This window comes from Magallana gigas, chromosome 9 (genome assembly GCF_963853765.1).
Source record: "Magallana gigas chromosome 9, xbMagGiga1.1, whole genome shotgun sequence".
In the NCBI taxonomy this organism is placed as follows: Eukaryota; Metazoa; Mollusca; class Bivalvia; order Ostreida; family Ostreidae; genus Magallana; species Magallana gigas.
This window is the reverse complement of record NC_088861.1, coordinates 13,663,445-13,735,533: the sequence shown is the minus strand read 5'-3', so window position 1 is coordinate 13,735,533 and position 72,089 is coordinate 13,663,445. Positions and strand designations below refer to the sequence as shown.

Sequence of the window (72,089 nt, the reverse complement as noted above, 5' to 3'; positions counted from 1 at the left end):
CAATTTAGCGCGAAGTTCATTTCCAAAATATCGTCGCCATCATACGGTCACTGGTGATATTCTGTCGCCCATAGGAATTTAATTACATATGTTCAAACTGATTTCTCTTCACAGAAAATCGCTATAATCCTATATTCGTTATGAAAGCAATCTGTCGTATTGCGCGTCTGTTGTTTAAATGACTTGACTGATTGCTTATTATGACGTTATCTTGTTTTCGACTCTCGATGAGTTATTTACTTCAGCGTTTACAAATCAACAAATCAGAAACAACTAATTGAAATAGAGGGAATATCCTCTATTTATAATTCCTAGCCGGTCAATATTAACCAAAAAAATGTTGACCGGTCAACATTTTTCAGACGAGCTTATATTACGACTATTGAATATTCGTCAATATAGAGTTATATAGTGAGAATACACTACTGAATATAACAATGCATTTTATATTCAAAACTGTTACCAACTGGTATTATTTGAACCACTTTATTATTTCCAATATAAACGTTGTTTTGACTTTCCTTCCCCTTTAATGTTGATCTATATGTTATTTTGATTAAGTGGTTTGATGCCTCTTCTATGTATAGTTTAAGGTCAGACGACACGTTCCTCAATTTTAGATAACTTTTTCCAAGAATTTGTAAATGGTTTACTACTACTTTGACAAGCTTTCTTGCAAAAAATTAGGGTACCTTACCAGGCATTTCTACAAAATACTTGAGTATGCAATTTCCTATATAATCTTCTTGAAAATACACTTGAATTGCTGATATAAAAATAAATACATGTACAGCACAGTGAATTTCACTGTATAAGAATTATATCTCCGCCGGGGCGAGGTTTTGAACTCACGACCTCTAGAACCTATACACTTCTGGTAGTGTGCGGCCACGGTTCTAACCATCGACCATCTAGACACGTAACCAAATCCAAGTAAATTTTGAACATTTTTAAAGTAATTGTAAAATTAATATTTTTTATTGGAACTCTTTATTACAAGGAGATAGAAAAAAGATTCTCGAGGAACGTGTCATCTGACCTTAAATGTAGTAAGCGCTTTTACCGAAATTAGGAAACGTTCAAGGGTAATAACTAATAAAAAGAGGCATTAGATACTTTTACTATGAGTCGATTTAAGGCAATAAATTAAAGATATTTGTAATAGTTCCAATTCTATGGCTCCGTAATAGTACCGATAACATGCATTTCATACAAGGCAATGACTTTGTAAGTTTTGCGGGTTATCAGGTAAAGTGTCATTTTTGTGCCATAACTTTTATCGGCCATTTACATAAAGTATAAAAATTTTCAATTTATCTAATAATTATAAACCTACGGAAGCCCATTTAGGACCTATCAAAAATATTTTTGAATTTGATATAACGAATTCTTGAATTTGTTAAAACGAATTTAAATCGTTATATAACATTTTTGAATAAGTTTTTTCGTTATGTCACAATTGTATTAATATGCCCTGAAAATTGCTGAATAACACAGGGAATAGTTATATTGCCCTCCCGGAGAAAGTTATATTTCAAAGGAAATGGTTATATTGCCTTCCCGAAACTGTTATATCATCCTCATGTGCAATCATTCTGCATATTACGTCGGGTTCGAAATTTAGCTAAGCACACGTAAACACTTCCTCAAAAATAAATTAAAAATGTCATGACAGTGTCTCCTATTCAGAGAAACTTACTGTAATTGTTTAATTTGAATAGTTATGTTCTGTTTGGAAGCATCGATCGACATTTTACAAGAAAATTGATTTGTAAGACATGAAGATGCATTAATAATTAAAAATACACATGTTAATGAGGTAAATATATTCTTAAACATATTTTTATTTTTAAAAATGTTATATAACATATATTACATGTCTTCTCGGGCGACAATACCAAACATATGTGTCCCTCGGTGACAGGAAAGCCCTGGGGTGTTATGTCGTCCTCTGCCTTCGGCATCGGGCTACATAACACTCCAGGGCTTTCCTGTCACCTCGGGGCAAATATTCTGGTATGTCGCCATCGAAGCCATGTAATATTTACATATATATATATGTAATAACGAATTGTTGCATCCGTTATAACGAATTAAATTTTTTAAAACAAATTCTAGGAATTCGTTATTTCAAATTTTGAAATCTGTTTCAACAAATTAAATTTGAAATGATTCTTGAATTCGTTATTTCAAAGTTTTAATTCGTAATTTTGTTTTTTTTTAAATGGTTATAACATATTTTAATCCAATTTGTGGTAACACATTTCATGTTTTGGGGAACAAATTAAACAGGGCGGACTTCATTTGTCCCATATCGGCGTACGACGAAATGCGCCGATTACTTGATCGGCATTAAACGGCGAAATGGTAATTGAAGTAAACTGGCGTAAAAACAAAAGTGGAGGAACATATTATCACAGCTGTTGGTGTAACCATGGTAACAGATGACTGTAACATTTCCAAAAGACACATTACTTTATCGGCTTTGTTAGAATTCCTACATAGATAGAAACAAAATATTTAAGAACTGCTATATATGTACAAATGTAGCAACGAATTTTCACCAAAATAGGATGCAGGATATACAGATTTGTTTCGACGGGTTTCTGCGTAAAATTCCCCAAAACTGTTTAGTCAATGCTATTAATCAATGAGCATGCTGATTTAAGAAAGGGTACCTGCAGCCCAGCCAATGTCAAACTTATGGCATATAATTTATTTACCAGAATTTAATGGAAAACCCGCATCGAAATCGATGCAAAAATAATGGAGTTATGCTTCTTCAAAATGCCAATTTTCTTACAAAGCTATACAAAATAAATTCGAATTTACAGCAACAATGATTGATATAGGTCTGATGTTTTGACGCATCTACTTATTGTAAGTATCGTAGATTTAGAAAGTTGTATCCGTAATTATTTTGTTACAGTTAGATTTCTTTTTAAACGATTTTCAAATGTGCTATTCTAATCGCCTTTTACCGATGAATACGATATCTTTAAACGCTTGCATGGGCAGATTTATGTTCATTATTCATATTTATTTTGGTCGGTGCGTGTTTAAATCCAATAAAGCTTGAAGGGTTTTATGATAGATTTGATATGCACGCTCCGACCGAAATTATCACCTCATAATATTCAAAGAATGATGCCTTTTTGCTTATATTTATATTATTTCAAGTTTCTACACTTCAAAACAACATTTTAAAACCACTGGGGTTTTTTTATGCATATCACATGTTATGTATTATTACAGCATATACCGTTTTTCGGTTATGCTGTAGGATGCGCCCATTTTGTGTCGCTCATTTTTTATGAAATTATTGGGCTATAGGTTTCAAAATTGATTTGTAATGTTATCACAGTAAATGACACTTTACAAGTATAAAAGGATATTTTATATGACATAGCCAGGCATTATAACCAGTATGTGCGCATGCGTGAACCAACTTTCCATCGGGATTGATAAACGTTTGGGAGGAAATTCAATAGCTTCTTGGAGGAACTTCGAACTGATGATAGGTGCCAAAACGAAAACGCGATTTTTATATCTTATAGTCCTTAAAAGTAATAGGAATGTTATGTACCTTGGGTTTACACTAAAAAAGTAAATTAAATATTTGCGAGGACAATAAAGACAATGTTACAGGAAAACAAAAGACACGTAGCTTCAAACGGGTGGGTGGTCGGGGGTGGCAGGGAGTGGCCTGTCCCCCTAGCATTTTCGGAGCATGTAAAAAATTGAAAGTGACTGGGGGGAAATAAACAGTAAAATTTAAGTTTGAGGTAAACCTAGCATTTCTATAGCTACCCCAAGAGTGTACGATTTTCGAATTTTTGAAAAAACATTTTTTTTTTTTGCATGTCAAGAATTGTTTAACGAGTCTCCCACCCAACCCTTTTCCCTTTTTTACGATGCCACCTGCCTGAACAAAATATCACGATTTCCTTACATATACCAGTAAGAAAGAATTGGGATTATATATAAAACAATATTACTGTATCTCATACAATATACCATGCACCAGGTTCTATAAACACCTACGTTTAGATTCAATATAAAAAAAATCCAAGGTTAGGAGGAGAGGGATAATTTACTTTGTTTTTCTTTTCTTTTCAGTGGTTATTGGGGACGGGTAAGGGTGGTCAGGACACCGACCCCATGTAGCGCTATCCATAATCCCTCACCAAGGTTTGTCTGCCCATCAACAGGGCCTGTATACCCATCACCAGGGTCTGTATACCCATCACCAGGGTCAGAGTACGTATTACCAGAGTCGGTGTACGTATCACCAGGGTCTGTATACGCATAACCATATTCAGTATACCCATCACCAGGACACCAGGTTCTCAATACTTATCCCGAGGGTCAATGTGCCGTTGTGCTCATCACCAGGGTCTGTTTACCCATAGCCAGAAATCCACGTAACCATCACCAGGGTCAGTGTACGTTTCACCAGGGTCTATATGCCTATTACCAGGGTCTATATACTAGTATTTATTAATAGGGTCAGAGTGCACATCACCAGCGTCTGTATACCCATATCCAGAATCAGTACCCATCACCAGGGTCAGTTTACCTATAGCCAAGGTTAGAGTACCCAATTACAAGTGTCTGCACCTATATACGCGTAACCAAAGTCAGTATACCCATCACCTGGGTCTCAATACCCATAACAATATAGGTTTTGAAACCGTGGTAATGGGCACCCCGACCCTGGTGATACATTGTATGTAAACTGACCTTGATGATATGCATTAAGACCCTGGTGATTGATCTACTGACTTGGTGATGGGCACACAGACCCTGGTGTCACGTACACTGACCATGGTAATAGACACAGACATCCTGATAATCGTAATACTGACTCAGGTTATAGGTATACAGACCCTGGTGATACGAACACTGAACCTGATGATACGTACACTAACCCAGTTTATTTGTATTCAGACCCAGGTGATGGGCACAGACCCTGGTGATACGTACACTGACCCTGGTAATAGACACAGATATCCTGATGATCGTAAGTCTGACGACTCAGGTTATGGGTATACAGACCCTGGTGATACGAACACTGACCCTGGTGATACGTACAGTATGTTATTAAAACATCTAAAAATCCTTATCCTTGGGGTAGGGGGTTACATGTACCTTTAACATCAATTTTACAGTTTATTTCCTCCCTTTCATTTCAGTTCTAACCTGGTCCCAAAACATTGGGGGGGGGGGGGGGTTATCTGTAAATTTCAGAAAAAAAATTTTGCTGTAAGAAAACGTGTGCAGAAGGGGGTAGTCTCGTCCCCATGCCCCTTCTCCATTCCACAACCCCTCACCCATTCCGATGCTAAGTGCCTGTTGTTTTCTTGTAACATTGCTCTTTATTGTTCTCTCAAATACTTATATATATTCAACATTTTGGTGTAAATCTAATGTACACAACATTCCTATTACTTTTAATGAACATTTATAGTGTAAAAATCGAATTTTCCTATACTTTTTAAAATTGCGCAAATATCAGTTCGAAGTTCCTACAAACATCTTTCGAATTTCCTCCCAAACGTTTACCGGAAAGCTGGTTCACGCATGCGCACATCCTGGTTATAGGGCCTGGTTACACTATATAAAAAATAGCCTATTCTATACATCGTTCTTATGGAAAGTTGGTTCACGCATGCACACATCCTGGTTATAATGCCTGGCTACGTCATATAAAATATTATATTTATATTTTTAAGTGCCCTTTACTGTGATAACCCAGCCCAATAATTTCATAAAAAACGAGCGACACAAAATGAGCGTGTCCTACAGCATAAAACGAAAAACAGTATTGGCTGCGTTAAGTTGCGTAATAGAACTTTTTCAACAAGAGCTTTGACTTTGGGTAGTTGTGTCAACAGCAAAATGACGTAGCCCTTGCTATTTCATTGCTAACCACAGAGCCATGGCTCTTTGAAATCAACAAGATTTGTCTGGCGTTTAAGCTAAGACTATGAAATCGGTGCATATTTCGCTTGATACATGTACCGCGTCATTTTTAATTTGTTTTGACGCAGAGAATAGATAGCTATGCTTTACTGAAAGTCCAAGGTCATGTTAAAATGGTTCTAATACATAGCATGTGTTATGCATTACAAAACAGTGTTTTAGAATGTTGTTTTAAAGTGTAGAAATTGGAAATAATATAAATATAAGTATTAAAGTAATAAGGAATCATTCTTTAAATATTCTGAGTTGACAATTTCGGTCAGAGCGTGGTCAAATCTATCATAAAGCCCTTCGAGCTTTATTTGATTTGAACATGTCCCAGCCAAAATCACCTGAGACTAGTAATACTCAAAGAATGATTCCTTATTCTAAATCAATTCTATTCCAGACCGGTATTTCCACAGGGGCCAATCCCGTTTTAACATTAATTTCAATGTAACCATTAATAAAGAAAGGGGTCGAACTCTGACCCAGATAAAAATCTACCAGCTCGCTTTAAAAGCCTAATAAATCATTTATTTTTTACAACAATTGCAATATGCATGTATTGTTCAAAACGGTAATGTCTAAGATACACTCATGCTTAATTTTAAGTTGATGGGTCTTAAAATAGCGGAGATATATACGTCATTATTCTCTCGAAGTCGCCAGTTTATTTTTACTCGGACTTTTACCGGTCCAGGGCTCACGATGGGATTACAGCAGTATTGCAACAAGTCGAGAAACATTCGCACTAATCTTTTAAAATCTCACATCAAACGCACGCTACTTACATCCTTAAATTCCAAAAAAATTCCTTCAATACTCTCCAAACTGAACTTTTATTCTGCAGCCACGTTGACTTCTGACAAGGCCAGCCATTTTGACGTCTTCGAGAAAGACTGATTCTGATTGTACCATCAGGAATATTAACCAATGAAATTGAGTTTAACATTTTCTATCACAATGGTATTTTACCATGGAAACGAATATCTTAAAGTGAATAAAAATGACAATAATAAACTGTCAACCATCTCAAGAATCCATAAAACGAAATATGAATTCAAAGCAGAGCAACACGGACCTCTGAAAAGATAGAGGTAGGATCAAGTGCCAAGGAGGAGTGAGCATCCTCTGCTGACCGGTCACACCCGCCGTGTGCTCTTTATCATAATTATGAAAAAAAGGAAAAGTCCTTAGACAATAGCATGATTAATTATGTTAAACAATTAGTATGAAAAACGTCAGTCAGCATGCGACCAAGTGGAAGATTTATTTGCTGACAAGGCTGTATCGACCATAACACTTACGAAAATATTATTTACTTCAAACGAGACTGTTGATAGTCCTGTTTTATCAGCTTGTTTTTCAATAGCTTGCCTCGCCTTAGAAACTTTTCATATTAAGAGCATGCCCTTGTGTATCGAGAAAGAAAAACACCATATGCAGGTGATGAAGGTATATTGCTACATAAATAAGGAAATAACTTTTATGAAGAAATATGCATCATTGTTATGACACCATTTTTCTGTTGTCCTATAGTCATAAGCCTGAACCACCGCTCGTCTGTCTAACTATCAAAATTTACTTGTGAGCACATATTTTCTCTCCCCTCGGCCAAATCTTACTCGTAATTCAATTAATGAGCGCTTGTTGCTAAAAGCTCTACAGTGGTCTTCAAAGGATAAAATTCAAAGGTTAAGGTCATAGCATATCGTTTTGAAATCCAATGATCTATTGCAAATAACAGGAATTGAATTATAGGGGAAATGGACTTTCCGCAAAAAATCACTTTTTAATTTTTAAATCATAATTGGTTTTTTTCTTCTGTCGTACATATTTCTAAATTTTTCAAACTGCATTTTGAACCTATTATATTGCTATTGCAATTTTATTAATAATCTTCAAAGCTGGCTTAAATAACCTTTGTCTAAATAAAATGGTTTATATTTGCATGGTGTTGGCCTATTTTCCTTCAAGGCCGGCCTGCCTCTAAAAAAATCATATATATTTTTAAGGGTGTCACATTTAATGTCGAAACTGTTTGCCATAGTTTTTACCTGTATAGGCTAAATATTTTTAATCACATCAGGTGTCCATAGATTTATTTTTAGTACGTTAAAATAACTCAACTGGTTAGGCATTTAAATAACCTTTCTCCTTTAAATCCATGCATTACTTTCCAAATGAAAGCTGAATACTATGATACTAGTAAATAACAACACATTGTGTGGAATTAGCAACGACACGCTGCAGCTATTTAATATTTGGCATATTAAATGTACACACACATAATTATGGCATAAAGTTGGATCACATGATTTATCTATTTAATAAAACAATTCTGAAAATTTAAACTTTCCGCTGTACGTGTCGTCCTAAATTGGTATTTAACACCTGAGCAATTCTTTATATAGCCTTGCTAATAAACCGGTTCTTAAGAACCAGGTGAGACAACAGGTAATCGAATGAAAACTTTATATATCCGGATAATTAATTCATTATTATACCAAGCAGAAATTGATTTCTGTCTAATTCGTACCTCAAACGAAAGAAATCATATTGCTAGTGTAGTCAGTTTGGGCGTAGCAGGCACCTGAGAAGGACATGCTGTCCTGTAAGAGAGTTTGTCCAACAAAATATTTACATCTGAGTATTTTCTAACCAGGTTCTTCTCACCTCTGAGGTAAGAGAGTTTTATTTTAAAGTGTGTTTATTGTTGACAGCCAATGACAGCCAAGTTCCTTTATGTGTTTTTGTTCATTTGTTCCATAAAGTTGTTTTAAACTTACCATATTGTTTAAGTACATAACAACTGGTAATGTTTATAAAGTATACAAAGTAACTGTAAAGTAGCAATGCTCCGTAAACATTGTAAAAAGTGTGTATAGTAATTGTGTTGTGTCATTGTATTTTTTTCCGGAATTATATTTTCTCCCCATGCTGATTTTGTTTTTCTATTATATACTTCCGGTGTTTTAAGCACGAGTTTCGGACACAAGTCCCTTCAACAGTTTTCATCCAGAGTTATTTTAATAGGCAACCATGTAAGTTTAAAACATTATAAGTAGTTTATGCTGGTGATAATTTTCATAATGTGTCAGTAATAAGACTGAATTTTGGTTTATATCTGTAATTAACAATCTCGCTATGTTTAGTATCATGCCATGTTTAGTGCAGATTTTCTAGGCCTTTTATATAGAACTATAAACAGTAAAACTCAATTCCTTTATGTAAAATTTTGATATGTATGATATCATATGATGACTTGATACCTATGTATAATTTTGGTATATGAACAGTTCATTTATTGTTGGTATAATTTTCCAGCTTTCACAGAATGTCCCACAAAAGGACTGGTGTCTGTTTCCAGACGTGTTTATGTTGAATAAATTGAAGATACAGAATCTTTGGGATATTTTGTATTACTGACTAAACAAATTGCGTGAATTCAGTGTATAAGTTAACATGCTATTTGTATAATATATATAGTATGTGTAAAAGTATAAAATATATACGTAATACATGCATGTATAATATAAGTAAATACATGTAATGTATATGTGTAAAGTAATGTATGTGGAAAAACGTGCATAGAATATAACCCCAATGTATGGTATATACAGTTATGAAATGTATACTATTAATAGATCCCAGTATTGCAGTATTCAGTATTCAAGGGAGTCAGCCTTCAGAAAATGGAACCACCTTAAACATTCATCATTCAACAATTCACCAACTTTGGCCTGTTTTACACGGATACACGGACGGATGGTTTTGTGAGCCCGCCGAGGCCGCCATTACGGACCAGCCAATAAGTGACACACAAAAAACTTAAATATATTTCTCTGTAAAACTTAAATTACAATATAACCAAATGTATTGAACAGTATTAAAATGTAGTTAATTATTCAACTAGTTATTCTTTCTGACAACCTACACGGCCAATCTGTGACAAAGGGAACCCTGGTCCTTGCGTCGAATTTTGATTTCTATCTTTGTGGCTTTTATTAAAATCGTTAAGTTTAAGTCCTGGATAGCTCAGGGGATTTACACGCTGGCTATGTCACACTTAATGTGTTTGTGCCCTGGTTCGATTCTATCTGTAAACATATTTGTTTCTTTTTTTTAAATTAGAAATGGCACTTAGAAACACCTTTTTTGCACCATTGTGCATTTTGTATATTATTCTTCAATGTTCTTCCTTAGATGCACAATTGCTCTTTGAATTAAAGATATCTATGGAAAAAGTATAGACTTCACTACATGTAAAAAAAAAAAACACCAGAACTATACTTTAGTGTAAGTACGCTTAAATTCAATCCGTGTTACTCAAGACAGGTGCTACGTAAGAAAAAATCTGCCTAAGCTTTCAGAACATCAATAAGGAATCGTACAACTGTAGGAGAAGTAATGCAAAGTAGATGCAGTTCTTTCTTTGCAAAATACGTGTAAATTGGTGAAATTTCTTAAGCCAATAATACAGGGGGAAGTTTATAGATTATGGTTTGGGTGGGTCGGTTAGAGTTGTTCGTCCTCTTGCCATTCTGGCATCAGGTACTTCCCTTTATACAGAAGATGCAGATGTTAATACGGAAAAGAGTTCAAATTAATGTACCTTGAATGATGGTAAAGTTCGAACGCCGCTTAAAAATCTACATCTACAAATATCACTTCCTGTTATTTCTGTTTGAAAAACTAAAGCGACGTGTATTATTTGTCGCACAGAGTCAAAAGATATTCGATCTTTGAAATCGCGTCACGCGACACTTTCGATAGTTACTAATATGCCCTTAATTTTAAGTAAACGCATTCAAAGAAAATGCATCGTATTATCAATTGTAAACTGAAAACAAAATTACCAAAAAAAAAATTGTCCTTTTTAGTTCCTTTTTAGCCATAAAGTTTCTGTTGTTTGTAAAGGCCAAAACAGCTTTTATTTTTATTTCTTTGACCTTTCAAATTTAAAAGGATTAAGGACATGCAGAGATCGTGAATTAAACTTAAATTCAGAAATGCACGTATTGATGATGACTTATGAAGGTTTAATTTAGTTATTGTCAAGGCAAATAAGCATGTACCAACAGATATATACTCAAACACATTCAATGAAAGATAGGACACACAAGCGCAGGAAAAAGTACTTAACACATCAATGGGTTTAATTTGTGATGGTTTTTTTTGTGTGTAATATATATTATGTAAGTCTTTATAAGCCAACCCGAACCGAAGATTAAAGTGACCTTTCTGATCAACAAAGACGACTTCAAAGTTTACCATATAATCATGCCATTTAAACAAATAAATTAAAACAGGATGTCTACCTTTTTTGGACTTCATATATCCTAGTATCTTATTTCACATTAATTGTTAACACTGTCCCCCAAAAAAGTTTTTTTGTATTTAAAATTTCAAAAACATTGTAGGTCCAATCACCCCCCCCCTCTCCCCCACATGCATGGTCGCCGTTTTAAAACGTATATCCACACCATAGGCACCATGCAGACGTTTTATATTTTGCTCATAAATAAAATACCCATCCCCTACACAAAAGAAAAAAGGGCCTTTATGACGTCCGATGCATTTATGTAAATCATTTATTTAGGCACTAGGTTTCATATATTATACTGTAGATTTGTCAACACAATTTTTTCATTGTGCATGAATTGATATATTAGGTTCGCTAACTAACTGGCATTAATCCAAAAATGTAAATAATCTTAATAGAGAACATATTTATTTATTATATTTTAAGCAAACATTGTCTTTTTTTTTTTTTGGTCGAGAAAATGTGAGGCAGATAGTGCTCATATATGTGATTTAATTTTTCAGTGAATTTTTGAATTTGCTAAAATTGGTTTGCATGCAGGGGACACATAGTCCCGACTCTTGAGAATTTTCAAACATTTCAGAATAAAACAAGTACAACTTACATATAGCACTTTATAGCCAGGGACGGTCTCAAAATTTTCTGAAAAATTGCCCTTTTTCACATTTTTACGGGTCCAGCACCACGCTCCAGTCCCGCGCAACTGCCATAAACTACCATAGGATTATACCATGCAAATATTCAGCAATTGATGGGGGTCAATCACCTTCTTTTCGACTGACATTTCGTGTTCTGAACTCACTCTACTTTCAAGCACAAAACCGAAAGTGAAAATTTTGGCCACAGTTTCGCATTTTCATTCCATATCTATGGTGGTATATCTCTGCCCCTTGTGTGCAAGTTATTTTTCTATCAAATATGTCGACATTCAAGCTAATTATGTTGACATGCAAGATAATTATGTCAACATGCAACATAACTATGTTGACATGCAAGAAAATTGCAATCAGATAAGAATTATACAAAATCTCAAATATCGTGAGAAGAGCACACTCCTCCTAGGAGCCTGACCCTACCTCCAAAGTAATGATGATCTGTGTTTGCTTAAGGTTTGTATTTTGACCATCGCAAACAGAGCAAATCATCAACGTTTAACACTGTGCCGGATAATTATGCCAGTGCCAAGGTGGCATTTTTGCACCCGCTTAAGATGCAGTTTCGGAAAAATCCATGTATACCAAATAATAGACCATTGTCTAGAGATTATATAACCACTTTTGTTTTTAGTGTGTTTCACCTGACAGGTGAGATATTTACCTTTAAAAATTAATATCCCATCGGAAAATGATAATTCCCATAGGAGAATTGACTCTCCTATAGGAAATATTGACAATCCTATAGGATTTTTTAAAAGTCCTGTAGGAATTATATTTCCTATAGGAGAATGGTAATTCCTGTAGGAATTTGATTCAGACATGTAGTTTTCCTATAGGATATTAAGTTTTTCTATCGGATTTTATCAAATCCTATCGGAATTGAAATTCCTATAGGAAGTTCTTGTATTCCGATAGGAAATTTCAAATTACCTATAGGAATATTGTTTTTCCTATGGGAAAAATTATTTTCCTATAGGAATTTATTTTTGAAAGGTAAATATCTTACCTGACAGGTGAGATACACTGACAACACAGGTGGTTTTTAACTCTTTAAGCAATGGTCTATCATATGGCATATTTGAATTTTTCGATATATGCAGCTTAAGCGGGTGCAAAAATGCCACCTTGGCACTGGCATAATTATCCGGCACAGTGTTGTTTCTTTTTTTTCCTTTTATGACATCAGCAGAGGATGCTCACTCCTCATAGGCACCTGATCCTACCTCTATCTATTTGGAGGTCCGTGCTGCTCTGCTTTGAATTTGTATTTCGTTTTATGGACTTTTGAGATGGTTCACGGTTTGTTATTGTCACTTTTTCATGATTGAATTTTTCCCTATCAGGGAGCGAAGAAAAAATTATCTAATTAAATATGTAACTATTAACTACTGACTTATTAATTAAGTCGCTAAAACATTAGTTAATATAACTTGCATGTACTTATAACATAATCAACGTATTCATTAGTTGATTAAATCTAATATCTATTCTATTGTTTTACGGTTTGATAAGCTGTAATTTATATTTAAAAAAATTGACCTCGCTATGAAATTGAAAAAAAAAATAGCGACTCCAGATTAAAAATGAACCAGTGGGTTATGTTTTGAGGTCACTGTGTCTCATTTCTGCACGAACCAATTCAATAATGTCCAGTTTAATATTCATAGCATGATATAACATGTAACAACACAAGTATGCATTCATTTTTCAGTACACAGAATGTGCATATAAATATTTTCGTATACACATTAAACATATGTTACTAATCAACAGAAATTAGCTATAGCAATGATTGCAGATCGATGAGCGCTTAATTGTTGTTATTATACAAGTTAATATATTGATTTGTTAACAGACTGTTGAAGTCAAATTTTATTGTTACAATGAAATATGACGTAATTTGATAATGACCTTTGGCAATTATCTCAATTACATGGGGACATGATTAGCCATCATATATGGTTTGGAGTTGAGATCTCATCAACAAAAAGTAAAAAACAAATTGTAAATGGATTTGAAGAGAATGACAAAAATGATACTTATCATATCAACCAATGTACTTGTATCTTTATATGAGGTAAGGGTTTAGAAATTCAACCATTGTACATCTATATTTACAAATGGTCGTCCAATAAGAGAGATAATCAACAAAATAAATTTTGGAGATCAAATCAAGAGTAATCAAGCCATTCTTAAGGTAAATGAACGTGGGTTTTGGTAGATACAAAGTAAAGTGCATGCTGTAACCGCTCCGGGACGCCAGTGGGTTATCCTAAATACTTTTGACGTCTTAAACACTCAAAACACCATGATAAAACAAATTGAAGGAAATACATATTTAAAACATTTTTCCCCATTGGGAACCTCAGGCCGGTCCTAGAACCATATGACAACGTTAGCATGCACTTCACATAGCAAAAAAATCTAATCTAGTGGACTAATTTCAACAAAAGAATGGTAAAATCACTTCTTAAAAATGCATTTAACAAACCATTTGTTCTACTTGACAACATATCTGTAACTTTTTCAATTCGGTCATCTGAATAGCTTCTCTAATAAAAGTATGACAAACATATATTTATACACTTCTAAGATCCAAACTTTTATCATGGAATGTGCTCGTTGTATTGCTTTAATTATATGCATTATCACTTTAAAAAACTGTATGCCATGTACATGCACCAGATCAATGACTTTGGGAACCTCAATATACAATTATAGTAGAACAAAGTCCATCATAATATCTCCGAAAATAGTGAGAAAGACTAACTACTGTTTATATATATATATATATATATATATATATATATATATATATATATATATATATATATATATATATATATATATACTTTTTGTATAAATAATTTAATTTACATACAGACTTGGTCACGGGTGGAAGTTTATAGGACAGAGACGTTGATAAAGGTCACTTTTATTGTGAATAATTCAATGAAAATTATTAATGATGATGATGTTTACGGAGATAATGTGTTGGAAATTAATAAACTATTACTTACCCAGAGCATTTAAGTTCCGTTGAAAGAAAGCCGATTTTCATCCCGAGGGTGAAGATAATCAAAGTTACAAACATGTTTTAAATGTATTTGATATCAAAATAGTTTAATCGCATTAATCAATACGATTTAAAATAACTTCCTGAAAACGCATTTTAATTAATCAATGATTTCCAAATTTTATATCCTCAATTTATTCCATTCCTGCTCATTTTAAAATATGACGCATGGTTCAATTTTTACGAAACCTCTTAACGTATTGTAATATCTATAGATAATCAACTTCCTTGTTTAGTGATATACCAATTCAAAACATTCCAAGTATTTAAATGTGCTATTAACTATACACAATTTAACAATTTATTTCTCACATTGGACCTCTCATGATACTTTTGATGGTAATGTATTATAACGTTTTTACGGGAAATACTGTGTAACAATGTGCAACAGACGACCATTAATTGATAAAACCAGAATTCACTGTTTTACGGACTACGCTAGGTTACTAACGCTGGGACCCATAATATTTATAATTGGGACAACAATGATAGTGTCTTAAAGTATTCAAAAAATATGTATGCAGAAGATGTTCTTGTTATGATTTTTTTTAGGGTCTTCCGTTTCCAATGTTGGAAACGGAAGACCATCTTGTTTTTCTTTTAATTATTATTTTTTTTTCTGACTCCTTCTCGGCTTTATATCTCAAAAAGTTTTCTTACGATTACAATGAAATGTTCAGACCTTTTGTAAAGTCACTGTGCCTCAACGATGTTAAAGTATCAACATTTACGTCACTTCCGTTCAAATTTGGCGGCCATTTTTAATTTTTTTTAAAGTGATTTTGTCCGGAAGAAATCTTCGTAAACTGTAAAGATATCGCTTTGATATTTTACTGATGATAGATGTATCATTTCTATAATGTACTGGGGGGGGGGGGGGGGGGGGTAAAATTTTATTCATCAATTTTGCTAAAAACCGGAAGTAGTTCCAATTTTTTAAATTTTCATTTTTTTTAACAAAGTAATAAAATACTACAATTTTATAGGATTTGCAATGGTAAATTCAAATCTGAAATCTGTTTTAAAATCAGACGATGCATTGCAGAGATATTGGGGATTAAAAATCGATTTTTTCGGAAATTTTGATTCCGCGTTCTAGGTTTAAAAAAATAGCGGAATGTTCAAAGTGAAATGAACTCGTACCAAAAAAAATTCGATTTTTGTTAAGTCTTATTTTGACACGTTCGGATTTTTTTTTGTAAGGTCGTTCTTGAAAAAGTAAAGGTTTTTGTTAATTCGTATTCCAAATCATTCGGATTTTGTTAAGTCGTACCAAGAATTATTCGATTTTTAATTTTTTTGTTTAAGTTTCCATTGTTATCGGTTTAAAAACTCTGCTTCTTACAGGAACATCTAGCTTTACTCTCGACATTAACGGAAGACCCACTCGTTGCTTTGCAACGAGCTTTGCTCTAGTTATCTTTATCATTACTAGACATTGACCAATGCATGCACTGTTTGACATTGTATATGATATATATATAGGATATTAACGAAATAGATACATCGACACACCGTATTGTTTAACTTTACATAACCATGCTTTAAGCCCACAATAATGCTATTAATTTCACTACACTCTGCGTAGTTAGAATAATCAAACTGTGTCTAGGCACAGGCTTCACCACAGTTGAAATACCTCTTATAAACCCGTAATGTAGCAAAAGAAAATCAGATTCACTCGGAAACGATTTTGGAGAAAATTGATAAAGATCCATTGAAACTATCAGTGAAATTATTTATAACAAACCGTTTTGAGGACGTAAATACCTTTACACCCAAAAATTTAATTCATATTAATGAAGAATCCCGACTGGAAGAATTCAACACTTTTTCACCAACCTTTTTGCTCGCTTCTTTACATACCATGCTGATATGCCGGTACTTTCAAGATTTTTCCTATACAATGCACTGATATATAGTTATCTCCCGTATTTCCTTTGATGAACAGAACAAATGACAAATTTTCAATGAAAATTTACATGTATTTAGAATATCCTTTATCCATACAAATGTGATATTGTGGAAACATAAACTAAGGAGCCTACCATGATTTAGCGTGATTGTAACGCGCATACTCAAGATTGTAAAATCAAAAAATCCACATGATTTCCGGTTTTGGTAATGGACTTTTCATTGATAATTAATTAGCGAAGCTTGATTGAGAAAAAAATAAAAACAAATTGGTAATCTTCAAATACCAGTAATGTTTAAAATGTGTAAAACAAACGACAGTACTCTTCCGGTTCCTCGGTATAAGCCCAAAAATTCGAGTCTGTTATTTTGATATAGTAGTATAGATTATAAATACTGTGCTTATAAACCGTGGGAAAAAGCTAAAAATAAAGACACCACATTTCCTTTCCAAAAAAAACCCCAAGGCTATTTCGGAAGGAAAATAAAACTAACCGGAAAAGCAACAGTTCGACTGGAAATCAAAGGTAAATGCCAATTTCATTAAACTGAAAACACGGAGAGTTTCTATTGTATAAGCCACAATTCCTACTGCGTTAATGAGATCGTGTTTGAACAATAATCAATTGATTGAAAAAAATAATTCATTATCTATATTCATAACGAAAGTGAAACCAAACTGTTATGTTCGCTATTATTGTTATTTTTGCTTTTACACTTGGTTTATATGATTTTGTATATTTGTGGTTAATTAAAAATGTGTTCTTATTTGTAAACATGTAATACAGGTACATTATAAATTGTATTGTTAAATCTAAATATACCCGTCTAAATTCCAAAGCAAACCGAAAGAAGATTATGAACGACTGTAAATACCTTTAAAGGTATTTTTTAAACATACAGTTTCTGTTTTAATGTTACCGTAGCACCATTGTCGGTGTTTAATTCAAATGCATCAAATGAAATAAAAATGTACAATGTTAGTTTATTTAGATTGAGTTATTATTTGTTCATGGCTTAGGTTCATTTATGCCAATGATTAATAGTTTAATCAGCAATAGACAATAAACTTACATGGTTAGGTGTGTAAAACCGTCCTTAAAATAGAAAAGTTAAGCAGTTAGAGTGATCTTCCCTTTGCTGTTTGCATCGTACAGCAAAGATGAAGCCATTTTTCAATCAAATAGGGAAATATGGTAGGGAGGGTTACCGTTGATTTAAAGGTAGACATTTTCATATTGTTTTTTTTTTTGCTCCATTAAAATTTTACTCATACGATTGAACTTTTTATGTGCGTTTATGTTTATAAACCACAATTCAGCAAATGTTTTTCGTTAAAATCTGCAACATTTAATAAGCTCGCGGGGATTCAATATTGCAATTTATATGAAAATTTTATTTTGGCAGACATAGGTTGTTAGTTGAAATAAATTTGCAATATTTTCATTTAAAAACACCCAGGAAAGTATCATGTGTGTCTCATTTCAACTGGACGTCAACCAAAGTGTAAGCTCAAACTTGAGGGTGAAAGCAGATAGTTAAGACCACTTGATTTTCGTGTCTTTTATACTATTCAACAAAAATAAGTAAGCGTTAACTTGTAACAATTTGTTAAAAATTGTGAATTCAGTAGATGTGCATTAAAAAGATTGTCATATAATTTTGGTTGCAAATTTTCCATGACAATCAAACAGTTATTAAAATATGCCGTCTTAAACTTTAACAGAAATTGTGTATACTTTAAAAAAAGATAACTAAGTCGTACAAGGTAAAAACGGATATTCCGAATTCTTATAAATGATCATTTATATATTCTTGAATGTCCTTTTATATTCAGAACTTGAGTAGCGCAGTAAATTTTCATTTGCTAAAGACGATCTTCTAACAATAAAACAATGGAAATCAAAATGTCCAATAAAATTAATTTAGCATGATCTTTTAAACAAAATCAATAAATTTATTGTTTTCAACTATAAAAATAGCAATATACTAATTTTCACATCCATTAAATATTACTGTATCAGAATGAAATTGAGTGCTAAAAATTAAACCACTTTAATGAATTTTTATAGGTCTTAAAATATGAATGAGTTTTTATTATTACACAAAAACAGTTATTCAAACACATTGTCAATTCGTTTACCATATATGTAGAAGAAACTTTTCATTTCGAAACGATAGCAAAGTTTATTGGTATAATCGCATACAAGGGATTTGCTTTAATAATTCTTGACTTTGTTTCCTTAGTTTCTTAACGTAAGGAATTTATGACAATTTATCACAAGAAAGTGATATAACAAGAATTTTTTACCAAAATTATGTAAAATGAAATAAGTATTGAAAAAGCTTTAACAAATGTTGTTGTTTTTTATTTCATGTACGACTAATTAGTTCATGTAAAATCAGAAAAAGGCGGACTAAAATGCATGTATATGAAAATAAAGTTCGTATTTCGCAGGGGACAAAACCTATATTGTGTATTAAATGGAACAACATTTTAAAAAAGTTTTGGACACAATGCCGTTGCCTTTATTTACAGATCAACAGATATATAGAAGACAACCTCAAAATGTAATTTCTAGGGTATTTCCGATATTTAAAAAAATCCACCTCTGTCGAAATGTACAGGAACGTTCTATGGGATTAATCGCGTGACACGTTTTAGTCAAAGAGAGCCAGGCATTTTTGCAACAAGGATTTCGTTTGTATTATTTCTACTTCATATGTCATGGGAGCGAAAGAAATACATTTCGATTTTGTTGCAATGTAGGATATTAACAAAACAAGGTGTATTTGTACCAACTTAATATAGACTGATGCGTTTATTTTTTTAGGTACAAAATATCAAAATGCAAAGGTGGTCATTCAATTCGACTGAAAACGCCAATACCTGTCCCTGTTGTGACTGGATCATATACTGGGTTATGCTCTACACAAGTTGCATAACAGTGTACATGTGCTATAGCATGAAGGTAATGTCTGATTCTTAAAACAATGAAATGTGATTATCGCTCTGCACCATCTTTTCTGCGGTCTGAAGAGAAAATTATAAACGCTAACGTTTACATCAAATACCAAAAAAGGCTGAAAACGCATTTAAATTATTGTTATTTACCTATAAAAGTAAAATATATGTTGACAATAGCAATGCTGAATTCATGACCAATTTCGGAACAAAGATCGGTAATTCTAATTGACAAAAAAAGTCCTGGCCAAATGGTTCGTGAGAAGAAGATTTTTCAAATATTTACTCTATATATTCCTATGAAAAAATATAATCTACCCATTGTGGCCCCACTCTACCCCAGAGGGTCATTATTTTAACAGCTTTTAATTTACACTACCTGAGGATGTTTCCAGATATGTTACAGCTTTCATGCTGATTGGTATCTCATTAGAAGATTTTTAAAGACTTTCTTAAAACGAAACAATTAACATCAACATGTTCATTTGAATTGATTGGTCATGATCATTAAACAAAATAAAACAAAACACTCAATGATAGAAGTTAACCCACCTTCACGATCTCTTAAAGGTCTTGGAATATGAATAAAATTACATTATTATACAAAACCAGTTATGCATAGCAATGTCAGTTCGTTTAATGTTAAAAAACTTACATGTAAGATTTCAAAAAAATAAGGAAGCTAGCAAAGTTTCTTAGTTTAATAAAAAACAATGTTATTTGCTTGAATAATTTGTAATTCTAATGTTTATATTTGTTCTCTCATTTTCCAGGGACAGCTTTTTTATTTTTAGAAATATTTAATCATTTTTTTAATCATGTTTTTGATCATTAAGATTATAGTACGAAATAACCCTTTGCTTGATTACTCCCAGAACTTGCAAAGTTTTTACCCTTGTGTACGGAAAGCTTGTTATCGCTACTCCTTTGAAACCATAAAAGATAGAGAATCTAAACTTTTACCATTGTCTTCAGTACAAGTAGAGGGGTCTTTAATTAATTCATACCGAAAGGATCTGAGGCCCCCTTTTTATAGTAGTCATTGCTCCTGAATGTATTTAAATTTCCATTAAATCCTTTTTATTAATTATCATAGAGTACCACTTGAAATACAATCCGTCTACCTTTGCCAAGCAAAATGAAATAAAAGTCATTTGGCTATATTTCAATTACCGAGTTTTTAGATTTTAGATTTCTTTTGTTAGTGTGGTGGAAAGAAAAATACGCATGGATGTAGAAGGCCATCTTAAACATTTTGAAATATAGCCCTTTGGCTCATACCTTTGAATATTTACAAAGTTATTGCCCCTTGTGTATGAAATGCCTGTTATCGCTACTCCTATAAAACAATAAGATATAAAGTCATGGAAATTTTACCAATGCCTATAGTACAATTGGAGAATTCTTCAATCTTTTTATATCGATAAATCTGAGGCCCCATCTAGTAGTTATTGCCCCTGAATGAATTTATTACATTATTATGTAGGTACACAATGGTATCATGCAAAGGTTGTCATTCAATTCTACTGGACACGCTTATACCTTTAACTGTTGTGACTGGATCAGAAAAATGGATGTGCTTTACACCATCTGCCCCACATTATTTTCATTTTCCGACAACATTGAGGTAATGTTTGATTCCTAAAACAGCAGTTTTTAATTTTTATATTTTATTATCGTTCTGCATCGTCTATTCTGCGGACTTGATATAAAGTTATACACGATATAGTTTACACCAAATACAATAAAAATGCGGAACACGCATTTGATGTTTTGTTATTTGCTTTTAGAAGTAACATAAATATTTACATTAGCAATGCTGAATTTAATTGAGTTTCTAAGATCGAAAACTTTAATCAATATAGAAAATAGCTCCTGTCATAACAGTAATGCATTCTTCTGAATACTGGTATATCAAGTGCCGCCGACAGACTGATTTATAAAAATAAGTGGAGGCCAACTCCTTTCTAGTAAGAATATTGTGAGAAGAGGAGAAGAAAACAGTGTATTATTATTTTAAAAACAAAAATTTGACCTATGTACAAGTACGAACAAAACAAGACAAAAATGAAACGCAACTTTATTAGTAACACAACAATTAAGTTTTTTAAAGCGTGTATAGCATTTCAACGTCATGCTTTCTAGAAAAAATATATATTTTACAAAGGTAAAATTGTTTACACATTTAGGATAAAAACAACTATTTTAAATTTATAGAAAACAAAGATTCCTTACCAAAACTACTTGTCAAGATACAACTTATAATAAGAATAATTGTTAAAAAGCACTACATGTACCGTAAGGGTAATAGAACGTACATATTAGAACATCATTAGCATTTTTTATTCAATTAACAGCCACTCAGTATTTAATTAAGTGATGCTTTTAATCATAATGAAGTTCTTAAAGGTTCACGTAAATAAAAAATGGTTTTATTGTAGAGGGATGAAATGTTGTCCAAAATCCCAACGAATGAAAACATAAATGGAGATGGAAAACCCAATTTACGTTTGATCGCAGAGGTTTGAATTCCTTTTTTCAACCATTTTTTGGTGTTCTGTTCTAAAATCATTTATATAATAAGAGTTAAGGAATATTCAATATCAAATAAATGTAATGTAAATGTCGAAAATGTTGCTTAAATTCATATCAAGATTAATATTTAGCGTCCAAAATAATCTTCGAGTTTGACTCGAAATATCTTTTGTTATTTGATAAAAGAATGTTAGAAAGTAATAATGTTTGCAACTCTTTTATTGGGTAATATTTTATCATCTCATTGTTATCATGAAGTGTAGCTTACACTTATAATACATAAAAGATATATTACCGAGAAGAAGGGGTTAAACATGCAGAAAAACAATATCTGATGGTTTGCATTTGTATATGATTTTCATCCATCTCGTTGAATGATATGCTATCCCTTGTCAGGTCTCGTGACACTTTGTTAGTTAAAAAGTATATACTATCGCAAATCAATAGCTATTCTATATCCATTTAAAATCCAAAATCCGATGGTCACGGCAAAGTCCGATGGTCGTGCAAAGGTTTGATAATCAGCGCCAAAGTCCGATTGTTTGTTGCCGATATGATCGACACTTTTTATCCAATGGTTATTGATAAGTTCAATGACTCGGCACAGAAAAGTATTATCGACTTCGTCGAAATCCGATGGTCTGCTTTTATACCATCATTATCAGAAAATACGATGGTTCGATGAACGTAATGTCTTTTCAATATGAGATATACATGTAAGTGGCAAGTTTTGACCGTTTTTGCTATCAGAGTTCCGTTTTCTACGGTTGGCAAAGATTAGGTTATAAATGAAAATCGTCCAAGCTGCATTGAATTAATTAACACGCATTATTTTCCCTTTATCTTCGACTATTGCCTTATAAATTTTCTATTTCTATTGTTATGGTTAGCGCTACGCATTCCCTATGTAAGGCCGATCATACTATTTCAGTTATAATTTCATTCATGCGAACACGTTACATTAGACAAAAAGATCATTATAGAAATACGTTTCGAAAATAAAATATGACAACCACTGCACTAGTTAGAAACATCCAATAAAAACAAAATAAAATGTAATTCAGGCACACATCCTCGATCTGTGGCGTAGTTATATCATTGCACATGCGCAAACCACATACTCTAGGAATTCGTGAGATGCGAATGGAGAGAAAACGGTATGTTTTTGTTAGAAACTGGTAAAATGACAACACGTTGTTACTTTCTTAGATTTACTATAGCTGATAATAAGGATATCACACGATGGATAAGTGTAGCGAATAAATTTAAAGAACGAATAAGTACAACAAATATCAGTCATATAAAGAAGTGTATTACCTATGCATTTTAGCACTGCCAACAAATGGGAATATCCGATTTGACTGAAGCAAAATCTTTCCGCTATTCTGCATCACTCCTTTTTGACCATAATCAGTGTGAGTTTCAGGTTTTTTCATAGCCTTAATGCTCATGTGAAAAATAAACTCAAAGTACCTGTCAAAGGGAAAATTATATTCAAAATCATGAGTTTGTCAATTGCAAGAGTGTTTTGAAGTTATTTACCCAAAATTACTTTTCATTGCTGGAAGGTACCAAGATAAATCAAAATTTCAATCACCTGGTGTCAACAAAAAATATTTAGAACAATCTCGACTCTAGTGCAGAGAGTACATCTCATAGGGTAGCTGCAGCAGTGTGCCTGGAAAAAAAACTTGAAAGAAGAATACAGAGTCATGGTAATATATGTTTTCCTATATTTATCTAAAAAAAAGTCATTAAATAATTCATATTCAAAGTCCATTTTTCTTATTATTATATTTCTTATAAAAAACCGACTCATCAATTATTAAACTATCTGTAAATCTGATTATGGATCAAAAAGCAATCAAAGATAAAAGTGCAGCCAGTTGCACAATCCCGACATTGGTTACATCTAGATGTACGTCATTACAAATGCTGCAACATAGTCGATAATAAATAAATCTTGGCTTTTAATCCGAAAGAGATTTTAGTCGAGAAGTTGATCCTAACATGCCTATTACTTCCCTCCCCTCGATTTATTTACGCTTTGAGTTTGCACTGAAACATTTTTACGAACCATTGAAGATGGTAAATGTGTATTTTACGAATGCTTATGTTAAGAAACAACGGCCTTGTTAGGAAAAACAATTGCACTTTGGCATATTCGCGTAGACCATCGGACTTTGGGGTGTCACAACAATGGCTTTTGGCGATTGCACCCAAACCATTGGACCATACGTGTTAGACCTTAGTCCTAATCGGGGTTAGATAAGACTATTGGTCTCTGACGTGTTCATTGAAATTTAAAGTTCATAAAAGTTAGCGATCCATTTTTATTATTGTGTTACACCAATCAACGAATAAAATGAAGAAAAAAAGGTTGCACGTCATCTTTTTTTTTAACATAATGATGAATAATAATTGGAAATCAAATGTATTCATTCAGGTTAGAGTAGAAACAATAGTTGAATTTTATTTTTGTCTCAATTTAATTTGTATAGGATCTTTCATGATTTGCCATGGTTTATGATTTTTATCCAACGAGTTGTATGATTTCTATTGGCGGACCTTTGCGTGGGAGAAACACAGCATATTAACTGCATAGACGTCAACAACCGTGCGCATTAAAAAAATTTCTTGAAGATAACAAAAACGTTTCAATTTCAGACATACTTTTATATAATTTGATTCTGGTTGTAACGCGCTTTCTGATTGGCTAAAAATTTATTTCATATCGTATAAAGAAAGTTGCTTACGTCATAGTAAGAATAACGTCAAAAACAGATCAATACGCCTGACGTTACGTATGAATTTTGTATAAGTTTACGTTATTTTAAAAGTCAAATAGCCGTTTTTTTTATCTTTTATACAAGAAGAGTAAAACAAATTAAATTATAAGCAATGAATTCACTATTAGTTTTATACGAATTAAAATGGTTTTAAACAGTTTACGCTTTTTTATAAAGCGGTTTATAAAGCGTAAACCGTTCCACACCATTTTATATCGTATAAAACAAATAAATATTGAATTCATTCCTTAACTAAAACAGCATTTAAAATGCTTCACATTTAAAACTCCACTTTTCAACTCAATTATTTTTGTACTTTTTTTCATTCTACGTCAATCAAGCGCCTAAAACATGATATTTTATTATGACGTCATCTGGAGTAAGAATTCACAGTGTAATATCAAAAATGTATTACACAAGTGATATCCATCGCATATTGAGATAAACATGTGATGAAAAATTGTTCCATTTCAAATAATTTTATAATTATCGTCATCTTTAAAAAAGCTTGAACATCACATTTTTCTTCCGTGTTTGCATTGAAATTGAAATTTGCAAGTAAATGTAAATATATGTACTTTTGATATCTTTTGACATTGATCGTTCTAAATCTCTTTACTTTTGAATTAAAGCTTTCGAGGATTTTCATTTCATTAATTCTTAAGATTCCTTTTTTTTCATATGCATATTCTTTCATAGCTGATTGCACTGATTAAGGATATTGTTCGTATTAAATCAATGTTCATACCTGTTACGGCAAACCATTGATGTCGCCCAACGTCCTGTTTGGCAGTCCTTTTTTGCAATCATTTCTTAAAGTAATACATCGCAGAATAATTAATTAACAAAGATATCTCCTCTGAATTTTAAACTAGTAATATTAAAACATTCAAATATGAAACTAATGGAAATTTTCCTTAAATTGACAAAACGGTATGAGCATGCAATGAATGCAGATTCTAAAATGGTAATAAAATCTACTGTAGTTGTCATTTGTTTTTTATTTGACCTCCGCAAGGTTACATGCAGAGAGTAACCGTGTCAACAAATTTTAATTGCCCTCGTTTGTGAGTGTTGTAATTAATTAAAAACTAAATCCTTGTACCGTGTTGTTTTCTTTAACAATCATCTTTAGTTACCATCTTTTGTGTAAAATGTTTTCTATATATAATCGTTGGTTATTCATGTAATCGATTACCAGGCGGGTGAATATGAGTAATTTTGAAATTGTCCTTAGACTCAAACAGAAAAGGGGTCGATAACCTTTTTAAAAAAATATATGAAATAACAATTGCTTTGGATTTGATGACGATATTTAATGAATACACAATATTGTTCATGCTTTATGATATGTCTCGAGTTGTTGCTTTCACCATTTTCCCCTTTATTTCGATAATCATAATCACCTTTGTACGAAATTTGAGATTCAAAATTCAAGATTCGAAATACGAGATTCAAATTCGTGAAAACTGAAAACGTGTCAATATAGATGTTTTGAGTATTTTCCCTTTTATCGATTTCAATTGTATATCATTCATAGGTATATGAATGTTTATCAATATTCGTCTTAAGTGATGGAAGTAATAATTTGCGACAGACTATAATCTATGTTGACCTATGGTGTCATATTCAGTGATGCAAGCATTTGAAAATCAATTGAAGAAAAGTAATGTTTCTTATGAAACTCAGACAGAAATGAACCGGTTGTATATATGAGGATATAATATTAAGTGTCATGTTTTGGGGATGTGTGACAAATGCAGGACTGGGAACACTAATAACACTGGAAACATAGACGTTAGAATATAGAACTCATGATCAACGTATTTGGTTAGTCATTGCAAAACACTTTGGAAATTCTACATTTATAGTTAATGATTTAGATTGCCTTGATTGGCAATAATTATTACAGTTAATAGACATTAACATTAAAAATTGAATTTTGAGTTTTAAAACTTCGCCTGAAGAAATCAATTACAACAATTACATATAATCATTTAGAGATAATCTCATAACTGCGATTTTGAAAATCCATTAATCAATATTCCTATGTAAGAAATATATATCACATATTTTAAAAAATGTGGTAATTGCATCAAAAGTAAAAATCAATGAAACAATATTTTATTGATCAGGTGTATTTTCATATTGTTTGATTTAAGACAGTCTGTAGAGATGAGAAAATTTGCCGCGTAAAAATGACGTAAGGGACATGCTGTATAAATTTTGTTACGTCGCTGTACACCCTTCCTGAATGCTTCGTATAGATTAAGTATCCATTTATTGTTTATTATCAATTTTGAACCTCTAAAAATGTTTGATATACTGATGAATTGGTTCAATTTGATTTGTGTTTACATCGTTCACTTCAATTTTTTGATGCAGATATATGAAATGTTCAATCAAATAAATGCAAAAGTTTTGGATTCGAATGGACAAAACATCAAAGAGATGCTAAAAGAAAAGGTAAGTGAAATTCTGATTTTGCTTTAATTAAAAATGTCAACGCACTATTTGTAATTATAAGTGATAAGCTAAAAAAGTCAAGGAGTTATATCCATTTAAATATTTTGAACTGCACTGCGTCCGTTCCCCTGTCCTTTTTTTGTCTAATATCACAAAACAAATTATTTTAAACTTAAAGAGGGTCCCTACTCGACGTATGAAACCAGAATCCGGAATTTGTCGCTATCAGTTTTAATTTTACATTGCACGAAATTGAACCTGTTCAATATAGAAACACTCGGTTCGAGACATAAAGGGAATATTTAAAAAAAAAAAAGGAAAACCAACGTCCTGACTCCTAAGTTGATAAGTATATGAAATGTAAGGCGATAGCCAACAACAGGACATTACTGTGACGATACAAAGTCGATGCCAGATGTTTTTGCCCCTGCATGTGACCTAAATCTTTGGTAATTGGTAAGTCATTATAATATTTTTGTGTTTCCTCACGTACTGTCTATTTTTCAAATATTTCAGCTACTAGATGGTACATGTATATGAAAAACCCTTAAACTACTACACGTCAAGCAATGAAAACACATTCATTAAAAACCTGTACCAATGTGTTTTGTTTAGTTTATAATATTATTAGACCGATTTGCACGCACTGGAACACATGGGATATTTGTTTTTATTGGATTGTTTTTGATTATTCATATCTATTTATTGATCTTTATACATTATAACCTGTCTTTATACAAATTCATCATTGTTTGTTGTCTTTAAAAACATTCATGCTGACTTTATATCTCATTTTAGACATAAAGTTCCCAAGTTATTCGGACCATCATTTCAAATCATTCCCTGCGAGTTGGGCTAAATGATAAATACCTGAAGAAACGGGTTATTTAAAAAGCAGACGGACTGAAATTAGATACATTTGTAGATAATCGACCCTGTATTAATTGCACACACCCTTCTGATTTTTCAGATTGTGTGGGTAATAAAAAAAAAATATTTGGACGAATTTTAACTGAAGAGCAGATCTGATATGAACACTTTGGTATAATGAATATGTTACTGAATAAACTCCAAAGATCTAAAATAATAACTCAGCTAAGTCATCTGATGTTGTTCGATTTTCTGTATTGTGTGGTGAGAGTAATGTCACCATTGTTTACTTAAAACCACAGTCCCCTATTACATGGGATCTTTTTTTAAATCACTAACTAAATTACCTGGTTTAACGCAATCTAGACTATATAATTCTGCAAATAATAGTTACGAGAAAAGTTGGACTACTGTGAATGATAGCTTTTGTCAATATATTTCATTTTGAATAACATGTAAATGATGCTTAAAACAGAATATCAGTCTTCACCTACCCATGCTTCTTGATTTTCCAATTTTGTAAATCACAAAACTATAACTAATTTTAAATGTAAAGAACTGTTTACAATGTTTGTGTTAGTCGTCAAGTTTGGCCCCCATAATTCGCCATTTTTCTAAAGAGGCGTGGTTACGACTTTGGTTTAAAAAAAACCGTTTGAGTGTCATTCGTTCAGTTATATGCGAGTTACAGAGCTTACGAAAATTCGAGTTTTTGACTTAAAATGAATTGATTAAAAATTAGAAACTTTTGATTTATGCCTAAAGTGAACAAGAATAAAAACAGAGCAGCTTGAATAAATTTTTTACTGGTATATTGAACAGATGTAAACAATAAAAGGACACGAGCCTTGTTTACATGTCAAAGAATTGTGAGCAGTGTATCTTGCTTATAGCTCTACGACTGACTCTCAAATTTCATTTTATTATTAGAAATGCATTCCTAAAGCATTGTTTATAATAAAAACAGAATTTAGCCAAAATCGTGACTATGCCCCTTTAAAGTGTTTTAGGTACATTAATTTGTTGTGTTACTTTTTAGAAGAGTTGACGTAAAATATGTCTACATGTATCACCTATTTATTTGATTAATATGCACTCACTGGCAGTATCTGACGTCAGAAGTGACACTTTTTTTATGAACTGACCAAAATCAGTCAACAATTTACATTTTTCTTTTCTTATTTTGAATTGGAAATAAAGATCATTGAACAAGGACGAACTTTTTGTCACTTATAAGTACTAGAGAAGGCCATCTTTGGTCAAAATATTTTGTTTGTTCAAGCAATCGCTCAATGTTTTCTTACAGAAAAGCTGCTTGAGAACGAGTCGTTTTCGCTGAAATGGAGAAAAATAGTATTTTATGATCTCGTATGTTTAAACTGTGGGCACATAAATTAAACTGAAAATGATAAAAAAACTTAAAATCTTATCTGTATAAATAAAACAAAGAATTACAGTAAAAGGAAGATGTTAATTTTAGGCTGAAATTGTATATAGTTTGTAGATTCATATGTTTAATATGATATTTGATCTTAAAATATATTGTCTTAGAACAAAGATTCGAAACTCATCAGACTATGAGCTGATTTTTGCTGAATCAGAAATATTACAGAAATTATCTGGAGTTAACTACATATGTGGCTCTCTAAATGTCTATATGGCTTTAAATATATGTTTAAGGTTGTATAAAACAGATAAGCTAATTGTATTATCTCCTTTAATTTTTCTGAAAATTTAATAATTTGTTCTTTTGAATGTAATCCATAAATATTTCAAATATGAAAAAAACCCGACCTGCAAATTTTTGCGTACATCACCCCAAACCTACCATCTGAGCTTCTATTGAGTGTAGAGTAAAATAAAATGGTGATCGTTATGATTTGCTATGCCAATAAGTTACCATTCAAGATATTACAAATATATGTGCTGCCTTTTATACAGCAGATCTTTTTGTTACTAAAAAGACACTGAAATGAATTATTACTGGCAATTTAAGGTAACTTCTGATGTAATATATTGTAAAACTAGCGCTCGTTTAACCATTGGTTTTCGATAAATTGAGGTTTAAGTATATTTGACGGAGGTAAAAATCAATAAAAATCCCAATTAACGTCATAATATTTAACCTTTGACCTTTTGATATGACATTGAAATGTATTGGGTAAAAAGTCTAAACATTAGGGATACATGTAGTTGAGACCAAATGTGAGGTATTTTCTATGAAAGAAACACAAGTTGCACATTTTGCAATGATAGAAGGCTAAATTGCACAAAAATCACGCGAATTAAATTCAAATGTAGCTTTTGAAATAATCAAAATCATCTGTACCTTAATTGTTTATGCTATGAGTGATTGACATGTATGATATATATTATTTTATTAGATAATGGATTGAAATTAACTTTTACATAATATTTAGCCATTACTTTGTCTATTTTAGAAAATATTTCAAAATATTGTTTTCATGGGTACTACGTACCATAACCATCTTCATTTGATTTGTTTTCATCTATTCATTTTGTCATATTGATTTTTTTTATATTAATCAGTTATGAGGAAAGTAACCATAAAATAGTTTTTCACATTTTGGGGACGGGTGTTTATTTGACATCCTAACTCAGTAAAATTAATGGTGACCTGTGTTTTTGTGTTTTTTGGTTTCCTTTCATAATCCATTTTGATTACTAAAAGAAAAAAATCTTACTTAACCATTTCATTTTTCTAGATAGGTGAATAAATGTAGAAAATGATATTTTTAATTTTTTAACTTTCAATAAAAATGTTTTTTTGTTACTCCGGAAGACATATAAAATGTTTATTCTAAGCATGGAGTTTGCATAAAATCGATGCTACTTTAAAGTCAAGATAAACTATGTTAGTTGTGATGTGATTCTTGTTTGCATTGATTTATTTAAATATATCTTTTACTAAATTTAGTCTTGACTTTTTTTTTAGATGCGGGGGCACATGTGTATCTGGCACATTATCTAGATAAAATGAAAGATGACACATTTTTATTTTTTTTTCGTCATTTATGCATTTATACATGTACTTTAAATCAATTGAAAAATATAATTACGATAAACCAACTAATTTTGAGAGTTGGATTGTATATCTTACGCTTTGTAAGAAACAGGGACACACTGTGTCGAGGTGCATACTGCAAAGATTATGTCGATTTCATTATTTTCCCGGGGTTTCTTGCTTTTTTAAACGATTACTCTTGGCCTTTTATTGTTATCTATCTATTGATGAACAGTCAGGGCAATTCCGTATCATCTTAAACCGCTGGACGGAATTTGAGGATACTTTATTAATAATTAGGAAGGGCACAATATTTTCCGGAAATATGATGTAACTTCTTTAACAGTAGTTTTGTCTTAATAATACATGTATTGTTATTTCGTATGTTAATGCATTCCCTGCTATGTATAACGTGCATTATTTGCAAAGAATTTATGAGAGAGGGGTATGTAAGCTTGCTCATAATTTCTTTCATTAATACAAAAACATATTGGTTTGAGTGCGTGTATTCCTTTAAAAATTTGACAAATATGTTTTGATAAAGTTGATGGAGAATATTCTGAAAACACCAGGGAGGAGAAATATAAATGACGAAATATTTCCAAAGGATAAAGACATGGTTGTATGTATTGCCTTTTTTCTAATCATAGATTATATATTTTTTCATTTAAGGTAATGTAATGGAAGGTAATTTCATGTTCCTACACATAGTCGGTATGATTGTATTTTCTAAATTGTAAAGACTAAAATCATATATTTGTATAGATTCGTACAGAATATCTGAAAACAATATTGAGGATAAGGATACAGGAAGAAGAAACCCTCAAGGCGATTCAAGGACTTTCATATCTGGTTTGACAAAAACTTTTTTTTTAATGATAAATAGTAGATTATTGCAAAAAAGTGTTAAACGCCTCTTTAATTTTTCATACATGAATTGAAGTCACTATGTTTATCACGGAAATGTTCAGATTTATTTGTTAACATTTGTAACATTATAAAAAAAATGCCGAAAAAAGTATTTCAAATGAAGCAAAGTACATGCACATGTTCTTATCGAATACCTTTGTTTTGTCTTTTAATAATAAACCGGGTCTTCTAGAAGCTTTGGACTAGGCATCACAAGTATTATATAAAATTATTGATTTTGCATTTTCGCATATTCTAATAGGTGATTTATATTTTTCCCCAGCTCCGATGTCATTTATATGCACGTTGGTAACAAAAAAAAACTTTTCTGTAAATACTCTGTAAGTGTAAAGTGGAAGCACATAGAATCATTTTATACATATCTTTTCCAATTATATGCTATACACTGGTATAAATTTTTGTTGATATGATGCTATGGAATTTTAGATGCAATGTTTCGAAATTTGCATGCTACACTATGAAAAACTGAAATGAAAGTCTAAATGATCATAATTCATTATTTTATTTATATGGTGTGTTATGCTTTATTTTAAGTTTTGAACAAAAAGCCTTCACACACAGAATAGGTTTAAGTATTTTGAAGTAAAATATGTAACAAAAACAACAAAAATTACCACTTTTCTGCAGTGTGATCATTTATTCCTTTAAGAAAGTCAGTAAAAACCGAGTTCAAAGTATCTTGTACGCTATGCACATGTATGGTATGCTGTGACGAATGAAAACTTATGATATGCTATGAGACTTTATGCTACACTGTGTGGTATGCAATGCAATGTTTTGGTATGGGGAATAAATCCTATGCTTTGTTACAGTGTATTGTGTAAAAGATATGCATGAACTGACTGTACATAAGTACTAACATGTCTTTGCATTTTAACACTACATCCATGCTCTGATGTTTTAATACTACTAGTTCATGTGTTGGATAGTACACTTTCCTCTCATATAGTAGTATTTCCCTCTTTTTATAACCAGATTGACCCCACAGAAAGCCTTCTATATAGTTCAGACTACCCTTTTTGTCTAATTAATTTGTTTCTATGGATCTCGTTGCCATGAAAACAGAGGGTAAAGATGTAAAACAAAAATATTGTGGGTGTTTGGCAACAATATGGGAATCTAAAAAAAAACACCCAAAAATTATAAATAATTGGGTTTTTTTTCAAGAGAAAGAAAAATATTGATTGAGAAGTGGATATTTTAAAAGTGTTTCCATATTAACTAAACAGAAATTTGAAATACATGTATGATTTCTACATTTAATTTGAACTAAGAATGCAAATCTTGAATTTTCTTGTACATATTTTTATAATTGTGAAATTAGGAATTTTATAAAAATTTAGATCAAGAATCGTTGCTATGGTAACAAGCCTTATATAAAGGCAAATTTTTAGGCATTTTTAAAATGGTTTACATGTTATTCACTTCAATGAATATTGGATATCCATTGGTGAGAAAAAATCTAATGTCTTGAACTTAAAAGCAACTTGAGAAAGATCTGAAATTTTTTATAAAAAAAAAAAATACCGTTATTATGACCGTTTCAAAAGTAAGAATTTCTGTGTTATTTTCTATGCAACTTTATTATTCATAGCAACAACAGTTTTGTGCTGCATAACAAAGCTTTTTGTGTAATATAATAAGAAATAAGAAATATTTTTACAAGTTTCAACAAAAACAACTGTAAAAAAAATATAAAATTATAAATTACAGCATATCTAACTCCCCTTAAATTTCTCTGATCGGCCCATTTCCTTTTCTTTTTACCATAGCAACGGGTGTCAATTTTTATTTATAAAATGTATATTGCATGAACATTAATAGGAATTTAAAAATTTAATGGTTTTTCATTTTCATTTCTATAAAAAAAAATCATAAACCTCATTTCAAAATTGTTAACGGTTTCCATGGTAATGATTAAAAGTATTGGTTTCTCCATGATTTTTTTTAATCAAATTAAAATTGACAATTAAACAAAAGTTAATTTTAAGCCTCGGTTACCATGACAACCGTCACTCCTAACAACCAAATTTGTGACTATGCCTATCAAGACCCTTATACAAATCTTTGATTTTTACTTAGAATCGAAATGAATATCTAGATAATGGGTGCAATTGAGAGATTAAAAACATTTTTTATGGCTCCCATACATTGTAAGATTTAGAACAGAGAATAAGGAGTACTACTGATGATGTAAAAACAACGAATTCAATGTTATATTTTCATAATTAAAATTAACAAAAATCAGTATGATATGCCCTTTAGGCAGATCATAGAAGAAATACAAAGTTATGCAATGTAAACAATTCAGTAGCGATTGAAATGACATTAAGTTGGTTTGTTCGTTTAAAAAACCGTGGTTATCAATTGTAATGAGAAGACAGTCCTAAAGACCAATTCACTGTAAATATAAAATTCTGTTGTCACGCATAGTCACCGATAAATCGTTTCTATAAAATCTGAACTCAAGACGCGGGGGAAAATCCTACGATATGGGGTAATTCTACTAAAAAAAAGGTTTTTTTTATCCTCAGAAGGAAAGATTATTTTAAAGCATTTTTCGGGGGGAGAGGAGGGGTGGGGGGGGGGGGTTACAATAAAACATTGTAATCTAAGACATATGTTGTACCTCTGCATATAAGAATGTACGAGACAATGATTTAAATTTGAAATATCGAATGGCTTTCAAAAAATCTCTTTTTTAAAATCTGAACTAAAAACATGGGGTCGATATCCTACTATGGAAGAAGTTCTACTTTATAGTAGCTTCACCCCCAGGAAAAAGGACGCTAATATACAACACTGGGGTCAGAATAATAGAGATATTTTTTATTATAAAAACATTCAAATCGTCTTTGGTGTCTCTTTTTTCGTTTCTTATATGTTAACCACTTTTTTGATTTGATGTATTTTCATAAACATTACATTCAATTTTTTTTTTAGATTCCTTAATCCATTCTAGTCTTTAGCAAAGTTTGCGGTGTTTTGAATTTGCTTCACATCGCTTAAAAATCACACACAAACGCCGAACTTTTCTATAAAATTTCAAAGAGTTCGCAACATCAATACAACACAAACATTTAATTGTTTTTACCAAACTTATTGTTCATATTTGATAATTCAAATTTAATTCAAATTAAAATTGTACTTATCATTTCTTCTTAATAGATTGATGAAATAGATGCACAGTGTATACGAGAATGCGAATGGAAAATTTGTAAGTATCTTCCATATACCTGATTTATTATTATTGATGTACATGTAAAGGAAAAATTTCGCTTTGAGTTTTGTAATTGCAGCCTTCGTTCACATGCTAAAAGACGCAAATCTCTCTGGAAAGTTCCTTGAGCTACCCAGTTCAGAAACTACGGCATATCAACAGGAACAACAATCGAAAGGGAAATCTATAAATACGGAGACAGACATTCAAGAAGAAGATATTAAAAAGATTAGAAATCGAACTATGCGCACAAAAGAAAAGGCTAGCAATTTGAATGAATTGACTGAAATTACGGGGAGCAGAATCGATAACAATGGCGTTTTAGAAGAATACAAAAATGGTATTTATTTTCAATTCCTCCAGATAAAAAAGGGTGGTATGATCTGGTTTGAGTTGTACGATAGATATACATGTGCACATACATGTACAATTGTATCTGTGTTTTAAAACAGATCTGACATTTACCATTTACAGTGCTGAATTTTATTGAAAATGTGTGCTGAATTACATGTACCAACGAGAATCAGGAAAATCAAATACATGTATAACTTTTTTTTTTACGAAATACCTAGTACATGTATATTGACAATCGAATTTCAAATTATTTATTCTCCTTTTTTTTTTTTTTGGGGGGGGGGGGGGGGGGCTGTTTGCATGAGGACATGATTCCCTTTAGAATTACATAGAACTAGTTTGGATAAGGAAAAATAGATGGGCTTTTTCTTGAGTTTTTTTTGTGAATATATAAACACGAAAATGTGAATAATTCTAAACATTTCTCTTAATATAGATATGAGAAATTCACGATAATTTATAAACCTGCACAATGTCTTCGGTTATGAGAAGCCAATAAAACCTTATAGATAAGATATTTGATCTTAGAAAAAAAAATAATTACATTTTTTTTACGTTCTCGTTATCACGATATTTTTGAAAATCTCAAAAGTATCACACTATATAAATAATTTTCATTGAATACTACATGTAATGAGATTCCATTCTAGTGTCATAAAATGAAATAATGTGGCGAAATTGATATCCTTTTTAATATTGATTTTCTAACATTTCGGTTCAATATAAAAGTGATGGTGCAATGAATTATATTACTCACGAAGCCAAATACAAGGGTGTTTTGAAAATGTTTGAGACAACCAAAATAGTTTCCTTTCTATGTGACGGATTTTATGTAAAATTTAAATTAATCTGAAGAAAAGTTTAACAAACAGTTTAACAACTAATTTAACAAATCATTATAATTATCAAATAGTTAATGTTTGTTTACGACGGTAAATTAACAAGTCATATTGTAAGTAAACATACAAAAAAACAAACAAAAAACAAATTGTTTATGCCAATTTGCTTTTTAAAGTGACACACTGCTGTGCAAATGTTCGAGTTGTGATACAACAATAATAATTGCAAAGCCATAAAAATTTGCTAAGGACGTAAGATTGAACTTCGCCGACAAGCTTACGCATCGACAAAATATTGATGAGAATCTCGAAAAATTTCAGACTAAAGCGACTACTTGAACAAATAGTTAAAAACAATCCCAAGTCCCATCCAGTTCGAGATAACGAAGTTTGAATATATATATATATATATATATATATATATATATATATATATATATATATATATATATATATATATATATATATATATATCACATTAAACTAAAAATTAAAAGTAGATAGATGCATGGATTAACTTAAGTTTCCAATTAAAAAAAAAAATGACTTATAAATTGATTTTTTAAGAATTAAAATCAAGTTCATGCATTTCGATTCTTTTATGTAAATGTGTAACTACAACATAAAATGTTTAATGGTGAGTGTGATATTAAGAGGTAAGTTTGTTTTTTTTTTTGTCACATATATTATAACATGCACCGTAAAAGATTAAGTTTGCAGGTTGAATTTTTTCGTTGATTCATTTTTTCCCCTTTTTTTTAACAAAGGAAATGAAGAATATGGAAAATTGGAGAAATCTTGCCGGAAAAAGCCTTTTCCCAAAGCACCAATTAAGAGGTTTAAGATTTATTGTTGTAACGTGTGTGCAATATATATTTAAAGTAAAACTTCATATCAAAATTATGTGTAAAGATGCATTTTTTTTAAGTTATGTTTTTAATAATTGCATACAGATCTTAAATAGAATTGCAAATATTGAAAAGACTGAAAATGATTTCTTTGTGTTTAAAATTCCTTGTTGCTTTACCAATGATTTTTTTTCCTTTTTAAATTGTTTATGTAGGAGACATAAAAAGGCAATCAAAAGTATCAAACCAACCAAGCCTTATGTGATGCTGCTACACGGTTTTGTTGCAATTTGCTCTCTTGGTATGTCAGGGACAGTATATTTTTTAAAAACCTTATAGCCGAGTGTTTTGCGAAGTCGTGTTTTCACAGTCTTCAAAGTAGAAAATCCCAAAATTTAATAAACTTTTTTTTTCATTTATAATTGAACAATTTGAATAACAGAATAACTTCCTACATAAAAACATGAATTATAGTTTGATATAAATCACTGCTTTGGTGAATGAATTTTTTTCTTTTAAATTGCAGTGATTTGATGTTTCATACACGTGTATGTAACGATAGTAAATAATTAGCATCAACTCTGTCATTTAGTCAACTACGTATAACTTAAGAAGTATGTTTGGTCACCTTTTATTTACGTGTACAGTACTATCACCTTTTAAAAGTTCTCCGATTGACAATTTCTTCCTGTGAATATTTCTCAAATTCAAATTTGGAAAAAAAAAGTTATAACACACAATGACACATGAACTAAATCTTATGAGCGTGGCGTAATTTGACATCTATTGTCTAAAAATATAAAGATGAAACAAAATATGTTTCTCAATATTTTAGGTAAATGCCTTTCAACGATGCAGAAAGTTGCACTTTGTTTCTGCATGTGTGTTGTAAGTACAAAATACTGAATTGCTTTTTAATTATCTTAAATATATATATATATATATATATATATATATATATATATATATATATATATATATATATATATATATATATATAGTAGCGTGCACAAAACTAGTGAATTAATTTTTGGTTAAAAGTTATTCGATTTCTGCAAAACTTTTCTAGGGTCATCTTTCAAGATAATAAAGAAAATGATATTTTTTTATAGAAAGTATCTATAGTCTGTTAAACAAATTGAATTGTTTTTATGCAAACTCAAATTGCATAAAAGAATTTCTTTTGGTCAGATCTGCCATGTTATGGGTTTGAATAGGGCATGTTTAGCATCAATCTCAACAAAGAAAATAGTACAAGAATGTCCTAAATCGGTAGAGGACTTTACAAAGAGAGCGTATGAAATGAATTGTCATCAAATACCCCAAAACTGCACATCACCGGATAATTTCCAGTACCATTGTCTGCCAACTGAAGACAGAAACATATTTGTCGACGTTTGTGCTGAAGTCAAATATATAAGTTGTAAGTATCTATGATCTTCATGTTTGAAAAAAAAAATACTCAAAATAAATAGATCATTCGCCTGGTATTTATGTAACATTTTAGTTTCATTAACAATATGCCGAACAGATTTAAATAAAAAAATAATAAATGGGTGTCACTTTTGTGATTGAATAGTGTTTTTATAATAAAAGAGTGAAAATGCCTTAAGCTACAAAGGAATCCAACGATTAACAACACATGTACACTATACATGTAACTGTATTACTGTTTTTACATGTATGACAAAAACAAAAGGTAAAACTCTTGCAATGGTCCATTAATTTTCCAACCTGAGATATGTGAATAGCATTGTAATGTGACACAATAAATGTTTATCATCATTAGTCATGCAAAATATGGAAGATACTGATAGATATTTAGATGATGATTTGTTTGCAAACTATAGCAATGCAAATTTTCCGCGCTTCCTTATCAAAAAGATGCAATATTTAATTGAGATTTGTTTTGATTTTATGTAAGATTATAATGAGTGCTTTGTTCGCTTAAAAATTGATCGAATCTCTCTGCTTACTTTTTACATGCACTTCCGAACATTTTAATACTTGGTTCTCTAGGCTCGTTCCATTTTCAACCTGATCACATACATCTAGGCCCCGTCATATAGGTAAATGTGGATAAACCAGTCAATTTCGGTACACCCGGTTGCACCCCAGAAACTCGTGGTAATCGTACGCGTGTAGTATTCTTTTTGGGTGTTGGATTTTTGTGCATTTAATTCTTGTTTTAATTGCTTTTACATAATAATAACGATATGTAAAACATATCAAATAACCAAAAGGGTTTTACTTTTATGACCCTTAAGTATTTCTATAATACTTATTAAAGAGTCAAATGCCTATACCTTCAGAGGAATGCACTGATTACATGTAACGACACATAGGCACTCTAACTGTATTATAGTTGTTTTCACAAAAAAGAACAAAACTAAAACTCTTTCAATGTGTTATTAGTTTAACAACGTGAATTAAGTGTATAAATCATTGTAATGTGGCGCAAAATATATTGATCATCATTTATAAATACTATGTCCTGTTATACACAGTGTGGTATATATTAATAAATGTTTAGATGATGATTGGTTTGCAAACAATTTTAATGAACTGCGATTTCTTCATCAAATGATAGGCAGTGTTGATTGATTGTGTAAGCAAATTTAATCGCTCCGCTTCCTTCGCCCATTTCCTAATCGTTAACGTTTTACTTAATACTTGGTTTCCTAGATCATATTGCATTTACTGGATGAATTATTTGATATATAGCTAGACGTAGAACTGATCAACGCATACATTATAACTAGGGATGTCAATTTTACTCGGTTGGCTTTGTGGATTAATCGGAGCTTTTAGTCGAGCGATAGTCGAGCACTCGTTTATTTAATTGAAACTTTTTCTACTGTCACATACACCGTATCTTAACCATAAAAGCGTATAAAAACTTATAATAATACACACTATAGATGTTTTTGATTTCAAAAAAATTAAAAAGCATTTTTTCTAGATATCCGTTAGCTTATCTCTTAGATTTTCCCTTTTCTTGTGACGCTTACACATAATTTAGCTCCATATCATATTAGGCAAATCAAATGTGACCTTTTTCATTTTAAGAGTCAAAATCAGCAAGCATCGAGCATTTTGTGAAAAATATGGAAAGTGACATAAAAACAATAATGATAAAAACACATATAAAGATAATCAGAATGAAGATTGTATTAAACATATTTGGGTAATTTTTTTTATTCGTGCTGTTACTATGGAAACCACGTGCTTTTAAACTGACTGATTTGTACTTCATTTTAACATGAAAATTTGTGTATATACAAATACAATATTATGTTAAATCATCTTAAACCTCTATCAATAATTTTTTATACTACAAAACACTTTGCTGTAATTTAAACATCATTAAGAATTTACATTTACTTCATCCTTTTATATTTATACCCGTTTTATCTTGTTGATTTTGCATGCAAACACCAGTCAATTCAGTGCACTTTTATAAAATTCTACAACCATGTCAAGGTTAACTAACACTACATATTTATATTATGACATTTGTTCTAGAAGAATCAATTAAAAAATCTTTAGGCAAGTCACCCGTTTATAAATAAATACTGATTTTATACACCTGGAAACGTGCAACTTTTACTCTAATTACCTCCCTTTGATATGACTCTCTTGCGAAAGAAGGTAAAAACGGTATTTTGTTTACATTGTTTACATCCAATATTTCTACGGAGCTGAAGTGAGACGACTATGGATTTTAGTTTCTGGATTATAGAAGTGTTTATTTAGTTCATTATCATGGTAAGTGACAACTTTTACTGGTTTCTTATTTTCTACTAGCAAACATTTCTTTAACGGGAGAAATAGTGGATGCTGTAGATCTTCGTGAAAATTCTGATTAACATGTCAATGCACACAACATTATAAATAAAAGTTTAAACATGACAAAGAAAATGTGTACGTGATTGCTTATTGTACATAGTGTTTGTGCATCAAGGACAATAACAAACTTTTAATGAAAAATGTATTAACATACATGTATAGACTATATGGTAGCTACATGTATACAAATCCCTGTTTAAATGTATCTTGTGTGAATAATTGATCAGTCTTCTTATTATTCTATATGTTGATAATTAATGTTGTATTCACATAAAATCAACTATTTGTACCATATTGCTAGAAAAAGTCAAGATTTTACACATATATTAAATGACTTATAACAGTAAAATATTTTACTGTATGAGTTTTCAAGACAGTTTAATTAAATAGGGGATGGAAAGGTGTATTAGTTATAACGGGTTCTTTGTTTTATTACAGATAACTTAGTGAGTTGTAAACAGAAAATGTGTCACATGCAAGCCATATGAATCAACTTAAATGAGGATGGACACTAAAATCTACCATGTCTACACAAAAATTAAAATATCCATACCAGACAGATCAGAGAAATGCTTGAAATATTTAAATTTTGCAAAAGAAGAGGGTGAAAGTGCACTTGAAAAAAAAACCCAGACCAACAAATACTATAGTTGACATGGGATGATTTTCTTTAGCAGAATTTCTTTCATCCTTGAAGATAAACAGCTATGTTAGCCACTTTGCTCCACAGAAAAGAAGAGCTGGCTTTCAACTAAAACTGAAAATCTTATCAAATAGAATTCAAAATTATATATAATTATATATAGGGATATTTGAAAATAAGATGTGTTCATATGTCAGTGCTGATGGATAATGATTTATTACCACTTGATCATTTGAGTTGTTGAATTATTTTCAGTGAAAATTATTACAATTAATGATGGTAAAAATTAAAGTTGATATTCATAAGATTGTTTTATTTGTGTTTACTTTACATTGTTAAATAAAGAATAAAATCCATGTTAGATAGAGCACTCAGCAAGTTCTGCAGTAAAAGCAGTAATACAGGTTTATGTCAAGCTATTTGAACTACCCTGATCACATTGACAAAACCAAGACTAAATAGGAAATAAATTCATGCATAAGAATATAAACCAACAATTCACATATTGATATTAAGGCTACTGTACTATCTATATCAGCTGACTGTCAAAATATTTCTCTGAATTTTTGCAGACCAATTCAATTTTATGTAAAATAATTGATTATTAGATTTTGAAGAAAAAATATTTCCCCAACTTAATGACAAAAAGATTAATTACTGATCGAGTAGGGAGATGGACAGAACACTTTTTAAAAGTGGCTTAGTAGATCAATTCTCAAAGTAAGCATATACATATATTGTTGAGACAATTTTTCTTATGTGAAATTCCTGCATGCATGGGTGCTGGGAGGGGGCAGATATGACCAATTTAACTGAAGTAATTATTGTCATTTATTTGTTATAGTTACATCCAAATACGATTTGGGCTGATATCAGTGAAAGAAAGAAACTATTGGTGACTGTGTTCAACTATAAAATAACATGATAATCAGATGAACATCTGAATTGGATATTTCGCCTTCTGAGGAATAAGTTACCTCCTTGATTTCTTTTTCTGACCTTCACTTTTTAAATAACATCTCTGCACATCCTTTTTCATGCAGCAATGTTTTTTTCTTAAATATACATATTGAAAAATGAATTATGATGGACTTCCACCCAACCACCCCCACAATAATCTTATTGGTGTTTGATTTTATCAGAACAACTTGAAATCTCTTCGACATGTTAGAGTAGACTGGAGATTCAGTATTACATATAGAGATGAAGAGCATATCTTTCTTCTAAGCTGAGGTCATTTTAAATAATTACGCGCCCTTCAGAGAGCTTTATAGGTGATAGACTTTTAGTGTAAACAGCTTCAAATACAAAGAAAAAACCTCGAATATTTTAAGCCATTTTTGTAAGAATTTTACATTTTTAAGCCCTCTTTCTTTACATTTATATATGATATATTATTTATGAAATGGAAAACAACAATATCCAGAAAACTGCATTGAAATCATAAGAAATCTAAACATTTAGAAAGCTTTTATTCCAAATCACACTTATTATTAAAAGTTGGCTAATTTTAAGTACAAAAAGGTCAGGAAAGATGCAACTAAAACAAAATATATATATTATATATATATTATATATATATATATATATATATATATATATATATATATATATATATATATATATATATATATATATATATATATATTTATTTATTTTATATATTCATTCTGACCATCATTATAGTACTTATATAATGAAAAACAATATTGGTATATGATGTTATTGTTCACATTTTTGTCAAGGATATCTAAGTCAAATTTCATTATGTTGAGAATTGCACTTTAAGTACAAAAAGGTCAAATCAAATGAACTCAGATGGTAAAACCTGACCTTCTTCCCTTGTTTTTCTTGGTACATAATATTTTAAATGATCGTTTTGTATGCAGATTTTCACTAAATTTATGATTCAACCACATTGAGGAGTAAAATACCTCATTTATAAATGAAATAAGTATTTTACCTTATATTTGCCCTTAAGTCCGTGTGTACATGTTTTCTAATTTTAGATGAAAATGATTGATCTTTAAAATGTCATTTTAAAAAAAAACTTTATAAAATAGAAAATTTGACTTATTGTGCATCTTTAACCAGGGAATATTTTAAAAAATAAGGTACAATATGATCTATTCAATTTAATAATACTTTGTTTTTATGTTACCTTTACCCCTTTGTAAAAGCTTAAAATGCAAATTTGATATACTTTTAAACCTTGTACAACTTTTCCCCCTCAAAGTTGCCTATGGATTTTATTTTGCATATATATAGTACAGATGATCACTAACAGAAATACATAATTCATTTTTCCAGCAGTTGTTGTAGATTTTGCATATAAAGTGATAAAGATGTGCAATTTTTGAAAATTGATAAGTGTCTAAATGCATGTTCTCTTCCTGTTGTCATGGCAACAATTACAATGAAATATTTTAAAATTTTATTTTTTCCTAAAAATGGGAAAACTCAATCTTATAATAAATACAGAAAGCAAAATACTATATAATATCATGTAAAGGAATAATTTAGGTAGATGTTTAGCTAAAATCATTGTTTTATTTTCAAAGATTTGTGCACCGGTAACTAAGGAAATACATTTCCTTGGATACCAGTCCCGTAGTATGACAAAAATCATTGTTTATCAGGGATTTTGTGTGAAGTAGATTAAAATCAATAATATACAAGCAGCTTTTCAAAAAATAATTTTTCCACTTTCCATGGATTGCTTGATGCTTGTTGATTTTTACTCTTAAGTCATTGTCCCTTGTCGTGCCAAATCAACCATTAAAGTTTATGGTTATATAAAACAAACATCTTGAGTTGATATGATTTTTGATTAATACAAACATCTAATCCAATAAAGAACTGTTAAGGAGAACAACAAATTGATCTCTTTATGTACATGCATTTCTATTCAAAACAATAATTTGACCTACAAGTTCAACAGAGATCAATTTGTAGCCGCTTAGAAATATACTAGGGACACCCGATCGATTCAATAGAGCGTAATGTGATTAAAAAAATATTTTATTTGAAGCCCCAAAACTGCTGCGTTCTAAAGAACAAAAATGTTTTGAATTTCTTCCAGCACTTTATAACGAGTAACCGACAAATAAAATTTTAGTCAATGATCGGCGTGACCGAGCGCTAGTCAAGTACTCGAGTAGTCGTTGACATCCCTAACCATTACCTAATAATGTAGGTATTCCTTGTTTCATATCGCACTGATATGCATATACAAAAGGTTTTTAAATTCGATCTACATACAAGCTTAAGTGTTAGAAGTAGATCATATTTAACGTTAATAATTAATGGTAAATATGAATGAGTTTATGAATACATATATTTATATAATGTTCTTTTCTGTTTTACCTTATTTTAATAAAAAGAGTTGTTTTGTCAAAAGCAGTGTCAAATTTATTTATCATAATAATCAAATATTTGCTATATCATTGTACTGTTTGTTACGTCATCCTAATCGAAGCGGCTTTTTAGGTCATCACAAAAAAAGATAAACGGGTTGGTACGTGATCAACACTTCCAAAAAGCCCTTCGGGCTTTATGAGCTTTGATCACGTGACCAACCCGTATCTATATCCCGATATAGATTCAAAAAGAGTATACTTTATTACTTGAATAGTAACGAATACAACCCACAATGCATGGAAGTCTCATTTATATCAAGATGTAAACTCCAATACTTCATCGCATATTGTAGCGTTTTTCAGAAGCAGGGTGTGGAGAATTTTTAAAAAAAATCAAGAAACCAGTCTTCTAATTTGGTTACATCGAAAACAAAGATGTTTAAGGACCGACCTTATAATAAAATATTTTCATGACTGATTATCAGTCGTAGTGTCAAACTGATGTGAAAAATAAAAATAAAAGTATAAAATATTCATTTGCTGCTTTTTAAATTAAAAACATATGTATCATACTTGTCAATAAAGCAAACAATGAATGCCTACAATACATTTTAAATTTTATCAACGACGTTAAATCATTCAAAACTTTTCTTTCAAAACTAATTGTCAAAGATGCATATCGAGGAATCACGTTCACTTTTTTTCACGTGACACTGTTCTCATTAATATTCATGTCTTCAAATTATCTTCCTTGCAAATGAAAACTACATTTCATTTATATGTATGATTTTTTTGATTACATCAAAACTTTCATTTTTTGAATGAGAACATATGTTAGGGCAATGCATAGATTACATGTATCTGTGTATGTTTTTTTGTAACCACAATCAGTGATTCACACTTCAAATTCACTTAAAATGTCACCCAATTCAACCAACTATTAGATTATCTAAAAATATATAATATAAAAAAATAACTAAATGAACAGTTATAAAAAATCAGGTTAGAACAAAATAAAATCATAACCTGAAAAATCTCATTAAATTTACACGGTATAATGATAATTTTTCAAGAAATATGCAATTATGATTCAATATAAATCCTACTTCCGATAGCTTACTGAAAAAATATTGAAAAATGCTAAATTGATTCGAGTCATCTGACACGATGATTTTGCAAGAAAAACTTTGTAAATATATGAGGAACACTCTTACCTATGAAAGTATTTTGAAAATTATTCCAAAATCTCTTAATGAGTATTGACGTCTTTTATCAATAAAACACACGTAATTCATACAACGCCCCTCTTCGATTTTTCAGATTCAAAAGGAACCACCATCATCACATGTCATGTAAACAAAACAAGCACATTTGATCCTGGATAAGTAAATGACAAAGCCTAATGCAGATATAATTATTTCAAAAGACTTATATTTAGGTCTTTCCACCTTCAGGTGGAAGACCTTTTGTATTTCTTCTGTATCTTATTTTTTTTTCTTCTCTTTTTTTCAAGGGACAGCTTTTTTTGTTTCAAGCGATATTGAAATAATTTTATCTTTATGTTATTGAACATAAAAAGTAAACACTCTTGCTTGATACCTCCCAGAACTTTCAAAGTTATTGCCCTTGTGTTAAAAAAAAGCTTGTTATCGCTACTCCTCTGAAACCATGAGAGATAGAGACTTGGAACTTTTACCAATGTCTTCAGTACACTTAGAGGGTTCTTCAATCTATTCATACCGAAAGGATCTGAGCCCCCTTCTAGTAGTTATTGCCCCTGAAAGTATTAAGATTTCTATAAAATCACTTCCAACTTTTTTATTGTCATAGAGACTTCGGACCACATGGGATGGAAGCGTCTACCTTGGCCGAACAAAATGACATAAAGGTCAAAGGTCAAGGTCATCTGAAAATCGGTTAATTAATGAGATTTAGATCTCTTTTGTTTAGTGTAGTAAAGATAAACTTGTTCATGCATGTAATAGGACATTTTAAGACATTTAAAAATGTAGCCCCTTAGCTACTTCCTTTAAAAAGTTACAGAGTTATTGCCCCTATTTACGAAAAGCTTGTTATCGCTACTCCTCCGAAACCAAAGGAGATGGAAACTTGGAAATGTTACTGATGTCTTCAGTACAGTTAGAGAATTCTTCAATCTATCATTCCGAAAGGATCTGAGCCCCCACCCCCCCCCCCCCCCCCCGTCTAGAAGTTATTGCCCCTGAAAGTATTTACATTTTAATAAAATCATTTCCAACTTTTTTACTACTTATCATAAAGACTTTGGACTATTTGGGATGGAATCGTCTACCTTGGCCGAACAAAATGACATAAAGGTCAAAGGTCAAGGTCATCTGAAAATCCGTTAATTAATGAGATTTAGATGACCTTGACCTTTGACCTTTATGTCATTTTGTTCAGCCAAGGTAGACGCTTTGGAAATCTCTTAATTAAAGATTTTTCAGATCTCTTTTGTTTAGGATGGTAGAGAAAGAAATTTTAATGGATGTAGTAGGACAACTTAAGACATTTCAAAATATAACCCTTTGACCCTTACCATGTAAAAATAATAGAGTTATTGCCCCTACAAAATGCTTGTTATCGCTACACTTCATTAACCGTTAGAAATAAAGACTTGAAACTCTTACTAATATATTCAGTACACTTAGAAGCTCCTTCAATCTATTCATTACCGACAGGGTCCAAAGTCCCTTTCTAGCAGTTATTGCCCCTGAAAGTTTCGAATATTCAATAAAAAACACATATAACTTTTGATTCAATAATTAGCACGTAAGTTCAAGTACATTTCTGATTTATGTCCTCGTGTTAAAAACTAGCTATCGTTCAACAACCTGTCAAAATTTGTATTGACCTAATGTTCTATAGCTAGCAAATTTAGATATAAACATTATAAAAAAAAAATAACATCCAATTCTGCTTTTACAAATATAATATTGTATACAGGGAAATATTCTCCCCCGAAATTAAGACTGGGCAAATTCTATATTGCAAATAGTATCTCTGTTAACACAACGGCACCTGGGCGAATTCAAGATGGGACGAAACTGTTTGCAATTGTAAAAGAGTGAAAATTACACGGGGTGAAAATAACCCTGTATACAGTGTCTTTCAAGTACAGAAAGCAGTGTCATGCTTGTTTTAAGAATTCGAAAACCTCAATGAATATTCTTATTCTTAAGAAACAGCTATTCGAGAAGTACAATATTCACCAAGCCGAACATCTATTTAAGGAATAAAAAATCATTCTTCTCTGAGTATAATGAGGTGATATTTTCGGTCGGGGCGTGGTCAAACCAAATAAAGTCCGAAGGGCCTGATGATAGATTTGACCACATTCCGACCGAAATTATTACCTAATAGTATTCAAAGAATTACTCCTTATTACTTATATTTATAGCATTTCCAAATTGTACACTTTAAAACATTATTATTTTAAAACCACTATTTATATGTAGCACATTCTATGTATTACTACGCGGCACCGCCAATACAGTTGTTCAGTTATTCTATAAAACATGCCCATTTGTGCCACTCATGTTTTATAACGTTATTGTGTTTTAGGGTTAAAATTGATTCGTAATGTTATCACAGACAAAGACATTTGAAAATGTAAATATATACAAATATTATAGAATTACTGTTAAGATGCTTTTTAAATTTTTAATAGGTCACTGTGCTATGTACGATACCACTGCAGGGATTGTACAAAATGACGATAATACCCTTTTTAAAGGAACACTGGAAAACTGCACGTACCGTTCAAATACGTTTCATGGTAAGAATACAAAACCAAATGGGAAAGACGCTAAAATGATATAACATACACCTTATAAAGTATGATACATGTACGATGGTTGTTAGAAAAGTTTGCGGACAAAGTGATTTACGGCAAAATTACTGTTACTTTGTAGGATGACTGATATTTTATTAAATGACTACCAATTGAAAATTAGTATGCAAAAAATTATATGATTTTAAAGTTGTTGTCAAAAGATACAACGATTTTTATTTTGCATGAATTGGGTTAACGGAGCACCACGTCATATTTTCACGACGTTAGGTGGCGTTAAACTACTGAAAGGCAATTAAAATATGTCACTCTTTTTCAAAGTAAACACCTTTTAGTTCACACACTTTTCATGCCATTAACCCATTTTTAAAACGCATGTTCACGCCATTATTTGTCAAAGAGTCAGGTAAGTTAGTACTGAAAATTGGCCCTATACTTTCACAGTCGATCATCACATTTACAGTTGAACAAATGAATGAAATCATTATGTATAGCAAAGGGTTTTCTAATATTCATTATTTGTGTCATGTTTTGTGTAATCTAGATTCCTTGTAATTAATACATACCTTAAAGTTGAATCGCGTGTCGTCAAAATATTCCTTTGTCATCGTTGGTTTGCCTCAATATGTTCGCCATGATTCACAAAAGTCAAAGTAAGCAGACGACTGATGACACAAAATTTCAAAATTCAAAGTGGCCACAGTCTTCGGCCGGAATATGTTTGCATTTAAGTCAGCGCATTTTTGTTTAATTCATTTTCTTGGCCGATGCTTGGACCATATCAAATTTTTGAAAAATAAAACACTGTAAAAAATCAGGAAAAGTGAATGTCTTCCGAATCCCGGATATGTTTGGGTATTAAATATCTTGATGATAGGGTACAATCCGCCCAAATATTTTCGCATACTTGTCCCTGGGATCATGAACTTTAAAACCACGTATGAACTATTTAATTCATCTCTTTTAATTTGGGGGCATTTAATAGGGCCGGTTTGCTATAACTAACATACCCGGCTCTTTTGTATAATGTGTTTTGTGTACTATCGTAGAATCTAAGAAACTTTTGGTCTCTATCGGAGATTTTTCTGCGTGCACACAAAATTTAATGACTGCCCGGTGCTCAAACATGTTCATTTACGTTAACGTTTTTGACTCATTTTTCTAGCGTTGGTCATCCATATAAAACATTCTTCAATTTAATTGAAATTTTCACAAAATGACTTTCATAACTTCTGGATCTCATATGAAATATCGTTTATTTTTATTCGCTTAAACTGTACATTTTCTTAATAAGGAAATATGCGTAAGAAATATAAAAAAATTAAAAACTGACATGCTCCGTGAAGCATATCTTATCAAAATATTTAATCTGCATATTTTTTAAAGTTTTCTGTTTTAGATAAGCAAATCTTTACATATTTCTTAGAAAATACGTCAAGACTACATATGAAACGTTTCACCGGTATCATGTGAATAGTCTGCTCACAATCGAACTTGTCCGTGAACTTTTCCTAACAACCCTCGTATATGCTTATGATCATGTGAAAGTATGACGCATGTACAATCATAAAATCATGTGACATTTTTTAAGGAGGAAGAGATGTTGCTAGGTCGTTATTTGTATAATACATAAAGATAAATTAAATAATTGCATATACACAAGAGTTTGGTATTCGGACAATCTTTCTGAAAGTTGATTCGATTCAATAATAGTCTAGTCAATTGAAAAAAGTTATGAAGTTAACCTAAAAAAAATACCGCACAATATAATTTGATGTTAACGGGATCAAGGACAACAAATCTACAAAACTTTGGGAAGAAAACTTCGCTGAAATCTAGTGAATAAAAACATAATCTAGACCTTTCTAAGTAAAAACGAATTAAGAAGGAATCTTTAGAATAAATTTATAAAATTTTAATGAGATAACTGTTGAGAAAAAAAGAAAAAAAACCTAGACAAACTTGTCGTTAAATAAGTTTCTTAAAAATGATTACGGATTGGATAGAAACAAACTTTTGATGAAAACAAGCTTTTACACCCAATATAGATAAACGTTAATTCTGAAGACTCAGCTCTAGTTTGTGTTTCAATTCTTGCTTAGAACACTGTACATGTATACGTATGTCTATAATGGAGCTTATTAGATATATCTATATGTAAGGATTTACCGTTATTTGGTCTGTTCTATAAGAGAATACTATCCTAAATTGCATGTGTATTGATGTGTTTTCTCGTTGATAGTTTCTTTCAAAAATCGTTACACCTGATATTTTTTTTTATATTTAGTTCATTAATATTAACAAGAAGTATCAATTAAAGTATTTTATTTCCATGCCTATCTGTGTTTTTAGGTATATTTTCGGATATGTTATGTATATTGAAAAAGGCACCAATAGTGCTTTTTTTTTCAATCGTAAGATGCGCCAATGATTGTTGGGGCTTCGATCATTGCTGATTATTCCGATCCTGCGTAGTTAGGAATAGAAAAGCATGGGGACCGAACAAGACGCTTGGACGTGATGTGAACCACGTCATTAATCCATTGTTCAAAGTTCAGGTTTTTTTTTATAAAGAAAGCTTTATATCAAGCCTTTTAAGCGTCCTGACCAATTTTAGTTTTACATTTGATTTATATTATAATCTCCTAGTGTCAGTAGGAGTCCTGCTTATTTACCTGCGGTCAGCTAATTTGGTCTATGTCAAGGACCTGTTCGTTTTTATATGTACATGTATATGCATATATACATACATATACATTATCGGACATATTTTTATTGATATTTAGGTATAAAAGAGTAAATAACAAGTTCAATTCTCATTTGTTTATCTACTGCGTTTTTGCCCTGCTGGCTCTTCGGTAGATTTATATCTTCTAATGAGCCCGCAGGGCAAAAGCGTTACATATTCAGCAACAAATACGTAAACAAAATATGACGCGAGCCTTGCTACATGTTAAATAACGATTATAATGTTTCTCGCTCAAAACTTGAACGACTGATGTCGACATTTTTGTTGGCAGTTTAAAATACCTCCTGGTCAATATGGTCAATATATAGCAAATGAAAGGTAACTACAGATTTACGAAATTCAAGATATAAATTCTTTCAATAATGCTTTATAACAACAGCCCGGTTTGGAAGATTCTTAAATTTTTAATACACACGCTTTAAGCTGTCATTATCTATGAAACATAAAGGAAATAAGTAACAGATCGCAAGTTTTGATCATTTTCGACTAAATAAAAATATCCTGAATGCCTACGGTCTCTCAAAAACGGTATTTAACAAGCTTTTACTCCTTAAAAATTATGTCGAATTGAATATGGAAATCAGGATAACTTTAACAATGATTCAATATTGAACACCCAGGAGAAAATGTTTCAGTTTTACAAAATTCCTTTAATCATGACGTCATAATAGAATCAGCACCATAAAAACCCTCTAAATGTTTACCTTGAGCTGACATGAATTCATAAATTATCATTATTTTCCTATGTCTCCAACTACCGCCATGTTAGTTGTTAATTTCTATTGTTCTGTTATCACTGCACACCCCTATATAAGACCAATGCACTATTCATGCTTCATCGCATTCAGGTATTTTATTCTCGCGAACATGTTACATTGGACTTGTAAAAATGCGTCTTGAACAAAAATAATATGACAACCACTGCACTGGTAAGAAATATTCAATAAACGACAAAACAAGACAAACTGAAATCCAGGCACACGTATTTCAAAAACTTCTATATTTGTAGAACGTTTTCTTCTGTATATTAGAACATCGCTCATGCGCAAACCACATACTGTGACAGATCAAGCAATGCCATGACCGCATGGAATTTAGAAAAGGGAGTATTTTTGTTGAAATCGATGGAAACAATGCAACGTTGTTACTTTCTTAGATTTACTATCATTTATCTTCTGTGCTGGATGTAGTGCCAACGGGGTCTTGAAAGATGCAGACGTTTTTACTCTGAATGAACGATACACGTGTTCAATGTACACGTGAAGTAAGGCAGAGGTATCTGTGCCAAAAAATACGAATACCATGGAAATTCTTTAAAAGAATAGATTTATTTTGTGTTTTTGTATTTTCCTTTATTCTTTTTCACAAATATTTTACTCCAACTTGTAGTTTATCCATTTAAATGTCTGTGCAACCTGAATGCCTTGATCGAAAAGCAACCGACGCTTACTTTCTCGACAGGTACATATACCCCAGTGACAGTTGAGGATATCTTGGTCTTGAACAAATCTTTTCTTACCTATCAAAGATCATATATATATATATATATATATATATATATATATATATATATATATATATATATATATATATATATATATATATATATATATATATATATATATCGATCGACTTTTAACAACTGGTGAAACGCTACAGGTGTAATTTAGAATCATATGTACCTCTTGCCTGAAAATATTGATCGTGCCATTTGTCCCAATGAATTTTGAACATTGTTGCAATCATGAAATATTCATTTATTTTTTGTAGTTAACTCTTGCTGGTTAACCATGAAATAAAAATGTTTCTTCTTTGATAATGAAGGAAACCACAATGTTTGTCTTTTTGTATAATTGTAGTGTTAGCACTCTAAGGTTCATTTCTTTCGATTTTTTGTGAATTTTGAGTGTAATTTGTTTTGTAATTGATAGATAGAAAAGCAATATATAAAATGCGATCGAAGCAAGTTTATTTTTAAAATCAAATACCCCTCTCCCCCCAAAAATATCTTATATATTTTGTTGATTCCTCGATGAAATGTATAATTTTATTTAGGTATAATTTTATTTAAAAATATGGTTTTTTTTCATATCTGACATCGACGCTCTTCAGAAAAATATAATTCCTAAAATAAATAATAATTATAATGGACGGGTTTTGCACATAAATTTAAATTTTATATTGATCTTTTTTAATTAGTTATCGATTTAATTTAATTTGAAATAACAATTACCATGTTATTCATGTATTACCGGGATCAAATCCTAACTACTTCTGTTTGATTTGAATCGTGCACAAAAAAATTGTTTCCATTTTATTTAAACAATACAAATTGTTTTGGTGTTTCATGCGGGATGTGAAGGACGCAACATTGCAGAGTATATTACATAACCCGCTATTATTTTTCTGCGGGAATCATCAAAGACGGCATTTAATTGTTCATATTTACATCTTTTTTCCACAAATGAATAAGTTAATTGCAAAAAGTAAGATGGATTTACTAAAATACTGTTAATGTACATCAATATGTTTGCTTAGTGAGCCAGCCAAGTAGGACACATTAACTTGGTTACTATTAACTACACCAATGCGTAAACTAAAAGAAAGAGCCAAATGGTCTCCTATGGGAATTTTGAGCGGTCCGTTATTGGAATTTTGAGAAATGTTAATCTTTGTTTCGGAACGGACTCAGATATAAATGACGCTTTGTTATATACAAAATAAACTATCACAGTCTTTACCGAATTTGATGAATATTTTTATTGAAATTTTAGCGAGTTTCTGATATTTACTACTATATTTATACATTAAGCTGAATGCTATCGAGGGATCTTTGAAGCATTTAACTCTACAGAAGAATTCGTAAATATATCAAAGAGGTATCCTGCAAACTTTGAAAATAAGAACACAGCAAGGTATTTTATCACTTTTTTAATTAAAAAAATCAAAGGTTTTAATTATAAATCAAATACATCATTGACTGATATATCTATGCTTTAAAGAATTATCTTTGAAAACTATGCATTCATATTAATATCATATTATATATATATATATATATATATATATATATATATATATATATATATATATATATATATATATATATATATATATATATATATATATATATATATATATATATATATATATATATCTATATCTATATCTATATATATATAGTAAGATATTACACTAATTATAGTTATACCTATACTACGAATCTCTAATTATAGCACCAATATGGATTCAGCTGTTGTTGTTGCCGTTGTCGTTATTTGTGTTGTCATCATAGCAGTCATCATTACAGTCGTGTTGATACGTTGCCGTATGCAGAGGTCAGCAGCAAAAAGACGACGTGAGTTGTTGTATTTGATTTTTAGTAGGTTAATGGATAAGATAAATTATTTTTCGCATGCTGACTTACTAGAATGATTTGACAAAAATGATCAAAGGATTGGTGTTTGATTGATTTATATGTATTTCATCTTCCTCAAGAACGATTAAAAAAAACCCATCGAAGTCGTTACTCCATTAGACGTACATGTTTAAGTGGAAAAAATGGAATGAAACTCATGAAAACCTTTAAAAAATGAAATTATTTGGAATGTACTTTCTGTAGAGAAAGAGTTTACTGTATACATTTAGCATGAAGTATCAATTAGCAGTTAGATTCCCAAATAAACGCAAGGAATTAATACCCACGTAAAACCGCAGGAAACACATCTCACTAATTTTAAAGTATCGTTTTTAGACAGATGTAAAGGAAATCAAACTATGATGAATATTCGGCGTTTTCGATTTTATATATCTTGTGGTTTGATGCAAAACGGCTGAACCGCGAATTTAATGATAAGTACCCGCGTAAAATATCGCATTACTAAAAGCACGTTAGCAGCAACCCAGATAGCAAGCTTAAATTGGCCCAGCGTTGGCTCGATGTTATCATTTATGTGGGCCCAATATCGGAAAATAACATCGGCCCAATGTAATTTTGTTCATCTGCGCAAAATTGCACCAACACGCTGGCGTGACGTTGGCCAATTTTCAGTAGATTGACAGTTTTAATGTTGGCACAATGTTGGGGCAACGATTTAATCCAACCGATATTCCCCAAAAGTTGTCCTTACATGTATAAAACAATCTCACAAAGATTAACAGTAATTCTAATCTTTATTGTTTTCTCACAGAAATATAATCAATATTCAAATTTTCAAATGGTTTTTTTTATAGTCGATCTATATACTTTCACATCCATTCAGTCTTCTTCCTCCTATATTCATCCCCTTTCCCAATCACATGAATAACGAATCACAATAAATGCGTTTGGTCACTATCTTTGGTTGAGTTCCTGTTTTCTAGTTCTGACCTCGTTGATAACTTCAAAAGCCCGTTTTCGCAAAATGCTGCTGTAAATCAAAAAAAATAATCATATAAAATGGAAAAATAAATAAATTGATATAATTATACTGTATACTATTATCAGCATATCATGCCGATTATTTATCATACAAACATACGACAGGAGTATTTATTAAAGCTGTATTAAGGACAATTACGAGGGTCAATCAAAAAGTACGAAGACAATGTGGCTGTCTATCATATGTTTTTCATGAAAGTCATACTTAACAGATTAATCTTTGCACCGACACTTATGTTATTGATATACGAAGTTTTAGTCCATTTGATGAAACGGTATTTTTGTTACCCCTTTTTAAAAACAACATGTTTTGTCACCACGGCGCACGGTAACTTTCAAAACATGACGTCAAGATTAAACATGCACAGTTTATAGATATACCCCATCTTTATATCATGCTTAGTCTCTTGTGCCTTTCTCCTTCCAATTTAAAATGGCACTGAACCACTTAACATCTTATTTGCACACATTCGTTAGAGAATCATAAGTTAGTTCATTAAAGTTTTCATTTTCTTACCGTGTATTTCTTAGTTTACAGTAAAGATAACCCTGAACGTCGATTTACGTTACTTATTTTTTGACCAAATATTTACAGATATTCTACTCTCTTTTGGACAGTTTTATATGCAAAATACAATGACCACCACCCTCACAAAATTTATTACAGTTAAACACAAACTTGCAAATAATTGTTGACTTATTTTTTGCACCATTGAGCATTTTCACAGCTTCTATCGGCTTTTTCCTGAGTTAGATCCATTTTATTTGTACTTCTCGTTGCGCCGTGACGTCCGGCGACGTCGATGTTTTAAGTCAACTCTAAAGAGGACTATCTGTCTTTAGTTACTAATATCTGTTCGACAAAACAATATATCCCGTCATTATTTGGTACATAGAATACCATGACTATACTAAATTTGAAGTTTCAATATTATTTGGTTTTATGCCCAATTTATAGAGATATTACTTTCAACATTATATGGTTTATTGTTGACATAACACAAATTTTGACCGTGCGCCGTGACCTCATTTTTGCAGGATTAAATTCTAAATAATTCTTAGAAATAAAGAAATTAATTAACTTTTGTCCTTGCAAATTCTTTGAAACTATTGCTTAATTTTGTCTACCAAATTTAGTAATGATACGACGTTAAGTAACATAACTATGACAAAAGTCTTCGTATTTTTTGATTGACCCTCGTATATCATTTTGCCCTGACATATTCTGATCATCTGACGTCAATAATAAAAAATTGTGTCTTTAAACACCTACCCTAAATATTGAATAATATCATAATAAATTCAGTTACCTTAGATGTTCCTTAACTTGAGCCGATAAACTGCATGGTTCTATTCAACTTCACAAATAATATAGGAGACAGCCATGTCACCGAGTTTGAACATCAGCAGGAGGATGTCTGTACAAGAAAATTGCCATTAATTTGCTTCCAAATTTTCATTTCAAAGTTTTGAGAACATTATTGTATAATAATCACCCATATATAATAAAAATCGGTAAAAGAACATCTGGATACATACATTATTCCTGCAGGCAGCCATGATGATAGCATGAGATCAAGTTACTCTGATGGATTTGTCAAAAAATGACATCACAGTTCTTTTGGTGGTAATATTTCACTCACGAGTGCAGAAAAGTTACTATGCATTGGTACTACATTTCATTAAAAGTGTAGACAAGTAAGATGCCTCATGATGGACACACATAATATAGTCATGTACATTTTGAATGTGCTTGTTTCCATAGATCCTAGTGCAATCTTCAGTAATTAATATCTGCTTAGTTGATAATACTTTTTGGAAATTTCTCATGGTAAATCTTGTTCTACTTGTTCTACTCTAAAATGCTTTAAATTAATAACAGAGTATTTAATATATGATTGATATTCAAGGATAGAAAAATTAGTTCCTAATATGGATCGCATAGTTTAAAGGTGGCCGACTTTAGTTTTTATTGTGCATCTTTTGGCGCAATCTAATGATATACAGTGTATTTATGCATTTTGATTTTTTTTGAGGGATACTTTTTATGAAATTGAAAATAATGAACCAAAAATAAAAGATACATGCGAGTGTTGTTCAAAATTATTGAGATATTTACTCTTACTCCATTGGGAAAAATGATAAATCATTGAAGTTTCACCAGAAAGTAATCCAGGAAACCTGTTTTTAACGTGAGCATTTTGAAGTTAATGGCATCATTTGTTTATTCCATGGTAAGCTAACAAACTTGCCTACATCCACAATACATCGCAACGCCATTTCATTTCAACATTTTTTTCTTGTTCCTATGTTTTAAACACCTTACATACGAACGGTAAACATGAACTATTCTTGATTTTTCATCTTTGTTTTTTATTTCAAAATTGCAACAGTCATATATTCTCTCTATTCTTGATTGTTTTGTGAAAGATTTGATATACCGCTTCCCAAAAGTCAACTTACTCTGAAACGCCTTTTACTTTTATTCTGTATATATGATACCAATTGAAATCAGTTTGTTTAAGCAAATTCTTGGTCAGTAAAGGTTTTCTTTCTGGATTCCTACCAATTTGATGTATTTTTGCTATGCCGCCTTAATTGACGTCAAAACCCGGTAAACTGTCGCAGTCAGCTTTCCATTCCTTTGTACATATTTTTTGAATTATCTCCATATCAATGAAACCTGCACAGAAGTTAGCCACAATGAATAGCAAAGTGAACAGATATAACTTATTTTTTTGGTCAATAATTGTAGGTCTACCAACACTTAAAATATAGATGCTTCAATGTTTTAAACTCCAAGTTTGGGCCTACGCCGGGTACCCCGACCACCAACTTGTTTGTGTACCGTCGTTAACAAATTATTGTTTTGTTATATTACTTTAATGTTTATGCCAATTTTCACTTAAATTTGTCGCTTAGAATGGACATATTTGTGTTGTCTTAATCATTTCCGAACAACCTTCGTATTGTAAATTTAGATTTTCTATGGTTTTATGACGTAATGATAAGATGCAACTGTGTAGGAGTACGTTGTAAGAAATAACATAAGAGAAAAAGAAACAAGTATACATTTTTGAAATTATGCTATCTTCAGGGTGTTTTTTTTTAGTATTCCAATGAATCCATCATACATGTACCTATCTACATTTGTGGTACTTCAAATATAAAGCAAAATTTGGTGCATTTTTGATATTGTTAGATGGCTTCTATTAACAAGATCATGGTATAATTTAGTTACTTGTTTCGTGAGGTAAAAGATGATTTTACTTAGCAAATACTAAAATTGAGAAAAAATCGCTATTGTATATTATTTTTTAACCTCCCAAAGTACAGACAATGATATTTTCGATTATATTCCGATAGTAAATGTACCTGCACTTTCAGATGGCTCCTATAAAGAACAATATGGTAGATTTTCTTCAAACTTCGGAAATAATCTAGAGCTGGTGTATAATACATATGAGATTTTTAAATTATATTTTACGCAAACAAGTGAAAAGCTGTCAATATGACAGCAAACCGGGTTTTCTTTTATGTAAACTGTATCCATAATCAATGTTAACCCTTATCCAGTGAAATGGAGTACCCTACATGTATATGCAACATTTTGCCAAAAAATGACTAAGTTCAAAAGCTAGTATTTTTTTCATAAATTATCGGAAATCAAAATCCTAGCAATATACCGGGGTACACACCTCTGATATATGTACAATTGATCTGCAAAAGAACAACTTCCTATCTTGAGAACTGTAGGAGGAGTTATCCGTACAATGAGGGTACCCTATATGCAATATTTTGCCAAAAAATGACTAAGTTCAAAAGCTGGTATTTTTTCGATAAATTATCGGAAATCAAAATCCTAGCAATATGCACACCTCTGATATATGTACAATTGATCTGCAAAAGAACAATTTCCTATCTTGAGAACTGTAGGAGGAGTTATCCGTACAATGAGGGTACCCTATATGCAACATTTTGCCAAAAAATGACTAAGTTCAAAAGCTGGTATTTTTTCGATAAATTATCGGAAATCAAAATCCTAGCAATATACCGGGGTACACACCTCTGATATATGTACAATTGATCTGCAAAAGAACAACTTCCTATCTTGAGAACTGTAGGAGGAGTTATCCGTACAATGAGGGTACCCTATATGCAATATTTTGCCAAAAAATGACTAAGTTCAAAAGCTGGTATTTTTTCGATAAATTATCGGAAATCAAAATCCTAGCAATATGCACACCTCTGATATATGTACAATTGATCTGCAAAAGAACAATTTCCTATCTTGAGAACTGTAGGAGGAGTTATCCGTACAATGAGGGTACCCTATATGCAACATTTTGCCAAAAAATGACTAAGTTCAAAAGCTGGTATTTTTTCGATAAATTATCGGAAATCAAAATCCTAGCAATATGCACACCTCTGATATATGTACAATTGATCTGCAAAAGAACAACTTCCTATCTTGAGAACTGTAGGAGGAGTTATCCGTACAATGAGGGTACCCTTTTGGCAGCCGCCCGCCCGCCCGCCCGCCCGCCATTTTCACCATTTTAATAACCGGATTTTTCAGTTGGAAAACCCGGTTAAAAACCACCTCAGAATCGGTCTTCTAGAATAAAAAGAATATTTACTTTATTTTAAGAATTTATGAATTACATGTAAATACAATTTAGGTTTTAACGATTCGTTTGATTGGCTAACCAAAATCATTTTGCTCGTTTACCATAAATTGCTTAAGTCACAACATTAGGCGCTTACAAAACGTATTAAACCTCTTGTCGTTAAATTCTAACATATATTTACGATTAACATATATTTACGATTTTTTACATAAATAATTAGTTTTAGGTCTAAAAATTTAAATTTTAAAGAGTGAATGCTTTCAATATGAACAACTTTGAATTGAATTTGTAGTGAATATTAAATATTTTTTTTTTACATAAAGCAAACTCTAGACTAATAGTGTGTAAATATTTGATACAATTTGTTTTCAATTCATCTACTTAAGATAATGTTAAATATTGTCACATAAAGATTAAACATGTATTTGTTTTCAATTTCTACCAACAAAATATGACAGGCTTAATAAATTACATTTTTACTTTTTGTAGGAGACAACAATGAAGAATTTCCAAACAATCAAGGTAACATCATACACCTTTCAACATTTTTTTCAAAACCTTCTTTGTATATATTGACAGTTTTTTGTGGGTTTTTTTAATTATTGTAATTATAATATACCTAAATTTTTTGAAAGCTGTACCGTTATTTTGTAAATCTTGATATTCAGAATTTGACAAATTGTTTTTTTTTTTTAATTTGAAGATCTAGAGAACAGACTCATAGAGGAGGAGCAACGGTTACACGGGTATAATTTGATAAAAATATTTTAATAAAAAGTATGTTAATTGGTTGCAAAAATATGTTTTAAATGTCTCTACGACTTTTTAAATTTAAAAATTCCATTTCATTTATAATCTTTATAAAATCGAAGCAGTAAACTTTTAAAAACAAACCTAAGTGCATGTACTTACAAAAATACTTTGCATACAAATATTCTCAAATCCTAAAACAACTTTAACTTTTAAAAAATGTCATTGCTTCTCCAGACCACAAGGAGAAAATTGACCCAAACATCACAACAAATTCACACAGGAGAGAGAAGACTATTTCTACTTAAATCGTTAGCAGAGAAATACACTGCGGCATATGAATGTATTTGATGACAACTTAACGCTCTTTCCTAGAGTTTGACGTATCTTAGAGGATAACCAATAAAGTAACTTTCATTGTCTAAAATCTAATTTGCTTTGTATTGTATGTTGTAGAATACTTGAATGTTTTTTGTGCAAATATTATTTTTACGCAACATGATATTTTTGCACAAACCAATTTACTACCCTCTATTTTTCTTTCAATAATCCGACTAGCACAATACAGTTACACATGTACCTCATTGGATTATCTCATGCTACATGTACTTATAAATAATAAACAAATACACTGTATTCTTTTAAAAGAAGAATTTAACAGAAAATCATTATCCGTGGGTTTCTGTGTAAGCATATCATTGAAACGCAACATATATTAGTTTCATTTGAATTTGCAATACTTTGTTCCGAGTTTTTGCTTCCACCACTTGTCGCTGGATATTTCGATGATAATAGATACCTTTATGCTTAAACTTCGTTCATCCACTTATATGAAAAAACCAAGATTGTCTGTTTTGAAACGCCCCCTCTACAGCTTCAGGTTTTAATACACATCCAAAAATAGACAGTCTTCGGGGATTTTGCATTGCATCAGCCATTAATAAGCCCTGATGATAACGTTGAAAAATTGCGCAAGGTATCCCGAGTACTACTGGTTGGAGAAAAGATGTAAACATTTCCCATTACAAATCTCCGTAAGAAATTCGGTTTGGTTCCTGTTAACTTTTATCAGTGAAAAGAGAGAATTTGTCAATGAAGATTTCTTTGATATATTCCATTTTGTCAACTTTAACTGTACTCTTCTTTCACATGTAATGAAGTGTGTGTATTTTTATTAAAAATCATCAAAACGTGATGGAAGCAATAACTTGGGACAGACTATAGGAATCCTTAAATCTCTGCAATAAAATAGTTGTTAGCCAATTTAATAAACAAACAATCCTAACATTCGATATGTAGTATGCAAGGAAAACGGTTTTTTGCAATTGCATAAAGTTCATGTACTACTAAACACACTGTTGTTTGTTTGCATAACTTAAAATCACAAATACATGCATAATTTCAAAAATACACTGAACAAGATTGTTCTCACCTAAAACCTAAAGCTATGCATTTTGTCCTCGACATTGTTTTAAATATGAAGCAATCCAAAAGAAACAATATTATGATGCATTTTACTCAATAACTTTAACGTCATTGCTTTAAGCAACTTAAAACAATCCATAGCTCTGAGCTAATTTCAACCAAACTGGAAATGTCAATGGTCTTAAACTATTTGAAAGTTAAGTGAAAATTAGTCACCTCGACGGCAAGACAAATGTGCTTATTTAATAAAGTAAATACATTATACTGGGTGGACACTTAGAACTTTTGTTCAGTTTACATATTATGTTCATGTTTTTATATATTCTTTTTTATCACCCCATATTATTCACCTATTATTTCCCGCTCGTTCACCAAAACAATTATATATAGTTTTAGGCATAAGAATGGTTTATTTTACATAAATGTATCCTATATTGACAATTAAAAAAAAATATTATACTTTCCAAAGATGACCAACATGTTTTTAAAACAAGAAATCTTTAATTTTTGAACTGATACAGTTTTACCATTTTGTATTTAAAACTGCATGTGACATATTGCTGTAACTCAGCAAAATTTGGTTATTTTATTTTGTTTTAAACGTAAAATTCAAATATGTATTGTTTTGTTTATAATATAATAAGTTTCACAGCTTTACTACTATTGTTTGAAGAATTCTCACCGAATAGTGCTTTAATAAAATACACAACAACCCATTGTTTTGTCTTTCTATATACATGTTTAAATATTGAGAATAATACATACATTTTTTTCATACTACACCCTGTGTCAGCCCGAGACACCAGTTTAAGCAAGAGGGCCGAAAGCCGTGGGCTGATATTGGTTTAGGCTGAAACAGGGTGTAACATGGAAAATTATATGTAATATTTCATATATTATAATATCATAGTAATAACGTACCGAAAAACAACAGTGAAGTCATTAAATACTAACAACTTAAACAGATACATGTAATATGGTATTTATTTACTCAGCAAAAATTCTCGTTAAATGCATATCGAGTTTCCCAACCGGATTTTGTCCGGTTTCTAATTTCACCACTACTCGTTATGTAATCAGTAAATTCATTGTGTCCGATTCATGTTTTCGTCGAACTTATAGGCCACTCTAGAATTGTTCACCGTGTTTGTCACGGTGTCCCTGTCAACATTAGGCCTACATGTAGCAGCAGGTACAAGTTCGAGGTTTTCTTCTTAGTCTACGCTCTACTCTAACAGATTTAGATCAAGCATAATATGATCAGGTTTTTTTAAAGCTTACATTGGTGTCATTTAGTCTGAATAAGAATTCCAATCACTCAATTTATTGACGAGCGACTCATTTTTTTTTATTGAGATCCATTTTAACGTCTGCAAGTAGACACCGATTCCGAAATGTCAAAGAGGAAAATCATACAAGAAAAGAGGTCTTACGAAAAGAATAAATAAAGAACTATCTCTGAAGGAAAAAAAAAAGACCACAAGGGTTCCACAAGGGATGCGATGCAGATCCGTATCGGTCCTGCAGATCGATATCAGCCTTTGAGGAATCGTATCAGCCATGAAGGCTGATTCTAGAATTAAAAAGTTAGATTTATCGCACGTGCATAAATCCTGTATTTAATATGTAAACGATTTAACCGTTGGACCGAGCGCAGATTTAACACAGTGCAGGTTGATTTATGTATGATATAATCTATTTAAAACACACACAGTAGGATCCGCCTGCATGGTTGCCTACTCATACCATTCGTCAAAGTTAAACAAAACGTCGCATGCTCAGTCTACATTATGACGTCATATTTCAGACGTAAAACGTTCAAGTTTTGTCTTCGGAAATAGCCGAAGACAGTTACGTGATTCCGATTTTTTTTATTTCTTCTTTTATTGTTCATCAATTTAATTCATATGAATGCCGCTGTGATAAAATTGCATACTTTGTTCAGTATCTAAAAGATCAGTTCCTTGACGTTAATGTTTTTATTTTCCATCTGATAATTTGATAAGACACACATATTATTAGAACAAGTCGTGTTTCTTGATTGATGCACTATTGAAACTTATCTGGTTTCCTTTTTAATTTCTTTTAATTCAAATTCACTTCTATTGAAACACTGGAACTTATTAAAGCGAGTTTAGGGGCAATAAACATCGAAAAGTACCAGTCAATCAATGATCGAACTAACTTTCTAAAAACAAAATGGCTGCCAATATGGCGGCGCCCAGGGCTGGAAGAATTTTGTTTTGGCCTTAGTACCCCTGATTCAACATTCATTAATCACTGATTTTCTTATATATACATGTTACCACTAATCCTCGCTGCGCTTTATTACTAAGTATAAAATAAATGCCTAGATTTTTCCACTTTTGTAATATTTCTTAAAGGTTAAAAACATACACCAGTGATTCGGTCTCATTTCGCAGTACTGTTTAGGTTTAGTTTGTGGTCGCGTAGACGAGAAAGTACGGAACTGTGACATCATACAAAACAAGAAGTCGTGCAAAATGCTAATCAATAAAGTACTCGTAATTTGTAATCGATACAAAAACATTAATATACATTAAAAATTACCTGTCCGTGCATCTTTGTAGTCAAATAAGTCCAACAACGGTAAATATAAACAACTGACTGATCGCGGTGCACTTGTAGATATGACGTCATACTGTAAATTTTGACGCATATTATGTGTAGATAGAGGCGGATCGAACAATTTTTCAGCTTGTAAAAAATGAATTTTATAAATGAAAAGAGTATAATTTTAAAACAACTATTGTACCATTTAATCATAGCTATGCTTGTTTTGCTTCGACTTGGGATTTTTTTATAGCGTGTATTATTTCTTTTCTAGAGTGATTAATGTATACGTTCGATGTGTTTGACATCGGAAGCCAATCGTAATCCTCTTTTTACCACTAAACATATTATTTCAAGTACTTTCTTTTAAAAATGAAATAAAGGAATGTTTATTTTATCAAAAAAGTGCTGCTGCTTCGATGAAATCAATAAAATTAATTTATAAATACTGTAAACGTGGTTATATTGACAAGTTCAAAATTTGACGATTTTTTAATAAGAGGCAATTGGCGAGTTTTAATTTTGACGAATTTTTGAATAAGAGTAAGAGTTATCTATCTTTGATTTCTTATAATGCCAGGGTTAGAGTTATCTTTCTTGCGAACTCTTTTACAAGCGCTAGTATTAATAAAATTTAACTTTGATTGAAAAAAAAGTCTGTACAGATTTGATGGAATAAAATTGTTCTTTGTATTTTGTTTTTATTCACTATACGATATTGCCTGAGGTAATAAAGTAGGTCAAACACGGCATGATAATTACGCACGCAAAGTTATTATAGAATGTTGTGTCGATTGAGTGATAATTGCATTTAAAACATGCTTGTTGAGATTTTATGGGGTTTTTTTTCAATGCTAATTACGTGTTTTTATAGCTATTTACATAAATGAATCATTAACTTTGATCTAGTCCTAACGGGATAATGCCGATAAAAAATTCTGGTATTAATACGCTATATATATGATGTGAAGTTTGGCGTGTGGAAATTTTGACGAGAAAATAAAAATCGCCAACATAGTCAAAATTAACACATCGTCAAAATTTCCACGTTTACAGTACGTAAAATATTGATTATAATTCTAAGCTTAAGGTATACGTTTAGTCCGAATAAAAAAAAAATTCCACTGATGATAATGAAAAACCATCTATTGTGTGTTAAAGACCTACATTAAGTTTTCATTCACAATTTTTATGAATATTCCAGTCCGAATTTCCTCTATCAGTTTTCAAATTCCTACACTTTTTTGATTTAATTTTGCAAAAAACTGTATGATGATAATACCGAAACATTTATAGCATTAAACTAGGTATATAGACCTTACTCTGCAGGCATAAAAGTTATATGAGGTCAATGATCAAAATTTTGAGATAAGGTGTCTTTTATCATTTTTAAGCATTTTTCAATATTTTTGTAGTGTGTGCCATTCAAATATCTAAACGAAAAAGTGAGATAAAACTAACAGAAAATATGCAAAATTATGTTGACGAACACATAAAATCTTAACTGTGAATATTACAGCACTACCAAAAATTTTTAAGTGAAAAACAAAATCTGAAAATTTTAGTCCGAATTTCCTCTGTTTTTGAAAAAGTCCAACTTTGTTTGAGCCTAATTCCATAATATAGTAAAAATATAGAATGGTTTGTCAATAATAATTCATTTCATAGTGATCAGAACAGATTTTACTAATGATATTGAACTTAATAACAATCTGAATTTGAGAACTCAAACCCTGAGTAAACAACGTCCTTAATCAATATTAAAATTCATTGAAATTATTAATTCAGATAAGCGTATGCCCTTGTAATATTGAAAGGTGTTTATGACGTCCATTCGGAGGAATTATAAACACATGTCACGTGACAATTAAAAAATTCAGACGTCTGCTGTAAATAAAAGTTAAGACACTTTGACGAAAATTCATAAATGCCTTTATTAAGGTCTTCCGTTTTCAACGGAAGACCTTGTACTGATTCTGTCGGTAATTAAGGTCTTCCGTTTCCAACGGAAGACCTTATAGTTTTCGTACTGTTTCTTATTAAGGTCTTCCGTTGGAAACGGAAGACCTTATTGTTTTTGCTTTGTTTCTTTTCCTCTATTATTATTATTATTTTTTTTTCTCCCACGTTTTCTCGAAAACGCTTCAGCCGATTTTGATAAAACTTTCAGATCTTGTTAATGACAACATTTGTAAGAAAAGTACGTGGGATTTTTTTGGTCGTCACTTCCGGTCCCGAGATATTAAAGATTTTATGTTTTTGCTTGTTCACGAGTTTTCTCCAAAAGTATTTAAGATAGAACTTTCAAATGTTCAGAGATCGTAGAGAGTGAACGGCCGCAGTGTTCTACGCATATCCGAACGTCCGCCGTCACTTCCGGTCGTCAGCGGAAGGAAATGAAAAACCTTAATTTTTCAATTTTTTGAACTTGAATTTTTTTTATGTTACTATTCGATAGAGACACTCTAAAAACCTCTGAATATGAAATCTGTTTTAAAATCGATCCATGCATTCTCGAGATTTTGGGCTCCAAAGTTCTGAAGCGAGAGTCCGCGTAGCTCAGTCGTTAGAGTGGTGGACTTGTGTCCAGGCGACCCGGGTTCAGTCCCCGAGTGCCGATTATTTTTTCTTGCTTAACTGTGTTTTTTTTAACGATTTTATCTTTATAATGATGGATTTGAATGTTTACGTTTTCTTTTTGTCATAAATAAAAATAATAGTGGCTTTTTTCAGTACAAATATAGAGCTCTTTTCTGTCAACTGCTCGCTAAATTCGGACGATTGTCGCATTGCCGGCATCAAAGACATGCCGCCGAAGCACCCCTGCAGTTCGACCGCATTAGAGTTCACTGGATCGCTTTGCCGGCATCAAAGAAATGCCGCCATGTCAATGATTGTATACACACAACATTTAGCAATGCACCAACGTTTTAGTATTTCACATGGCTTAAACAGAAAGGTTGTTTTGTATTTATTCAAACATTTAGATATGTACATGTATGCATGTATACATGCATTTATTGACAAATGTTGCGTTTATATTGAATTCCTGAACACTAAAATCTCTCTCTCTCTCTCTCTCTCTCTCTCTCTCTCTCTCTCTCTCTCTCTCTCTCTCTCTCTCTCTCTCTCTCTCTCTCTCTCTCTCTCTCTCTCTCTCTCAAAGATCTACTACAGGTAACATGGAGTAATGAGGCTAGAGTCTAATGTACATTTGACGTCAAAAAAGTAAATACGTATTTTTTTCTAGTTACGGGATATTGTCTACGGATGTTATTTTTTGAAATTCACTGTTCAATGATTTAATAACAAATCTATTGACTGTCTGGGATTAAAAAAAAACGATTTTTATTATCAACTGAATGCTTAACATTGGTCATTTAGACATAACACTTGGGTATCGTTTGGATTCGGGAAAATGGGGAATAAATAATCATACTATATTTCTAATGATGTAGGTTATTTTATTTGCTGACTTACCAGAATTTTTTATTATGCAGTTATTGTCGGCAAAGAAAAACTTGAGACAAAAAGAAATATAATAGATATGAAAAAGCAGATAAACCAATTATAAATTTCTTTGTCAAATCAGAGACATAAATGTTATTTATGTCTCTGATCAAATCGATTTCTGATTAATCTCTCTCTCTCTCTCTCTCTCTCTCTCTCTCTCTCTCTCTCTCCCTCTCTCTCTCTCTCATCATACATATGTAGTGTTTAGCATGTAAATGTTATGGCATTTTATATATCTTATTTCTGAAAACTTTAAAAGTAAAAAGTAAATCCATAAATTGTGTTTGATGTAAGATTTTAAAAGATTATTGCAAATGTTTCTCGACTTGTTGCAATACTGCTGTTGTCATAGGCAAAATCCCAACGTGAGCTCTGGACCGGTAAATGTCAGAGTAAAAATAAACTGGTGACTTCGAGAGAATAATTGCGTATATATCCGCTATTGTAAGACCCATCAGCTTAAAATTCGGCAGGAGTGTATCTCAGACATTACTTTTATGAAAAATACATGCACGTTGCGAGTGTTTTAAAGATTAATTGATTTTTTAGGATTTTGAAGCGAGCTGGTAGTTTTCTATCTGGGTCAGAGTTCGACCTCTTTCTTTATTTATGGTTTCATTGAAATTAATGTTGAAATGGGCTTGGCCCCTGTGCAGCCGCATAATATTTCTGTTGCATGTATATTTCTTTTTTTCCGTTTAGTCTGAATCTACGATAGCGTGTGAACTACTTATGAATGTAAGAACTGTGGAAATTACTGCATCAAATTTTTACTGAATAAATTTACGTGTTACTGATTTCGTTATTTCTACATTTATAAAGATTTTATCAATCCTGCTGAAATAAAACAGTCAAACATAATAGTAAACGACACGAACAAAAAATTCTCAACACTGAAATACATGGGTAAACTGCATCAGTCATTGTTTTAGGACTTCCCCTAATTGTTGTTACCCGAATCCGAGATCCACACCTCAAAATTCTATTTTCGATTTATTTACGACGAAAATCAAGCTCGGGTCTTTTCACCCCCCTCTAGACAAAAACACGCGTCAATATTTCAAATGACCTCGCACTGTTACCAAACCTAAATAGTCAGACATCTTACACTTTGTTTTTCATCTCATACAAAAACCCAGCTCTTCTCCCGGGCGGAAACGCCCCAAATTCAAACACAAATTCGGGAATTATTTCGCGTCAGTCATGTTTTGAGACACCTGTAAAGGTTGTGTGTTCTAATCTCGCTGGAGCCAAGATTTGTTCTTTCTCTCTATTTCTTTCTCTCCTTTTTATTTAATTTTCTAACTAAAATAATCAACATAAAAGGGTTGTTGGACTGTAGTACAAGTTGAAAAACTCTCTTCAATTAAGATTTAGACAAAAACAGTCTTTTATTATTAGGGTCTTCCGTCTTCAGCGGAAGACCCTTCTATTCTTATTGTTATTAGGGTCTTCCGTTTACAAAGGAAGGCTCTCTTTTTTTCTTCGGTTTCTTTTTGTTACAGGTTATTAGACCTGTTATTAAGTCAAAAGACCTCTTATTTAATATGAAATAAAATTAGACTGGTCCTTAAAATTAAGGATCCTACAGGGTGGATAATCCTTCATCCATCGCTCTTTTAGATCACATCTGCATTTCCTGATATGTTTCGTTGATGAAGATAAAAGGCAAGGTCATTTCCTGTTCTAAAAATCGGACGGAAGACCTCCTCGTTGCTCGCAACGAGATCGTGTCTAGTTATTATTATTTTTTTCCCAAAATTTTGTGCACGCGATATCTCGAAAACTATTCGGCCGTTTTCGACCATTTTTTCACAGATGATTGCCAGTGGTCATAATTCTAGAAGTTTTTTGAAATTTTGAAATCGGCACTTTCGGTTCCGATTTACGGCCGATTTTGTCAGTTTTTACGACCCATTTTGTGCAGACATAAACTCAGAGACTATCAGAGATAGGAATATGAAATTTTCAGGATAGGTAGACCATAGGTTAAAGTTGTGCACAATGTAGTTTTTTAGCGCCAGTGGCGCCATTTCTATGAGCTCGCCTAGGCTCGAAAATTGGGTACGAATTTCGAATCAAATTTTTCATACGTTTTGATCTGTATCTTTTTATGAGTTGATATTTTGTTAAAACATATATAACAAAAGTGGTAGATAATCAAAAGTCCTTTCCAACAAAATCAAGAAATAGGGGCTGGCCCCTTAAATTAGGGGCAAAGACACTCATAAACTCTATTACAAATAACTTCAAAACGATAAAGATTTTGTAATGCATTACAGAAGCAAAGTTGTTGACCGTAACAATATCTATCAGGCAAGATCGTTGCTACGCCCATCTATTACGTAATTAGGGATTTTTAGGGGCCAAAGTCCTTAAACTTTGACGCAATATATCTAGAGAAGGAGACATATTTTGTTAAGTATTGTAGAAGAGAAAATGCTTGCATTGACAATTCTAATTGATTCCATCAATCAAAACACGAATTTTTGTCCCCATTAAGGATCTAGAGGGCTGGCCCCTAAAATATTCAATCATTTGTATCTAAAAAATGAACAACAATTCTAGATAAGTGTAAGAACAAA

The 72,089-nt window shown here is 31.4% G+C and overlaps 1 protein-coding gene and 2 long non-coding RNA genes across 3 annotated transcripts; 2 read left to right on the top strand and 1 right to left on the bottom strand.

Annotated features, from left to right (window-relative positions):
- Positions 1-17,400: 17,400 nt before the first annotated feature.
- LOC136271946 (uncharacterized) lies at positions 17,401-49,838 on the top strand. Its single transcript, XM_066072542.1, has 14 exons — positions 17,401-17,466; positions 19,774-19,911; positions 21,391-21,531; positions 22,346-22,426; positions 27,614-27,694; positions 32,134-32,211; positions 32,355-32,441; positions 35,688-35,736; positions 35,819-36,079; positions 37,700-37,769; positions 37,996-38,081; positions 38,616-38,668; positions 38,972-39,203; positions 49,320-49,838. Exons 2-14 carry the CDS (start codon positions 19,789-19,791, stop codon positions 49,469-49,471), a joined length of 1,494 nt encoding a protein of 497 aa, XP_065928614.1. The 5' UTR covers positions 17,401-17,466; positions 19,774-19,788; the 3' UTR covers positions 49,472-49,838.
- A 5,164-nt stretch (positions 49,839-55,002) lies between these two features.
- LOC136271945 (uncharacterized) lies at positions 55,003-63,883 on the top strand. The gene is made up of 5 exons (XR_010709865.1): positions 55,003-55,106; positions 55,428-55,549; positions 61,732-61,764; positions 61,946-61,988; positions 62,230-63,883. It is a non-coding gene; the product is annotated as an uncharacterized lncRNA (long non-coding RNA).
- On the bottom strand, positions 56,545-58,215 carry LOC105348251 (uncharacterized). Its single transcript, XR_010709010.1, has 3 exons — positions 58,151-58,215; positions 57,922-58,029; positions 56,545-56,600 (listed from the first exon to the last, which is right to left on the bottom strand). It is a non-coding gene; the product is annotated as an uncharacterized lncRNA (long non-coding RNA).
- Positions 63,884-72,089: the final 8,206 nt, after the last annotated feature.

Bases quoted from the DNA above. Each gene is read 5' to 3' on its own strand.
- LOC136271946 (XM_066072542.1), top strand. From the start codon at position 19,789: ATGCAAAGGTGGTCATTCAATTCGACTGAAAACGCCAATACCTGTCCC. The intron at 22,427-27,613 runs GTTTGAATTCCT...TTTTTGATGCAG, and splicing joins ATTTACGTTTGATCGCAGAG to ATATATGAAATGTTCAATCA. The intron at 35,737-35,818 runs GTAAGTATCTTC...TTGTAATTGCAG, and splicing joins AGAATGCGAATGGAAAATTT to CCTTCGTTCACATGCTAAAA.